The 70,070-nt window shown below is 37.4% G+C and overlaps 8 protein-coding genes across 16 annotated transcripts; 4 read left to right on the forward strand and 4 right to left on the reverse strand.

The window, feature by feature from the left end:
* Positions 1-19,248: 19,248 nt before the first annotated feature.
* Positions 19,249-23,359, reverse strand: LOC113346620. 7 transcript variants are annotated; one of them, XR_003358571.1, is made up of 10 exons: positions 22,999-23,359; positions 22,122-22,376; positions 21,470-21,968; positions 20,979-21,237; positions 20,795-20,895; positions 20,422-20,515; positions 20,269-20,320; positions 20,048-20,175; positions 19,866-19,881; positions 19,249-19,778 (listed from the first exon to the last, which is right to left on the reverse strand). XR_003358571.1 is itself a non-coding variant. In XM_026590085.1 (4 exons), the coding sequence occupies exons 2-4, from the start codon at positions 22,185-22,187 to the stop codon at positions 21,437-21,439; spliced, it is 510 nt and encodes a 169-aa protein (XP_026445870.1). In that variant the 5' UTR covers positions 22,188-22,376; positions 22,999-23,359; the 3' UTR covers positions 21,244-21,436. The 7 variants fall into 7 exon arrangements, 1 of the variants encoding a protein (XP_026445870.1); XR_003358572.1 differs by having other exon boundaries at positions 19,866-19,877; positions 20,795-21,237; XR_003358570.1 differs by having other exon boundaries at positions 20,795-21,237.
* Positions 23,360-25,725: 2,366 nt separating this feature from the next.
* Positions 25,726-26,838, forward strand: LOC113346622 (chloroplastic import inner membrane translocase subunit HP30-2-like). Its single transcript, XM_026590086.1, has 4 exons — positions 25,726-25,867; positions 26,231-26,346; positions 26,555-26,684; positions 26,775-26,838. Exons 2-4 carry the CDS (start codon positions 26,249-26,251, stop codon positions 26,823-26,825), a joined length of 279 nt encoding a protein of 92 aa, XP_026445871.1. The 5' UTR covers positions 25,726-25,867; positions 26,231-26,248; the 3' UTR covers positions 26,826-26,838.
* A 9,752-nt stretch (positions 26,839-36,590) lies between these two features.
* Positions 36,591-39,840, reverse strand: LOC113350578. Its single transcript, XM_026594724.1, has 5 exons — positions 39,717-39,840; positions 38,274-38,559; positions 37,640-37,957; positions 37,517-37,552; positions 36,591-36,810 (listed from the first exon to the last, which is right to left on the reverse strand). Exons 1-5 carry the CDS (start codon positions 39,838-39,840, stop codon positions 36,591-36,593), a joined length of 984 nt encoding a protein of 327 aa, XP_026450509.1.
* LOC113350579 lies at positions 39,659-41,929 on the forward strand. Its single transcript, XM_026594725.1, has 4 exons — positions 39,659-40,008; positions 40,199-40,283; positions 40,686-41,412; positions 41,526-41,929. The coding sequence occupies exons 3-4, from the start codon at positions 40,695-40,697 to the stop codon at positions 41,927-41,929; spliced, it is 1,122 nt and encodes a 373-aa protein (XP_026450510.1). The 5' UTR covers positions 39,659-40,008; positions 40,199-40,283; positions 40,686-40,694.
* Positions 41,930-42,033: 104 nt separating this feature from the next.
* Positions 42,034-43,830, forward strand: LOC113350580. Its single transcript, XM_026594726.1, has 3 exons — positions 42,034-42,685; positions 42,775-42,896; positions 43,390-43,830. The coding sequence occupies exons 1-3, from the start codon at positions 42,034-42,036 to the stop codon at positions 43,828-43,830; spliced, it is 1,215 nt and encodes a 404-aa protein (XP_026450511.1).
* A 3,294-nt stretch (positions 43,831-47,124) lies between these two features.
* On the reverse strand, positions 47,125-48,160 carry LOC113346623 (ribosome biogenesis protein BMS1 homolog). The gene is made up of 4 exons (XM_026590087.1): positions 48,005-48,160; positions 47,603-47,912; positions 47,402-47,520; positions 47,125-47,319 (listed from the first exon to the last, which is right to left on the reverse strand). Exons 2-4 carry the CDS (start codon positions 47,637-47,639, stop codon positions 47,125-47,127), a joined length of 351 nt encoding a protein of 116 aa, XP_026445872.1. The 5' UTR covers positions 47,640-47,912; positions 48,005-48,160.
* Positions 48,161-48,352: 192 nt separating this feature from the next.
* LOC113350582 lies at positions 48,353-52,502 on the forward strand. The gene is made up of 6 exons (XM_026594727.1): positions 48,353-48,679; positions 48,870-48,954; positions 49,357-50,083; positions 50,197-51,357; positions 51,447-51,568; positions 52,062-52,502. Exons 3-6 carry the CDS (start codon positions 49,366-49,368, stop codon positions 52,500-52,502), a joined length of 2,442 nt encoding a protein of 813 aa, XP_026450512.1. The 5' UTR covers positions 48,353-48,679; positions 48,870-48,954; positions 49,357-49,365.
* A 14,115-nt stretch (positions 52,503-66,617) lies between these two features.
* Positions 66,618-69,165, reverse strand: LOC113352907. Of its 3 annotated transcripts, none has more exons than XM_026596658.1 (6): positions 69,008-69,165; positions 68,396-68,552; positions 68,186-68,290; positions 67,501-67,782; positions 67,246-67,398; positions 66,618-67,102 (listed from the first exon to the last, which is right to left on the reverse strand). In XM_026596658.1, the coding sequence occupies exons 1-6, from the start codon at positions 69,100-69,102 to the stop codon at positions 67,016-67,018; spliced, it is 879 nt and encodes a 292-aa protein (XP_026452443.1). In that variant the 5' UTR covers positions 69,103-69,165; the 3' UTR covers positions 66,618-67,015. The 3 variants fall into 3 exon arrangements, with proteins under 3 accessions (XP_026452443.1, XP_026452445.1, XP_026452444.1); XM_026596660.1 differs by having other exon boundaries at positions 66,618-67,063; positions 69,008-69,164; XM_026596659.1 differs by having other exon boundaries at positions 66,763-67,066; positions 69,008-69,164.
* Positions 69,166-70,070: the final 905 nt, after the last annotated feature.

Raw genomic sequence — 70,070 nt, forward strand, 5'->3', positions numbered from 1 at the left:
CTAAGACTCCTAATATTACATATTTGCACAAGAGTCAACATTTCAAGGTAAATGAGCTCCATTTTTATGTTTTTTTTTTTTTTTTTCAATTTTTCGGAATTTTTATTTTTTCAAAAAGAGGGAGTTCTGTTTTCAATTATAACATGTTATCGTGGTATCTACTCTATACCCCAACCTAAACTAAACATTGTCCTCAAGTTTCAAAATATGAACAAAATTATAATACAACATATGAAGAGGATCATGTTGAGTAGAGAAAAAGGAAAGAGATACCCGATTTCGGCGAAAGCAATATTAGAACTCCGTTATTCAAGGCAAGAATCCAACATATGTCAGCCGAGATCATATTGATTAGCAAATATATACAAAAGGAACAAAAGGGTTTTAAGAAATTTTATTACTGGATTATGTACAAGAAATTTGGTTTTTAATGGGATTGGACTTTGGGGAAAATTTGGTTTTTAAAGGAGCAAGCCTTTTGGGTTTTTAATGGGTTAAAAAAAAAACTTTTGGTTTAAATGGGATAAAAGGCCAAGCCCACTGTTGGATTTTGCGAAGCCCAGCTACGTTTTTTTTAAAACAGGCCCACTGCTGGTGACTGGTGAGTAAAGCTCACTGTTGGTTTTTGGAATTTGAAAATTTTGGCCCACTTGAACTTTGGTTCAAGCCCACAGTTCAGAAACAAGCCCAGGTAACAATTTGAAATTTGGGCTCTTAAATAGCCAAAGGTCGAGGCCCAACTAGGCGTTGAAAACGTTTGCTGTCTTTGGGGCAAGCCCACAGTGTAAATGTTTAGTTTTCAAATGGATGTTAAGCCCACAGTCCCAGAAATTTAGTTGGGCTTTGGCTAGCTACTAACTAAAATATGAGGCCCAACTGGGCTTTCAAAAGTTCAGTTTTCTTTAATTCAAACAACAGGCCCAAATCAATCTAAAACCACAAGCCCACAAGAAATAAAACAAACAAGCCCACAAGAATTATTACAAACCAACAGAAAAATGGAAAAAATTATTACAAGCCCACAAATTAAAATGGAAGCCCACAGGTTGGGTTCTCTTAATGGGTTTAGGCTTACTTGCTTAAGCACAGCCCAGCTGCTCAGTTTGGTTGCAAAAGCCCAGTTGGGCTTTGGATCATCCTAAGCTTTGGCTTCAATACTCAAGGCCCAGTTGGGCTTGGCTTATGAATGACAGCAGCACCACTTCAGGCCTAGCAGCAGGAGCAGATCAGCAGCAGCAGCAACAGCACAACAGCAGGCTTTGCAGGTTCACAGGGCCACAGCAGAGCAACAGGTGCAGAAGGCAGCAACAGTTAGCAGCAACAGGCGCACAGGGCCACAGCAGCTCAGCAGCAGTCTTGGCCTGGCACAAGCAGGAGACACCACAGCAGCACAAGCACAGCAGCTCAGCAGGAGAGCAGGAGTACAGCAAGCACAGGAGCCAGCAGCAGCAGCTCCACAGCAAAAGCAGCAGGATAGGCAGGTACCTGCTGGCTCAAAGCAGAAAGTGAGTAAAGATGCAAGCTATGATGCAGGAATGTAAGTGAACAATATGCAAATGAGTATGCAATGCAGGGAAGATGCAATGCAATGAACTATGAGCAAATATGAAGATGAAAGTGAATGCAACCAAACAGCAAAGAACAAATCAACACACAGCGCCAAGTCCCCGGGGCAGCGGCGCCAAAACTTGGTGGGCATTTAAAGATGTGAAAATAAGACAATAAATGGATGCCTACAGTGATACCTGCAAGTGCACAGGGTCAGTTGTAGCTTGTGTGCAAGAACAGGGTCATTCACAGGGACTTGGAGTGTGCAATGAAGTTACACTATGCTGATAATTGATGCAAAACTAAATGCAAGGTCATAAGGCTGCAGTGACATGAAACAGAGATGGTAAAACATCTAACCAAGTCTATGAGCCAGGGCAGGGAAGGAAGTGCACTGATTTCAGTTCACATGAAGATGTGAAGTGCAAAAGCTAAATAAACAGCAAGGAAAACTCAACTGAGCAATAAGAATAACAGAATTGGAGTTGCAAGTGACTGTAAAAACAAATTGTTGGCTAAGCTACGGCTTTGAATCCACCCTTGTGACCGAGCCAAATAATGTAGTTCTAGGTTGAATCCCTAATGGAACTAAGTGACAGTTAAGGCCAACTTAAGATCCTAAGCATACAAAAAGGGAATAGCAAGATAATCAGCTTGCTCAACTGATGTGCTCCTAGTATTGACTATCTTTGACAGTACAATCAATCACAAGCACTAGTGAGCACATTTCTCCCATTGCTCAATCAATTCAGTGAACTAAGGATTCTAACCTAACAGTCCACTAAAGCTTCATCTGAGCCTCAGCTAGTGAGACTTAGATCATGACTAACATGCTAACACAAACATACATCATACAAGATAATTGAAACATGAATTCAAATATTGAACATACAAGCATTGACTACAACCCTTGAGACACTGGCTATTCCCGTGCTCTTGGGTGACACACTGGCTAGTCCAGGCATACCTATTACAACATCCCAAAGCATCTATTTATACTCAATTACACTTTACAAGCAAAACCCCCCAAAACAGTAAATTAGGGTTTCTGAAAATTGAAATTCAGTTTACCTAATCTTTGATAATGGCTTCTGTACGTAGACCCATTCTTCTTCTGACTCTCCTGCTCCTCTCCATGCCTTCCAATTGCGTTTCTAACTCGACCTAATTCATTGATTTTCTCATCTAGGGTTTCAGATAGAAAAGAGGGGAAATCGATGAATTAGGTGGGTAGAGTTGGTAGGGAAATGATGGGAAAGGAGATGGGTTGTTGTAGACTGGTGATGGTGGCTATGGCAGGTGGAGAAGGTGGTTGTGGCAGTGGCAGGGCGTGGTGGTGATGGAGTTGCAGACGGAGGTGAGGGAAAGAGAAGAAGAAGTCGATGGGAAATTTGGGTAAGGTGTGTTTGGTTCGGGTATAGGGAATTGGTGTTTGGGTGTTGATCGGGTACAACAAGTTTGATGATTGCGAAGCTCAGCCGTTGGATGTGGAATTGATAGATCGATCTAACGGCTATACGTGAAGAGCTTGTAGCGATCGTTGGATTATAATACAACGAAATTAACGGCGCAAGATGGAGTTAGGTGCTGTAGTGTTAGACAGGAGCTTCAGACTTTGATGTACTGGCGATGTTGCGACCATTAGATTTAGATGTGTCCAATCTGACGGCTAGAAAGGGAAACGGGTATGGATATAGGAAATGGATCTGGGTGAGGGTTTTGGGCCTTGGATTGCCAAGCCCATATCTTCTTTAAGAACAATTCTTCCTCTTCAAGCCCAGTTCTAACCTTTTGGTCTTGTGCACAACATTCTTCGCGGCTTCCTTGCGTAATTCCTCCCGGCTTTTCATTACTTTCTTCTCTTTTCCGCTCCGCAATTCATCTAACTTTATTTATTACCTAAAATGCAAATTAGTTAATAAAATATTTATTCTTGAAAACAATGAAAATACAGAATATGGGTTAAAATGGAGAATTAATGCACAAAGAGAGAGTTAAATGCCAAGAAAAATATATAAAATATGCACTTTTTAGGACTCATCAAAAACAGTATCTCGTTCCAGTACTGAAGCCGAGTATCGAGGTCTTGCTATTGCTACTGCCGAAATTATGTGGATTCAATCACTTATTTCTGAACTTCGAATTTCTACACATTCTCCTCCGATTTTATGGTGTGACAATCTTGGTGCTACCTATCTCACAGTTAATCCTATTTTCCATGCTCGGACCCAAACATATAGAGATTGATTATCACTTTGTTCGTGATCAAGTTGCTTCCAAACTTCTGGATGTTCGTTTTGTTTCTTCTAAAGAACAAATTGCGGACATTTTTACAAAACCACTTTCTAAAGATAGGTTTTCTCATTTACGTTTCAAGCTTACGGTTCAAGATAACCCGTTACGCTTGCGGGAGGGTGTTAACACAATATAACCAACTTGTACATTGTTTCCTAACTTTGTACAAAGTTGAGTTTTTAATATTTTTAGAATTTCTTTTGTATTAGGAAATTGTCTTTAGTTAGGAAACTTGATTATCTTGGAGTCCAAGATATCTTGTATATAAATATGTATTGAGTTCCATGTATTAAAACAAGTTAGTAATCAATATCAAAGTTTATTTAAGTCTATTCTTCTCTCTACACGTTAGTTTCAATTTAGTTTCAATTATCTGGTGACCTTTTTCTTACTCTTGTACAACTACACAAGAAGCTGTGAATTATTCATTGACCATTAGTTTATCATTAGTGTTTGGGCGAAGGCTTATGTCGTTGTTAGTTTTCCTTGGGTTGGCTTCTTGTTATGCTTTTCTCTGCTTTTAATTCAAGAAATGGAGGGATGAAAACTTGTTTCCTTAAGCTGTTGGTTGTAGCTATGAAGAATTGCGCGAAGAAGAATAGGAAGAAGTACCAAACATAAAGAAAGAAGAAGTACAACAGGCTTAACTTGAAGAAGAAATTGAAAGCAAGAAAGGCAGAAAAAAGGGCTGCCACTGAGAATACAGCATGCCCAGAAGTCAATCAGGACCCTTCATTACATCCTACTTGTGCTGCAGCTGTCAATACAGGATGGTATGTTGAACAGAATTTCAATGTGTTTTCTTACTCATCAGTGCGTATTTGAAATATGTGGTTAATCATTTTTGCATGTTTTCTTTTGGTGCAGCTCATGTTATATAAATGACAGAAGACAAACAAAAAATGGTCAATTGAAGAGGAGGATATGCTTAAGGTAAATTCTTTTGATTTAAGGATGGTTATTCTAACAAATGCCCAAAAGAATACAAATAAGCATTTGTTTGTTACAGGCACTCTTACTGAAACGTAAAGGTAGTTTCAAGGTGGATGGCCCTTGGGAAAGAATGTGGTTTGAAGGGAGGCATGTTTTCAAGGAATCTAGAAAAGGGGCTGATTTAAGGGACAAGTGGAAGAACATACTTCCAAAATGGCTCAAAGAAGAAGAAGAAGCTCTCTGAGGATAATTAAGAATCAGAATTGGGTCGCCTTTTTTTGGATTATCAATGTCGTTTTCGAATTTATAAGATGGAATGGAATGTAAATCACGTAGATGAATCGGCTAACCACCTTGTAAACTAGGTGGCAGAATTGGCAAGGAAATCTTGAAATAGTGAACAGTGGAACTGTAAGTTTCCTAGTACCTTTGGAATGAAGACACAACTTTTGTAATTAACTAAGTATTTGGTGTTTAGCCCTCTTTTGCTTTTGTTTACATATTAGAGTGAGATTATGAATATTGCTAAAGCAAGATGGGTATTATAGAGTATAGAAATCCTTACTTAGAGAATATACAACTTGAAAGCTCTTTGTTATGTTTCCTTGAAAGATTTTCACTTACACTCTGCCTCTCCCTAGAGAGTTCTGCATCTTAAATTTTGCTCAAATTATTTGATTTTCTTATCGACTACATGCAGAAAGCTTCAGAAAAGAAATTATTTGATTATGTTGGTGAAATGAAGTGAAGATGACAAGGACCAGAACATACATCGACATTGGATTAAAGAAGAAGAAGAAGCTCTAGAACATGAAATCTGAGGATAACGAATCAGATTTTGATCGCCTTTTTTGGATAATGAATGTTATTTTGGAATTTATGGCTAGACTCGAACAAAATTTAGGCATGGAGTTACAAACTAAGAAAGCAGTTACAGAAACGTGAACAACATATTATCTTGGTTTTGTTTAAATATACATTGCTGATAAAACACAGTATTAGACTGAAGATTATGAACACCTCTAAATCCGATGCTGCTAATGGGGTGTACTGGATTCCATAGGACCCTCCTATGGAATCCGGTACCCCCTATTAGTAATGTTGGCTAAATCAAGATGGGTGTTCTCCAACATTTAGGATGGCTGCTAACGCACAACAGTATTATTATGCAGTAGTTATAATAACAAACACGAGATTTTAAGTGGTTTGATCAAGATAATCTACATCCACTGCAAAGACGATCAAGTGTTTTTACCAAGATTACAAAGTAACACCACAAACCCCTGTCAAGAATCCTAATCCCCTCTTTCGGCCTCACACTCGTTAGCAACATGAATATCTCTACAAAGAAACATATTACGAAAGTACATAGTAATAAGCAAAATGAGATCCCAATCAGTGACAAATAGCTGAAAATTGAGCACTGAGATCCCAATAAAGGTCTCTGGAGTTCAGACAACATAACCAAAAGGTGCAAGCAAAATGAGATCCCCTTCGTGGGCAATTAGTACGCTCTTAAAAGCAACAACCAGAAACTTAACACCAACGAGAAAGCTCTTTCCTTAATGTGATACAGTACAATTAGTATCCAACTAAATACCTCCAGCTTTTCTGTTTGAAAAACAAATCCAACTTTGCCTAAAGCAGAACGTGTAAATGCATTCAGCACAAAACCAGGTGTACATCAAGGAAAACTGCCTGATTAACAATATATGGCCCTGCAAATGAGAAACTTATCCAATTAATAGATGTCAAGGAAAAGGACCCTTATGCAGTAAAGCTGAACACATGGATACTGACCTTCTAACAAAAATTGAGAGTGGTAATCATGGAGCCAAACCTTCCTTAATGTGATACAGTACAATAGTAAGAGAAAATTAGCAAGAGTATCACATTTGTAGTCGAATGCGTCAAGCTCAAAACCAAAAGTGTTTCACCAATTGCTCCAATCACTACTTCTTTGATTAATTTCTTTTCTGCTAAGATCAAATTTAATATCTCAAATAAATACAAATTCTGAAATAGCAATTGAAAAGCAAAGAAGAGACAAACTGGAAACCTATTGGCATGATCTTTCTCCTCCTCGGATTCAGAATAAACTGACTTCTTTTGTGTTGCAAATTCTTACTTTGCAAGATAGCCTTCTGTCGTACTTCAATTGTTCTGTACCAGACCTAACAAATTAAGTGAAATTACAGAAAAGTTAATAAGTACCAGATACAAGATTCACCAAGAACCAAATAGTTTTATAAACTCAATCTATATACAGTACTTCATGCAATCTACTAAAAAGTCCATCTCTAAACCAAAATCCAACAAAATCTCCAGCAACCCAATCATTAGATTTCATCACCTGTAGTACAAAGAACGTCTACGATAAACATAAAGATCGATAGCCTAAAGAGAAGCTGATGAAGCATACTCCATCACCAGCTTTCCAAATCCAAATTATTGCTGGAACAATTTAAGTCCTAATGTATTTGCTACATTTGCTTTCGCATTTTAGGCATCATAATGATGATTATTGTCCATCACACGTTTAAATCAGACTTGTTTAAGCATATTTATTTTTCTGCACTTTCACCTCTTGTTTCAGTCATTAGTTTCAAAATCAAGTGAGTATTCGATCTAACTCATTTTTGTACACTGAAACTGCACAAATTTCTTTTTAAGAAACTCATCTAAAATCATAACTGATCTGTAGATGAAATATGGATAGAAAACAGGAGGCTCCTAGCAACTCACCATTTGCTTGGTCCACATGAACAATGAAACTTGCAGCAAAGGATAAACATCAACCCTTTGAAATAGTTTGAAGTACCTTCCTAAAATGGCAGAAGAAACAATAGTAAGTAACACATAGTATAGAGCTATAAAAAGAGGGTCCTAGAAATTTACTGACGTAATACCAGCTTGGATGGATTCATAATTACAGGGAAAACAACAACTCGGGGGAGACGCTGCAGAAAACAAATAAGAAAGACTTTATGCTATCTCTTAAGTTTTTTCATCGAAACACAGTTTTTATCCTTTTTGATTCATCTCCATGTCGTCAAGAATAAAGTCTTCTTATCGTATTTATTACTTATAACTACAGGAAGGATAAGTATATCCAATGAACTGGACAGTAATAAAAACTGATCCTTCTTAGCACAAACTGATCCTCCTTAGCACTCTTCACATCTGTATGCTCTTAATATCAGATTCTAAACTCTAAAGGCTCGCAAATTCATAATAAGAACTTTAGGGTGGGAAAGTAACAAAATAACAATGGTATATTTCCAGAGACATAGACAACAGGAACGTATAAACAGTCTAGTGATTCAAAAATACATCCAGCTGTAATGTTCTGGGGCAAACCTGGAGGAAAATGCCACAACTCGCAAGGTAACAAGTAGGGTGGCAGTTTCGAAGAGTTAAATAATTGAATTTTGTGTAATTGACACAAAATTGGGCAAATTAGGTGAATTTTCACGGTAATAAAATTATTAATTTTTGGATACTCTTACATATAGCACACCTACTCCTGTTGGCATGACTTGCAGTGCCTTTCATGCATATCTTAATTTAGACATGAATCCATGCTACTCAACTAAGAATGAACATGAACGTCAAGTCAGTATTAAGAGTTCAGCTAAGAACATAACATTGAATATAGTACTCAATTGGGTATATACTATAATGAGCAATTCATCTAGGAGATTGAGTTTTCATGATAAAATATTAGAACACCTGAGATTATTGCAACATGCATATATTGTTCTGATAACTTTACATATGTGGGTATTGCATTATGATGGTTTATCAAAAGTGATTGTAGTAGTGGTAAAAACAGGGTCTTTTCAGACTTGTGAAGAAAACAATTTTTCTAGATTTAAATTAAACAGGAAAATAAATAAAATAGTTCAAACCTTTAGAGAAAATACCAAGACTAGGATTCCACCATTAACCAATTAAATAGTAAATTCTAAATAATATTCATGCAATTCTATCTTTAAAAATAATTCTAATATTTGCCTCAAATATATTTTTGAAGTAATAATTGTAATCACAAAGTATAAAACATCAAAAGTTTTTAAAACCCAGCATGCTTCATCAAAATAATTCACAACTATTCAATAAAAACTAATATTTTAAATTCAATTCCATGCAAATAATCAAATAATAATATTGCAAATAAATAATAAAATTAGAATTATACCAATCAATATGGACCAATGGCTTCCTCCGTCGTCTCGGCTAATGGGTTTAGCTCCTCATCCCAAAACACACTCACAAGATGAATTCATGGCTAAAATAGGTGTTTTTATTGATGATAAGATGAAACAGAAATTTGCAACGCTGTATGGTGTTACAGCGCCACTGTTACAAAGGTATGGTAATTTAAGACTGCTGTAAACGATAACTATCTACTGCTGTGAAACAACAACAGTGGTATGAAAATAAGTCTGCTGAAGAACGACTGACTCTGCGAGTCTGTTCTTCGTGTTCTTCAGAAGCTTTAATGGCAGCAGCAGCAGCAGCGTTGTCTCCTCTATAATTGCTTCTCCTAGGCTCTCATCGACTCTAAACTCTCTCCTAAAGGTTTCTAACCTTTCTTTGATGTAAACCAACACTTATATAGCCTTCAGATTCCCTAGAAACTCGATCAAATTCGAGAATAAATCTCTTATTCTTCACGTGCAGTTTGAACAATAATTCCATCTGTCGATCTTTGTATGCGTCTGTGAGCTATTCTATTGCTCCCAAAATCTTCTCTGACTTGAACTCAACTGTTTTGAAGTATATCCCACGCAAGAATCTCTCCCAAATCTTTCAAACCAATTCAAAACCCTAAACAGGGACCGTGTGCACTGTCTTGACTTTGTGTGGATTTTCTGACTTATCCAGCCCAATTAGATGGGTCTAATCGCTTCTAACAGGTCCCTTATGTCTTGTAGAGTCCGTGGGTACCAAATTTGCCCATTGAATCGCCTGCTAGGTCGCTCAAATCCTTGATCCAAAACTGTTGACGCTGCTGCCTTTTTTCCCGCCAAAATTTTCTTTTGAATTTGAGAAGTTGACCTCCCCTTATCTGTGGCTGGTCTCCCTTTAGCAGATGCCTGGAAATGGGTCACCCCTTAGTAATTAGGTTACCCCTTATCCAAAATCAAGGGTCCGTATAGCAAGTGTCCTCTGGGGCATTTTCCGCATTTTTTTTCGGGGTTCCTCCGGGGTATTTCTGGGATACTTCCGGTACACTTCTGAGGCGCTTCCGGTACGTTATCAACGGAGGTCCAAATGCCACATTTTTAGCCAAATTCGCCGCAAGAGATTATTTTCCAAAAACACCTACAAATACATAAAATAACCAAATAAGTACAATATCGAGTACTAACAATATATACAAATGAGCTATATTAGACACATAAATGCGTCTATCAAATACCCCCAAACTTATTATTTGCTAGTCCCGAGCAAATCAAAACTACAAAATAAAATCCTAACTCACTGTCGCAGGCATCGTCGATTGCATTTAGCGTATGCAATAAGCCTTTAAACCCCTAGGTGGCCCTAGTGGCCGAGTTATAGTCTCGGGAGGGCTTACCAGAGATATACCCACAAAACCTGTACTCCAGACCTTAGCTATCTACGCAGAACCTTGGAAGGCACTAAAGAATCTCCTTGGTTGGCATACTTATTGACTACAGGAAGAAGTACCCTGATGCGAAATTCCAATTGCTGTACACGAGTTTGCACTCAAGCATACTAAAATTCATATAAAGTGACAGAGCTCTACTCAGATAGTTGCACTATGGACATCATATTCGGAGTCAAACTAATCACATGGAAAGATTAAGAGATGGATATAGAAAAACATAGATGGTTTTGATGTTTACTAAGTGAACGCGTTTCCCATATCTGTCTGAAGGCCTCCGCCAAAATGAACCTATCCTAATGGATTGAGATACTAGTCTGACTAATATCAACACTGGCATATACAAGGGTACCAGTGGTCGATAACCTAACTCTAGGTCAACACAACTGGCATATACAAGGGTACCAGTGGTCGACTTTATTGAATTTATTCCTTTTGGTCAAATGGTCTGGTCTCAATTTTTTTTTTTTTTTTTTCATCTTTTTTTTTTTCATCTTTTTTTTTTTTTTTTTTTTTCATGGTATCTCAATCACTCTAATTCACCCTAGCATTGGTAACAACTTGAATCGTGGGCCCCACCTATCACTTAGAGAAACATAGTTTAAAAACAAAATAAAATAAAAATAGAAGTGAAAAGGACTCAACGAGATATGGTGAAACTATCATGTTATTTCTAACATCTGAGCTCTGTGCTTTTATGAATAGACTCTTTAGATGTTTCCATCTAATCAGATTGGTTCCTCAAACTCCTACAATCAAAATGCTTCCATCCACTTAGATTAGTTAGTGCAATCCTCAATAGGCATAAATTTCTAGGCTCTGGAGTTTATTTATTGCAACTAAAAGCTAACAAAAAGTGTTTCTTCCCCACCCCCAAACTTAAATCTTACATTGTCCTCAATGTTCTAAGGATGAAAATAAAAGCATGAACAAGGAGAAACTATTACCACTGGAGGGAAAAGAAATAAGGAAGGATATTACCGTATCACATGAACGCGGGAGCCTCCCAGTAAATGCTAAATTTATAGTCATTAGCTAGACATCAAATACCTCAAAAAGAATTTTCACCTTCCAAAGTCGTATACCAATAGTCGAAATAATTGTGGGTCCATAAGACCAAATAGAACTGCCACAAATAGGAGACAAATGCTCAAGATCAGAAAAATGAGCAGATAGAGCACAACCTGATCTAAAGTTTCTCGCAAGACAACTGGATTTATCTGAGGTGCCCACTTGGGCTTCATATGAGTGTCTCGGCAAACAGATTCATCCGAAAAACGGGTCTCTAACATTGGATTTTCTCCTGGACATTATCAGGCGGATCAGGTTGTGGAGTCTGAATACACTCAAGCGATACCTCAGATGCACTAGGCTTGAGTCCCAAGTTAGGGACTTCTATTGGGGATAATTGACAATCTCTACCCCCAAACTTAGAATTTTGGGTGCCTCTACAATGACTAGTCACAATGTTCCTAATTTCTAGACCATCGGGTTCTTGAAAAAGGTCAATTGCTTTCTCTAAGTCATAATCAGGTGGTTCATCCTCAGCTTGCTTCATATCTTCTATGGTCCACTCTAAGGCTTCCTTATTTTCTTGAAGCACGGTCTCTGGACTACTTTCCTGATCACTATCCAAATCGGAGGCTATAATCACAGGGAAAGACTCGGGTGGGCCTAAAAATGTATAATTAGACTCCAACTCAGGAGGCTCTTTTAAATAAGGTATTAAGATAGACTCAGAAGCTAGTAATGGTTCGAACCTATCTTTCCATATATCAATATCTAACATAGGAACAGAATCCAACAGAGCATTTACTTGTTCAATGTTACTATCATCGTCGAAATCCAGGCTAAAATGGGATAAACAACTCTCCAATGTATTTTCCGTACGATGTTTGGTAATGACTCCTGAACTAAGGTTCCTATCATGTTCACCTCTTCAATACATGTGCTATCTAGCTCAGAATGTAGCTTGACATTAAAAATATTCAGCTCAATAGTCATATTACCAAAAGATAGATTCATAATACCATTTCGACAGTTTATGATCGCATTAGACGTAGCTAAGAATGGGCGACCTAAAATCACAGGTATTTGGTTCTCTGGGTCGGGGACAGGTTGGGTATCTAGGACCACGAAATCCACTGGATAAATAAACTTGTCGACCTCAATAAGAACATCCTCGATCACACCACGAGGGATTTTAACGGACCTATCAGCTAACTGGAGTGTTATCTGGGTAGGTTTCATCTCACCAAGTCCTAGCTTAAGGTACACATGGTATGGCAGTAAGTTCACACTGGCTCCTAAGTCAAGCAACGCTTTCTCAACACGGTACTTACCTATTGTACAAGAAATGGTAGGGGACCCTGGGTCTTTATACTTAGGAGTAGTGGTATTCTGAATAATAGAACTCACATGACTAGCTATGAAGGCTTTCTTCTGGACACTGAGCTTACGCTTTCGCGTACACAAGTCCTTAAGGAACTTGGCATAAGAGGGAATCTGCCTAATTGCATCTAATAATGGAAGGTTGATATTAACCTGCTTAAAAACCTCCAATATATCATTAAAGTTGGACTCCCTCTTAGTCGGAACTAGCAGCTGGGGAAACGGGGCTCTGGGAACAAAGAGGCTCAACAGGACCCTCATTGGTCTCTTTGGAGACTCTATCAGTCTCCTCATTTTCTGGCTCAGCAGGGTGAACTACAGCATGTTCACTATCAGGCATGGCGACCTTGTTGTCAACTTTCTTTCCACTTCTTAGGGTTGTGACAGCATTCACATGATTGTACGATTTCTCTCCTTGGGTTAGGATCAGTATGACTAGGGAACCTTCCATCTTCTCTCTCACTTATAAACTTAGCTATTTGTCCTACTTGAAGTTCTAATTTGGCAAGACTCTGGGAATTATTCTTCAATTCTTGCCTAGTTTCTTGTTGAAAGCTCATGTGGTTCTTTGTTAGCATTTCATGGTTATTTGCTAACATAGTGAGAGTATCCTCTAAGGTAGAGATCTTTTTCTCGGAAGTGTTCTGAAACTGGGTTTGACCTGAAGAGTTCTTAAAACCAAAACCTGGGGGAGGCTGAGAATTGCTAGACTGGCCTTGACTCTGGCCCTTAGACCAAGAGAAATTAGGATGGTTTCTCCAACCAGGGTTGTAGGTTTCTGAGTATGGGTCAAACTTCTGACGGTTCTCAAACCTAGAGTTGTTATAGACAGCATGGGCTTGTTCTTCACTAACTGACCTTCCCAAAATGAATTATCGGGCTCTATTCCACAACTAGAGACTTGAGAGGCTCTATTAGGTTCAACAAGGGGCCTATTTTTAGACTGACCCATTTCTAAAGCTTCTAACCTTCTGGACAAAGCAGCAAACTTAGCATCTGACGCAAAACTCGTATCTACCATATTGGTGCTACTTCTATTGACCAAGAGTCTTTTAGGGGGTTCAACACAAGATTCCCACTGTTGGGATTTTTCAGCGATAGCTCCTAAGAAGGTAAAAGCATCATCAGCATTTTTACTAGTGAACTCACCAGCGCACATAGACTCAACCATGGCTTTGGTCGAATAGTCTAAACCATCATAAATAATCTGTACAAGTTTCATATTATCAAATCCATGGTGAGGACACTGAGATAGGAGATCATTGAATCGCTCTAAAAACCTATAAAGAGACTCTCCCTCTTGTTGCACACTAGCACTAATTTTCTGCCTAACAGCTGCAGTTTTATGCTTAGGGTAGAATTTCATATAGAAGGCAGCGATAAGTTCCTGCCATGTTTCAATGGATTCAGATGGTAGGTTTTAGCCAGGTCTTGGCTTTATCTCTCAAGGAAAAGGGAAACATCTTAAGTTTCAAGACTTCATCAGTAAGGTCTTTTATTCTAATTGTCCCACAGATTTCCTCAAAGTCCCTAATATGAAAATAAGGGTTCTCATCATCTTTTCCTAAGAATATAGGGATCATTTGAAGAATACTAGGTTTTATCTCGAAATTAGCCGTAGTGGCTGGCAATTTAATGCATGAAGCTCGGTTGGTCCTAGTTGGGAACATGTAATCTTTCAAAGTTGCCATCGCTGGCACAACAGAGTACTAGGGGTACTCACCAGAGACAGATTCTCAAAACTGAAGTTTCCAAAAACAGGGCTCTCAAAGAAGAGTCTTCGAGCTCCCTGCTTAAATCAGAAGAACTACTAGGTTTTTCGCTAATCAATCGACCTAGAGTATCTCTTTTCCAAGCCCTAACAAAATCGGGCATACACTAAAAAAATTCAAAAAGAAATAAAAATCCTAACAGAAGGTTCTAGCAATCACACAGCGCTGACTCGACTTTACCACAGCAAACCTAAAGATTTCTAGCAAACAACAAGCATGATGGCTCCACTTAGATTGTTTCTAGACCAGCTTCTAATCCTTCGAAAGGGAATTCGTTACAATTTGAGCAAACCCCTCTGGAATCAATCCGAGTTAAAGCAAGTTGAATCGAGGCGAGGGAAGCTCAGTGGAGCTTTGATACCCAAAACCTCACCGATCCAATGCGGCGCAGTCACGCATTCAACTCGCAGAAACCGTCAAGAACTTCGAGGTGTGCTTAAAAGAGTAACCAATATTTTTCGAATGATTGTCCTGTTAAGCTCGATACCCTATAGGTCTCTTTCTAGTCCAAATTTTAGGCTTAGGTTCGCTTTAGGTTTCGTTTTCCTAAGGCGGGCAAGAAGGGAGCGGTGATGAAATCCGAACCCTTATCTTATATGGTCCAGTCCTTGCCCTTTACTAGGAATTTAAAAACAGTCCATATTCAAGTCCTCAGCATATATTCACCTTAAGGAGTCCAGTAACCCGCTTGCAGGAGATTCGCGGGTGTTTAGAATTTTACCTCCCGTACCAGACGGGCGAAGAACCGCTGAAGTCGACTCGGGCCACGACTCCTATGCCGTGTGCGAACCCGAGGGGCCGAGACGATATGTAATCGTCGTCCTTCCCTGCAAACAGTTTGTATTTAAGGGTACCCTTCCGTAGGGTTTAAAAATAAAAATAAAAATGTCCCAAAATTAATGTCCAAAGTCCATAAAAAAAAATACAAAAGAAAAGAAAGTCTAAAAAAAAAATTACAAAAATAAAAATGTCTCTCTTTTTTTTTCTCTCTTTTACAAAATAAAGAAAATCTTCTTCTTTCGCTCCTTTAGCTTTGCTTTTCGCTCCCAAACTTTAAGTAAATCACCACAAGCTTTGGCAAATTATCTCTCGCTCCAACTTCAAAAATCTGCAAGGAAACAAAAAAAAAAAAAACGTAAAGAAGAACAAATAATATAAAAAAAAAAATCTAAAAAAAATGCTAACTAAACACAGGTCCGCGTCGGCGGCGCCAAAAATTTGATGGTTTTCAAAAGTGATTGTAGTAGTGGTAAAAACAGGGTCTTTTCAGACTTGTGAAGAAAACAATTTTTCTAGATTTAAATTAAACAGGCAAATAAATAAAATAGTTCAAACCTTTAGAGAAAATACCAAGACTAGGATTCCACCATTAACCAATTAAATAGTAAATTCTAAATAATATTCATGCAATTCTATCTTTAAAAATAATTCTAATATTTGCCTCAAATATATTTTTGAAGTAATAATTGTAATCACAAAGTATAAAACATCAAAAGTTTTTAAAACCCAGCATGCTTCATCAAAATAATTCACAACTATTCAATAAAAACTAATATTTTAAATTCAATTCCATGCAAATAATCAAATAATAATATTGCAAATAAATAATAAAATTAGAATTATACCAATCAATATGGATCAATGGCTTCCTCCATCGTCTCGGCTAATGGGTTTAGCTCCTCATCCCAAAGACACACTCACAAGATGAATTCATGGCTAAAATAGGTGTTTTTATTGATGAATATAAGATGAAACAGAAATTTGCAACGCTGTAATGGTGTTACAGCGCCACTGTTACAAAGGGGTATGGTAATTTAAGACTGCTGTAAACGATAACTATCTACTGCTGTGAAACAACAACAGTGGTACGAAAATAAGTCTGCTGAAGAACGACTGACTCTGTGAGTCTGTTCTTCGTGTTCTTCAGAAGCTTTAATGGCAGCAGCAGCAGCAGCGTTGTCTCCTCTATAATTGCTTCTCCTAGGCTCTCATCGACTCTAAACTCTCTCCTAAAGGTTTTCCAACCTTTCTTTGATGTAAACCAACACTTATATAGCCTTCAGATTCCCTAGAAACTCGATCAAATTCGAGAATAAATCTCTTATTCTTCACGTGCAGTTTGAACAATAATTCCATCTGTCGATCTTTGTATGCGTCTGTGAGCTATTCTATTGCTCCCAAAATCTTCTCTGACTTGAACTCAACTGTTTTGAAGTATATCCCACGCAAGAATCTCTCCCAAATCTTTCAAACCAATTCAAAACCCTAAACAGGGACCGTGTGCACTGTCTTGACTTTGTGTGGATTTTCTGACTTCTCCAGCCCAATTAGATGGGTCTAATCGCTTCTAACAGGTCCCTCATGTCTTTTAGAGTCCGTGGGTACCAAATTTTCCCATTGAATCGCCTGCTAGGTCGCTCAAATCCTTGATCCAAAACTGTTGACGCTGCTGCCTTTTTTCCCGCCAAAATTTTCTTTTGAATTTGAGAAGTTGACCTCCCCTTATCTGTGGATGGTCTCCCTTTAGAAGATGCCTGGAAATGGGTCACCCCTTAGTAATTAGGTTACCCCTTATCCAAAATCAAGGGTCCGTATAGCAAGTGTCCTCTGGGGCATTTTCCGCATTTTTTTTCGGGGTTCCTCCGGGGTATTTCTGGGATACTTCCGGTACACTTCTGAGGCGCTTCCGGTACGTTATCAACGGAGGTCCAAATGCCACATTTTTAGCCAAATTCGTCGCAAGAGATTATTTTCCAAAAACACCTACAAATACATAAAATAACCAAATAAGTACAATATCGAGTACTAACAATATATACAAATGAGCTATATTAGACATATAAATGCGTCTATCACATTACGCAGTGAATACTGTTACACACACACACACATATATATATATCGAGTTCAGCCAGGCAAAACTCATAAACATAGCTACATGTATACAAGAAGACAGGCGTAGGCCATCCTCATGTTTCTGATACATCTCTTAAATTCTTTAGGGAATGAAGATACATCAAAGCATAGAATTTTGCATATCGGAGCATTAATACTAATATTATGATTTTATCCCTAAGTTAAAAACCACCATAAACTTGTTGTTTAAGGTTATGAGTTCATCAATTCCTAGCTTCAGGTAGTTCGTAAAACTGAAATTGAAACTCGACATTTTTTGAGCTATTTAGGCAATCAAAGGCGATAAAATATGGTGGATTTTTCGATTCTTACCTAGTACTCCCTCCTTCCCCAATATGAAGGTGAATAAGTGTAATTCTCTAGTCTAAATAGATAGGCAGAAAATCAATTCCAATGTAGTTTCTTTCGTATATTCCCTTATTGACGAGTATGGTTGAAAACGTGGGGTACCAAAATACACCAACAACTTTTTCTTAAGCAACCTGTATGGACTAAACTCGAATACAATTTCGAGAGTTCAACTTAAAAAATCTCAATCAAAAATTATATAAAGAGCTTATATTTATTTCTCTCACAATCAGAATGTTAACAGAGATAAGCCCGTGAACTTGATTATTCCGTGCGAGTACTTTGACGATTCCAAAGATCAATATCCAAGATCAATCAAGTCGTATCCAACAAACAATGATGGATATATCTATTTTGATTGATTTACGTACAACCCATAATTTCAATTATAAAGATAAAAAAATTTAATTGAAAAAGAAATAAGACAGACACTACAAATTTTGTTTAAGAAGAAACCGCAAATGCAAAAAAAAAAATCGGAACCGGTTTGATATCCATACCGGTACACGTACCAGAAAAGTTTTGTATTCAGGAACTTGGTTTGTGTATCCATACCCGTGCGCAAACCAAAGTAGTTCGATGGACTCCGAAGCCAGTTATAGTCTTAAGGTACACATACTGGTACGCATGCCAAAATAGTTCCATGAACTCCGGAAATTGTTTGTGCTTAATAGTATACAAATCGGTACACGTACTGTGATTGAACTGACTCACGAACGGCTATGGTATTTTTACCTTCTACATCTATTAACCATGTCGATTATTTTAAAATGCAATAAAATTATTTCTACGAGATAATTAGCATTTGATCAAATCTCTAAAAACAATATATACTTGTTTGATCACATGATTGTGACTCAAGGTTAAAATCTTAAGTATTCATGAAAATAAATATTAAGCTTTTAAGTTTAAATCGGCTAGTTTCTGACTAACCACCACTACACCATATTAAGGGGTTTGTTATATAATATATCCATCACTTAAAATATTTCTTATCGATTATGATTGTCTTAAATATGGTGTTATAATTTGTGTTACAGTTTTGATATGACAACTGATATCCATTACAGAAATTAATTAATATAAAATTAATATTATACCTAAAATCCATCACATTAAGTTTGTTATGGTTTCACGTGATATTATAAATGACACTTAAGGACTAATAAGGGAATGACATGTGTTTTTTTCTCTTATGGTTGTAATTGTCATAAAGTAATTTGTAACACGTATAATAAAATCCAACTGACCACTAAAACTTTGACACATATTTTTTGTTTGTTATGGTTGTAATTGTCATATTATGTTCTGTAACAGTTTTAATAAAATTTAAGTGACCATTAAAATTATGACACGTGGCTTGTTTTGTTATGGTTGTTCTTGCCTTATCACAATTTAGATGGCCAGTAAGGAAATGACAAATGTCTTCGTCTAGTGTTGAAATTTACTCACGCACAATGATTGTTACAAATTACAGTACCGACAAATTAAAAAATAAGGATTTCAGGTTGCCTGCAGCTGCAGATATGGCGCAGTTTCAGGTCATCGTGATCCATAATAACCAAATAATTTTATGATTCAACTCACAACAAGGCCAAAATTTTAGTACTAATCGATATCATTGTTGTACTCCGTTCTAAAATCTTCTGATTGCTTGTCTTTTTGCCAGCATGATTCTTGCAATTGCTTTCGTTGGTAGATCCTTCTTGTCTTGTATTTACTAGTCTTCATTTTTAATTAAAAACATCTAAATCTATTTCTGCAAGTGGGAGATAAACTATCCTGATCATCCTCCTCCGATGCATGTGCCACAAGGGAGTTGTTGGAATCAGAAGGCTTCTCAGCCCCACAGTTCTGTCTATTGCACTTGGCTCTAAATGGATAGTTTAGGTTGTCAAATTTCCCACATTTTCAACTCTCTTCTGGTATTTTTTGCTCTGCATGATAAGGATCTATACATATCAGACCCGGATGACAAGTATTAGATCATAATAGAAAAGACAGGATCCAAAAAATGAACTTACTGGAATTTTTGTCTGACTTTGTAGGAAACACCAAAGATTTAAGAGTTTAGTAAACAAATAAATATAGAAGATAATATAATCAGCTCACAAGCCTGCCTCTCTATTGTTCTGAAATCTTATCTCAAACAAACAAAAGACAACGAGGCTTTATAGCGCACACTAGGGGAAAAAACAGCACAAACCTGTGATCCCGGTTTAGGGGTACTGCACTTTCTCATGTTGCAAATTGTTCGTAAAGAGAAATTAATATTTCTTCAATTTGGATAGGTCCAACCACTGTCGCGAGTCGAGTCTACACAGTTTCGGAAAACTGATAGCGGAGACATCAGTGTGAGACAGGACGTGCTCTGACAGCAGAAAATTAAGCAATACCATTTACGATAACAACTTCATATATGCTTACCGGCTGAATTTCTTGGTGGATTTTCCTCTTGAAATAGCCCTGGCCTTGAGACCTACACAACACTAGGCATCAGTCCATTCATTGCCACGTAAGAGATATATCGAAAAGGTTGAGAATAAGAATCAAAAAAAGAGTGAACAATCAGGTACCCACCATAGCAGTATGACCCATTGGCAAACCAAACCATATCTATCCATTATAGGGGGCATTGGGTACATCCCACCTGAAATTCCAATGGACATCCCACCTGAGCCAGACAAGAAGACAACCGAGAATGATAACGATGAGTTTATGGACAACAAAGAATGACAACGATGAGTGGATGAACAATGGAGAATAAAAACGACGAGTAGATGACCAATGGAGAATGATAACAACGAATCGATGAACAACAGAAAATGACAACGATGAGTCAATGAATAAGAATAAAAACCATAGCGCCGAAATTTTCTGCCAAGAGATGACTAATCCTTAATAAAGTATTACTTTATCATGACAGGAAGAGGAAAAACAGAAAAGATTTTACCTTGTCCCATCATATATCCACTGGAGTATGGTGAAGGTCCACCGGTACCAACTATAGTTCCAATGAATCCCAAGGTAAAAGGAAGTCTCTGCATAAGAATACTAAAGAAAGACAGAAATACAAGTTCCAGTAACGTGAAATCAAGTTAAAACATTAGTGGGATAATCTTAGTTAGATAGGATACCTTTTTCGATGACATGTGCGCAAGCTGATTCTTTGGACCTTTAAGTGCGAAAAATGATCCTATGATGAAAATACAACCAAGGGTAAAACAGATAGCAAATTTTTGAGGCATCAACACCATTACTGGAAGGAACATCGTGAAGGAAATAATAACAAAGAAAACTCCAGCAGCCAAGAGCATCCCAAAGTACATGAGAGATTTCCTTGAAGGAATTCTCCTGATAGAAAAACTGAAGCTCCCAGAGACTCCTCTTGAGACCCTGCAAGATTTTTTAAAAAGGTAAGTTTAGGCTCGCTGACATAACATGGACACATGGAGAAGAGAACTAAACTCACAGAACTTGTCAGTACCCTACAGATCCATAGAAAAAGCGACCAAGTGCCATAATCAAAGTATCGACAAAGGAGTAAAATATCATATTTATCAGACTAGTAAAGAAAATGAAAAAATGTGAGAAATCATAGCATTTGAAGTATTCCTAATAGACTTACATATGCCTCGAAAGATGGAGGGTGTACTTTTCCATCTTTTCCTACATGACCCTCCATCCACGAGACGTCCCGCCTAACATTATCAATCCCACCTTCTTTTTGAGCCTGCATATGCAGTATGTACATGTTAGTCTTACACAAGTATAACATGTGATGATTTGAAAGGGTGAAAAATGTGATAGCAGGTACTTCCAAGATTATAACATTTGTTTGCATATGATATTCGTCCAAGAGTGTGCTTAATGCTCTTATTCTTAAGATTTGATCCACACTTGGTATGCTTTTTCTTAACAGCAGGGTCACTCTCGTGTAGCAAAAAAGTTTTCCAATGATCAAGGATGTAATGCATAGGGCATGCATCTATTTTTTCAGCCATGGTGACTTTTCCCTTGAGAGGACCTCTTAGTAACTCATACTTGAAGGACCTCAACTTCTGGGGGAAAGTTTTCATCGCAAACTTCTTGGCCAAATGACTTGGAACGTTAAACTCATACTTTTGCTGAAATAAACAAGCCTTTACGTCAGAAAATCAAAGACCAGACTCATCAAGCCATCCTATCCTAAATCAAACACAAAAGAACACATACATAAACTGAAATAAATCAAACCTCATGGGATCTAAGATTGAAAGTACAATGTATAAAATATATACCATCAACTTATTCCAGACATTCTCTTTCAAGATCCTTGGAACTATCCTCCAATCTAGGAATGACATCGGACAATGTTCCCGGACAAGTTCTCCAGTAAGAGTAGCAAATTATTGTGAATTGGGACCTTTAAGTATGCCACTTTCATCCATTTATACCCTCATATTTGGAGCAGTGGGAACATTTGTTGTAATTTCAGCAGTTTGAGATGTAGGAACTGTTGTGGGTGCACCATTAGAGATTGCAGTTGTTTCCATCTGCAATACAGCAAAAAAGAACAGCTATAAAAACAAATAAAACATAAAAAAATGATATATGGTACAATCATGAACCTTTCAATTAACAGAAAAGTAAAACAACCAAAGAAGCCTAACACCAGTTCCACAAACTAACAAACTTATTCCGAGCAAAAACCAAGGAACTTAATCCAAGTGAATAAATAAGAATTGAAGAACAAGAAAGAAAACCCTTTCAATTGATTTTAATGCTCTACCAAAACCTAGAAAAAAAATTAAACCATCATTAGAAATTTTCATCCAATTGATTATATGTCAGAAGATGAAAACTCCTTTTCTCTGTAATTGGTTTTAGTCTATTGAGACAAATTAAAACAAAACATATTTTCAATTGATTATATGTTAGAAGATGAACACTCCATTTCTCAGTAATTGGTTTTAATCTATTGAGACAGATTAAAACCAAAACATCTTTTCAATTGATTATATTACAGAAGATGAAAACCCCCTTTCTAAGTAATTGGTTTTAATCTATTGAGACAGATTAAAACCAAAACATCTTTCGAGGAAAAAAATCCATAATAAAAAACATCAGGGACCCTAAAAATAAAATCAAAGCCAACTAAGATTTTGATGAAAGTACCTTAACAAAAGAATTTCTTTTTCAAAGATAATGAAAATCATTGTGTTGAAGGCCTCTTTTATAAGAAAACTTCAGGATTTTGGAATTCAATTTTGGTGAAAATTATGAGCGGGAGATGAAAAAAGAGTCTCAGTTTGTTGAATTTTGTGAGAGTGATAAGTTTCTATTATTGAGAACTAATCTTCAGGAAAGAAAATCTTCTGAGCGGGAGATAAAAAAATGAGAGAGAATTTTTGAAGCTTTCATCATGAACGAAATCTTCTGTAGATTTGGAGGCGGGAGTGGGAAAAAAAGGGTATTTTTGGAGTGAACTTGATCCGAAGAATTTTCCATAGAAAGTTTCTTTTACAAAAACCCTCATTGTTAGGATAGATGGATTTGAATCCGCTAAACTAGTGAGAAAGTTTATACGGGTGGGTTGTTGGTCGTTTCTATGGGTGGGTGGGTGGGTGGTCGGTGGTTTATGGGACGGTGGTTTGCCGATGCCAAATAACAAGAAAATTTCGAGACTATGGTTTGCCAAATACCATGTGACACTTTTTGAAGGGTCCATTTCCTTAGACCTTTTGTTATGGTCAAATAATATATTTTTTTACGTGTAAATGGACATTAAAAATTTATATTTATCAAAAATGTAGTCGATAATAAAATCGGTGGATCTCTCTGGAAATTGATAAGCGAGAGCAGAGTGATTTAGCTTGAATTTGATTTCGTAAATAGTGAAGAGATTGTATCGAATTATGTGATAATCATTTTCAAGCATACAAATTCATGGACTTTTTGTCAAAATTTAAGTTCGATAATAAATTATGCGAATCTTTTTAAGAAACGGTGAATCATTATGGTTATTTGTTACGAGATATTCGAATACAACAATCAATCTTGAAAATTCGGGATCTAGCATAAGTTGTCTTACCACCGTCAAAAATGATAATCTAAGTGTGATTTGGATTGAACCGATTGTATCCAATTATGCAATGATCATTTAGAAGCGTACAAATTCACATATTTTTTGTCAAAATTTAAATTCGATAATAAATTTTGCAGATCTTTTCAAGAACGGTGAATCATTACGATTATTTGTTACGAGATATTCGAATATAACCATCAATCTTGAAAATTCGATATTTAGTAACATACCATTGTCGAGAACGATAATCCAAGAGTGATTTGGATTGAACCGATTGTATCCAATTATGCAATGATCATTTAGAAGCGTACAAATTCATTAACATCATGAAAATAGAAAAATATCTTGTTCATTAACATCATGAAAATATTTTGCCATGGTTAGGGAAGGAAAATCAACTCTCGCACAAGCTCCGGGCGGTTCACCTATTCTCAGAATTAGAATCCGAGACCGAAAACAGGTTACTTGGCTACGTGGCCGCAACCCATATTTTAACACATTTGTGATGCATTTTCCATTCAGTCTCAAAAAAATCTGGCTAAATTGGGGCCTATGGATTTCTTCATCCACCCAATAGAGAATGATAAGGGGTGTCTAAAGTGTACTAAAATATTATATTACCCTTATACATTCTTAATAATTCCTAAAACAAATTCTAAAATCTAAATCATTTCTATTAGCAATCTTCAATCAAAAATTAAAACCCAATTCATCAAAAAAAAAAAAACTAAAAACTAATCACAAGCAACAATTCAATTCTCTATGTTTTGATTTTTGAAAAAAAATCGACGACAAACAAAATCGAGTGATTGAGTTAACTCCCTTTAGTCCGTTCCTTTAGAGAAACTCAACAAAGATTTAACCATGAATCTCTGAAATTTCTTCATCAAATTTTCTGAAAAGTCAACCCAGAATCGGTTTATGTGTGCACTATAATAAACCGATTGTAGTTGATGTTACCAGGAATCGGTTTTTGTTGTACACATACATAAACCGATTCTGGGTTGATGTGATGAACATCCACCACAATCGGTTTATGTTAATGCACACATAAACCGATTCTTAATCCAATTTTGGATTTGCAGAGAAACCAAGAATCGGTTTTTATGTGCCTCACATATAAACCGGTTACGAGAAATACCAAGTTTTCTGTATGTTTTTTTTGCTGGAATCGGATTATGTGAAAGACCACATACCGATTCTGGTTAACCATTTTTTTTTCTTCCATGTAATACTGGACTACAAAATGAGTATGAAATCATACTCGATTTCAGTTCAAGTAAAAGTGAAAATATTTTTATATCCGAATTGAAAATGCGTATGATTTTGCACCCAATTTGAAAACGAGTATAATTTCATACTCGAATTGAAAACGAGTATGACTTCTCAAACGATCTAGAAAATCATACTCATTCTTAACTAGGGTATATACATGTAGTAGAATGAAATTTAGTTTTTTATGATGTTTAACAACACATAAATTACCGATCAAAAGGAAGTTTTTTTTAACCCGAATCAATTTATGTTCGTGTCCATATAAACCAATTGTGTATAATCGGTTGATTTTCATGTCCATATAAACCGATTCTGGGTAAAATCAAATTTTAAAAAATATATGTATGTTTTGAAGTTACAATCGGTTGATATCAATGTTAACGTAAACCGATTTTGAGCTGGTGTTCTTCAAAGAAAATCAAAATTTTAAGGTCCTGTTTCGTATAGTTTTCAAAAACAGAAAACAGGAGAAAACGCGTTTAGGGACATTTTCTGAAAATGTTTTCCATCTGTTTTTTGTTTTTGAAAACAACAAATAATTGGGTTCCCAAACAATCTTTTCCCGTTGAATTTCCTGTTCTTACTACATTCGCTGTAATCCATGGAGCTGCTTACGGTGCTTTCGTCGGAGTCTTAACTGAGGTCTCTAAGCATGCCTATCCACAGCATTCACTTGCCCTTAAGGTACAGTTGGATAAATCCACTCTGAAAGTTTTCTACTTACGCCCTTTAACTTTGCTTATGTGAATTCATGTATTGTATCATGTTTTACTTTTAGTTCAGATCAACCCGCTTTAAAAGTTTACTCCTTTTTTTTTTTTTTTTTTTTTTTTTTTTTTGTTCAGCTAAAAAATTCAGTTTAGCAAAACAATTAGGGGTGTAAAAGGAAAATTGAATCGAAATTCACGACTAAATTCCTATGTGCATTGGTATCTCTGTTTCGGATTAGGGGCATTGGGTTAAAAATGTAGACTCAATACTGTTCAGTAGTGTAACTTCAGTTTGTAGATTTTTTTTCCAATTGCTTATGCTCTTTCAATTTTACAGGCTTTTAGCGCTAGTCCTATGTCACAAGCCCGTCTTTTTGCTGCTATGGGGGGTGCTCGTGCCAGTATAACTTGTATTATGAAAAGAATTAGAGGAAAAGAGGATCTCCAGGCTCGGTAACTAACTAACCCACTCTATCTATGTATTCCGTTTTTTCGCTAACAATTGGATGGATGCATAGTGCTCACTGTTAAAATCATAGGGGATCCGTGGCTTGATAACAATCTAACTGTTGAACTTGGTCCGTTGTCTAGTCCTTGATATATTATAAATGTGGCGGGTCTTCATCTTGACACCTAGTGAATGAAAGCATTGCTTTTGCAGAATGGCAGCAGGTTTTGGTGCTGGAGTCACGCTTAAATTGATGATGACGCCGATGAGTGGTCCTGATGTGGCAGTCAATGCAGCGATAGTAGGGGTCATTGGTGCAATTGTTGGAGGTACTACTTTCCAGGTAAGCATATATGGGAAAGAGTTCAGTTCTGCTATTTGTACCAATCTTGAGTCTACACTCTTGGATGTTTACTCCTAATAACATTAATAGAAGAAGTTCGCAGAGCAAAGTATAGGCGTGAAACTCCAGCACAATTCCTAAATAAAAGAAGTTCGCACTGTGGATCTTCAATTTTCTCAACTGCATCAATAAGTTCCACTGTTTTATGCACTCTTTTTACAACCATATCAGCAATAAATTGGGTATCAAGACTGACGGGAGCTGCAAGCAACTTAACACCCTTCTCTGGCCTACTAATGTTCGGCGGGAAAACACCCACTGTGGATGCTCTGGATCAGGAGAAGGCCAAAAAAAGTTCTGTCTTCCTGATATTCAGAAACAACCCCCTGGAAACACCTTCATCCTGTATGATCTGAAGAGCTTTTACAACCATCAAAGTATCACCAATCACCGTGCCATCATCAAGATACCAGGCCTGCATTTGTATCTCACATCGTTTGGAAATGTCCAAGATTAAAGGGTGGAGTGTAAGAGAAAATAAATGCGGTCCCAGAGGATCACCTTGTTGAACTCCTTGAACAGAAGAGAGAACATTATCCATGTAATATAAGCGTGCCGGCAAAGCATAGCAGAATTCAACCCAACGGGATATAGAGGGACATATTTTACGTACCTCAGAAATCATTGCAGTTCTGTCAATAAGATTGAATGCATTAGAAAAGTCCACCAGTAACATGGAAAGGTTATCCTGATCTCCCTTCTCTTCCAACACACGATTTACCGCATGTAAGATTGCTTCTCCACCACATTTGGCACCAACTCCAAACTGGAAGTCACCCAGATAAGAGCTCATCTCTTGGCCAACGAAGGAAGCAGCGCACTTAGAAACAAGCCTTCTCCAAATTGTGCCCATTGTGATTGGACGCAAACCGCCACCAGGTTTGGCAAGTGGGGTGAGAGGAGCACTAGCCACAAAAGCCTCCAAAACCGCCGGAGAAGAGCCTGCCAACCACAAGTTAACCACATCCGTAATAGACGCGATTAATTTCTCCGATAAGACAGCAGCAGCCCCACTAAAAGCATCAAGAAGGTGTTGCGCACGAAATCCATCCATTCCACACGAGGTCCCTTTGGGGAAACTCTTCAATCTGCCGAGTACCAACTCTGTCGAAGCTATCATGGCATTTTGGGAAGGTGGAGTGGATGGGATCACCGGAAAACCAGCAGGAGTATGCTTGCAACGAAGTTCAGCTAAGGTGGCGTCATTGTTGGGAGCGACTCCACTAGGGGTAAGTGTCCGTATTGCAGCAGCATATAGTCCATTTCTTAGTTTATCTCTGCACAAATGCAAGTTGGTGGCATCCTGGGTTTCCTTCTTAGCCTTCTTCCTCACCTCTTTAAGTGCCTTCTTCCTCTCATCATTCAGTTTAAGAACCTCCTGAACTAAAACAGCACATCCATTGGGCTCGGTCCAAAGACGCAAAACACGGTTAACAGACTTCATCTGAAGCTTCTTCCGCGTGCTAGTTTTATCCTCTTGACAAGAATCGACGACATGAAGGGTACAAACAGGGAAAAGCAGCAGTTGGATCCATGAAGCCAATTCACCCGGCAAAGAAACTACTCTGTGCAAAACAGTTTTGAAAACTCGCGCAAAGTGCAACCTGCACTTAACTGGAATACTCGAGGTGGTTGGAATTTGAGCTAGAAACACTGTTCAATAACTCAATACCCAGAGTTGGTGCAGCAACCTCATCAACAGCAGCAGACAAGGCGACAAAGCTAACAGGAGCAGCAATGCCATAAACTGAAGCAAGGGGTGGAGCAAGTTCGTGTGATTCCAGATGAGTGCATTTCTTACCTGCTGCATGAATGTGCATGCAGTGGGTGCAAATCCATCTTCCTAGACGCTGTAGTGTGGATTCCCAGGCTTGGTAAACATTGCAGCAGTTTCGCACTCTCTCACGACATCTATCAATCCCCCCATCTCTGTTGTAATGGAGATTCTTGAGATGACTGAACATGGACACCTTTTGTGATCCTTTTCCCCCGACACCATTTTTGCCCTTAAAGGGACATGAAAACAGACCAGTTCTGTTCCCAGAATCAACACAGGGGTATCGAGGGATTCAAAGAGTTGTTGTTTGTTCGTGGCATCAGAAAAAGAAACTCTTAAACCCTAAAACCCTAGGAGAAAAACATCAGCCAGTAATGATGCAAAAACATCGTGGTAATGCAATGAATCGGAGGAGAAAAAGGTTAGAAGACGAAAACAAAGAGAGGAGATCAGAAGGATATGATTTGATCAGATGAAAATCAATACCCTAAATATCTCTACCTAAAAAAAAATTGACTTGGCCGGCGGGCCGGCAGTTTCTCTCTTAATTTGATGATCAAAACCGAGTTGTTATGGAACTGCTGAGTTGTTAGGAACTCGGATGTTCCGAAGTGGACCCACAATTATCATAGAGTAGTGTGAAGTTTGTACACGCATGGAATCGTGTTTCTGATCTGGGATGGATGGGACAGGACTCTCTATAAATATAGACCAACAGAGCTAAAATCCATTATTTGTTTATTTGATATCAAGAGAGGGGAACCCTGCGACACCTAAACCAACAGTACGTATGATTTTCATCTTCTTCTCCTTAGTTAATTAGCTATTGTTTTGAGTAATATTCTACAGCAATATATGTATTAATCAGCAGATGATTTCGATTATGGTTTTGAGCATCCTAATTCTTCTTTTATATATAGAGTTCGTTCCTTTCTTCTGGTTAATTAGATTTATCCATCAGATAATGATCATTGCCTGGTTAATTTGATAATCTGTCTTGAACCAAACCATGATAATCTTCGTAAAACCTATCTAACATGGCGTAGTGAGAAGAAGAAACCGGACCCAACCCAACTAACTATGGTACCACGTTGGACGTCATGACCCAACAAACTATCATCGCTAGCTATCAAGTAGGTCCCATGGGAGTGAGATGTACGCCTACCAAGTCACGTATTTTATATGCCAGCTACCTGTTACATGGCCATTATCCATGGGACAAACCCTTTTACAAGCAGTTGACCAACTATGTATGTATATATAGCTAGCCTAGGAGGGAGGGTTGGATTGTTAGGGGGGAAGAGCATAAATTGTGAGGAAAATAATATATTAATAGCACGTTGAGGCTAATTATATTTGTCAGTGGTACGGACGTCATGTCAGGATCTTGTTTGCTTATTTTATTTATTTAATTGCAGATGAAGACTATTTAGTTGGGCGCGTAAGCTACTTTGTTTGCTGCATGTAAAAGCTAAAACTCGTCGTGCTGATCTCCCTCGCGATATCATCCTAGTCATACTTCCAGCCGAGCTTATTTTCAAGTGTCAATGTAAGTCTAGACCTTTACAAGTTTTAACCACCACCCCATTCTTCACTCACATGCAACGTCAACGATCTACCTGGGGTAGTGAAGGTGAAAAGTTTACTTCGGGAGTTAGATTTGATGAAATATTCAAGAAGTTTGATGAAGATGGAGATGGTAAGATATCGCATGTAGAATTAGGTCGACTGTTAAGTGAAACAGGTTTGGGAGAAAGAACCGAAGACTTACAAGCATACGTTGCAACAGTTGATTCAGATGGGGATGGATTTATAGATTTCAATGAGTTTATTCAATTATGCAAGATTTGAAATTAAATTGAATGAGTTTCTTGAATTAAGCAATGTTTGAAAAAGTTGATTCAGATGGGGATGGATTTATAGATTTGAATGAGTTTTTTGGGTTTCTATGTTTAGGGTTTTTATTCTTTTCAATTAAAGTTGTTATTCTACTCTCGTGTACGAACCGGTTTTCGCTTCTGTTTAGAAATTTATGAAATTAATTCTTAGATAATGAATCGATTTATTCATGAAATTCTTCCAATTATTATCAGTTCAAAGTTCATCTAATCTCATATGATTCGGACTGTAAACAGTTGCAGTAGCAGGGAAACGGGTAAAGATGATGACTATTCGAATATGGATCAACTAGGTCCGAACTAGTGGCCCATATTCGATCCATATTTATAACCCAAAAACAAATGTACGGATAATCCAAGTTTTACTGTACCTTGTTTTTATCGGAAAACATGATTAAGATGTTTTTCTCGGCAAACACCTTGAACTCCACTCCTAGAATGATGCCATCTGCCTGCAGTCGTATATCAATCTTATCCTGAAGGTCACCTGGGGACCTCATGGACCTGAGAAACATCTTAAAGCAGCCTTCATTAACGTTTACAGGTCTCCAATTTCTAGGCTCCTCCTTGGTCTGCTCAATCTGCATTCAGAAGGATGGAAAGTAAATTCCAATTAGGAAACATCCTTTTCATACAATCCCAAGTTAAACGATTCTAGTGCAATTTTGACACATAAACAGAGTATAATTTCAGTAGACAAGTAGCATTTTCGGGTAAACACAAGCTTCTTTTTTTTTTTTTGCATTTTGCATGTCAGTTAGGACATTAGACTTGACAGATATGTTCTTTTTTTTAACCGGTAACATTCCAAAGTTAATCCTTTGAATGAATTTTACTTTAATTGATAGCTTTGAGATGGAAGGTGTCGATAGTGCACCTCTTAAGGATTAAGTAGTGATTTTTAAGCATCCATAACATCATATGCGATACAATTTGGGTCATTTGAGAATTGCAGGGAACATTTACATTTATGCTAGAAGTGTAAGTATGCCAAATCATGATGTAGGAATGTAAGCTGTCTTGTGTATAGTCTTTCTGTAAGTATGCCAAATCACCTCTTAAGGCTACAAGCCTTCATTTTTCTTTTTGTCTCAATAGTCTCTTTCTTTCAAGCTGTCTTGTGTGTTTTTTTTCCTCCCATTGATGGGTTGATCGATCTAGTGATTTTTTTTTCAGGCTCTCAACATGAAACCTTGTGATGCAAGCTGTGCTATTTTTATTTAAACAAAAGAATTCTTGCTTTTGAACACCATGCTGGCCTAAGGCATTTTTTTAGGGCAGGCTTAGCACTCAAACTGCTAAATGTACACAATCGTTAACGTTTCCTTGTCCGTTAATTTTCTTCAATGGTTTTTTATTTAAGAATCCTCTTCGATAATTTTGATGGAGCAGATGCTTTTTTCAATGGTTTGAATCTGAATCCTGAAAATAGAGAGCTTCAAGATGCATTCTGGTTAGCTACCATTTAATATATTACCAGTTCTAGCATTTATCATTAGAACCTGAACCTATTCCTGATTGGAGAGTGTAACTAAGCTGCTTGGTGGTTCAGATGGTTTAGTCTGAGTAATCTGACCTTCCCAGATGTTGTTGGTATGTATAACCTACTTTCATGTTTAAAGTAGAAGGTTTTGATAGATTTTGAAGATTCTAGCTATACATTGTTTTGAGTTCAGGCCCCGTTTTTGATTTAGTAGTAACAGAATCTAGTGGGAAGTTGAAAACTGAATTCATGGATCCTAGTTCATTTCGTGTATGTTTTTGTTTTGTCAACAGAAACTTCTTATGAGGTTGGTTATATAATCATGAATGTCTGTTCTGTAGGTACCAGCATATATCATTTGTCAGGTCCTGGGATCAACATTAGCAAGTGAAACCTTAAAACTGATATTTGGAGGAGGGAATTTCCGTTGACATTAGAACTACTCTTTTATAGACAGATATATACAATCCACATTCCTCCAAGTTTCGAAAGCAAGTACTAGTACCTGCCGGGTAAGAACTTTGCTATTTCTGCCCATTGATTTCCATAAACCCGATGGTCCCTCACAATTGCAAGGTCTAAGCATCTTTTTTAATATTTGGATCTATATGGTTGTACCATCTGTAAAACAGGAAATAAATTAGTTTCCATGGGCCCATTGGCGAAGACACCACACACAAACATTATCTGATAGGGGGTAGTAAACGATCACTTACGAACGTGGAATTTTATTACTACTCGTTTAGGTTACCTTTCTCGGCATTGCTTTCCTATGCGACCTGGAATGGATTTTGCTACTACAGACCATTTAATGGGTCCAGACTTGGATACCAGATCAATGAGTTTCCTATCTTCCTGGGAAAAGTAAGAGAAAGAAAGAATTATGTTTAGCTTAAGGAAATATGAGAACTGGTAGAAATAAGAAAAGGACTTAACAAGATTGTATTCATACCAAACTTCCTACTTTAACTGTATTCACATGTCAATCAATCCTAATATAAAAGAAAGAACAAAAATGGTCTTCATTTTTCTATTGAAGCCAATGCGAACAATCTAGCTGACCGGGTAACTACTGTTGAAAACAATGCGAACAATCTAGCTGTCCGGGTAACTACTGTTGAAGACAATGCGAACAATCTAGCTGTCCGGGTAACTACTGTTGAAAACAATGCGAACAATCTAGCTGTCCGGGTAACTACTGTTGAAAACAATGCGAACAATCTAGCTGTCCGGGTAATTACTGTTGAAGACAATTACGCATCAACAGTAACAATGCGTAATTGTCTTCAACAGTAGTTACCCGGACAGCTAGATTGTTCGCATTGATTTCAACAGTAGTTATCCGGACAGCTAGATTGTTCGCATTGTTTTCAACAGTAATTACCCGGTTAGCTAGATTGTTCGCATTGGCTTCGATAGTATTCACCCGATTGGTATTGAGGCCAAGAAATAGTCTGATGACCGCAACATCTTGATTCAAATCCCCAGACCTACAACAAAACAAAGCTGGTATAAGTAACAAATCTCCCAAAAAAAAATAAGGAAATTTCAAAACCTAAAACGAAATCCATCACTAAGAACAAGACCAGATACAGACATCTTGTCCTAAACAACAACAGTTTTTTTGTGCCCTAAATCAATGTAACGAAGCCTAAGAACAAAGAACCCAACAACAAGAAACTAATTCATCTCCTTTTAGAAGAAAAAAAACCCTAATCTTTAAATGGGTAATACAGAAACACATGATTCTAAACTGTACAGAACAAACACTAATCCAACAGATTGAGGGTAGGTCCTCAAAATCATCAGTACCACCTCGAACCTCAATATATCAGATAACCTTACAGAACAATCCGACCCTGAAACCGTATAATTTGAAGATTCAGGTGGACTCTAATTAGGAATTTCAAAATACAAATCAATCAAATTGTGTGGTTTATGAGAACATAAAAATGGCGATGGATTCTTACACAGGGAAAGAATCAAAGCTCAAATCCAAACAAAGAAATCAATCTATTTATGTTCCTCTCATAATCAATAATCAAGTGATTCGAGAGGAAACTCAAAGGTAACAACCTTTTTGTAAAATGTTTGAGTTTTAGAGAGTCTCAAAATCATGAATAAGATTTTGAGACTTCTCTCTACTCGCCCAATTTGACATTCAAATTCACTCAAAGAATTGAAGAAAATGAACTTACATGTTTGGTGCGTGGATATCTAGAAATCAAGAGAGCAGAGATTTGAAAAGAGATTTGTGAGACTGTTCACAGAATGAAGGGGTTTTTATAGGCATTAAGGAGCCGTTGGTAAAGGTTTGTAGGGTTTTCTTTTGAAAGCAAAAACGCGTCAAAAGCGAAATAAAAGCTGCAAACGTGTCTGTATTTTTTCAGAGGTTCAGAAACTTGTCTGTTGATCAGGAGCCGTCGATCTAAGTAAAATATTAAGGAAAAATCGGGACCATCGGATTCAGATCTAATTAAAAAATGGTATTTTTCCACCTCTATGCTTCCCCCAGGGTCCTTGTTACAGGCATTAAATTGACTTTACTGACCAGCTTTTGCAAGCTAAACCATTGCAAAAACCTACTGTTTCAAATACTAAAAAATGATCAAATAAATCAATCCATAAGTATCACAAAAGAGAAACTAAACATGAATTGAATTCCATCTCATCTGATTCAGTTTTACAGATATGCTCAACTCTAGTATAACTAGTTGTTTTAGCTTTCATCTCAACAGAAGACTTGCCAAAAGAAAAAAATGAACCAAATTACAAGACCCAAAGATGGTACAATCCCTCACTTCCATGGGGATGCCACGGTCAAGAGCAACTTCTTTCAACTGTCTCATTTTCTCAACAGCCACAACTGGTGCCCTAGCATTCTTACTCCGGATTTCCTTTCCTAAAGCATTTTCAACACCAGCCATTCTCACTGCACCCCCAGCAATAACCACCAGTACCAGGTCTAAGCATCACCTTTGCTGCCCCGTAATCTCCGTCAGCTCTGAAATGACATCAATCTTACATGTTACATAACCAAAGAACATAAAACCACAAAGACGAATGACAGCTTTAAGGTACACAAGGGTTTATAAGGCTTACACACCCCTTCTTTGTTGATTTCAAGGAGTCTCTTCAGCTATATTATGTATGTATGCATGCATCATCCAGTTAGTTTTCTCCCCATCATCCAGTTAGTCACTGAAGAACTGGAGACTACTTCTTGAACCAACATTGCGACTATCTGTATTTATTTCGCAATCCTCCTCAGCCTCCATCCCCAGTATCCAGTTTCAGAAGCTTCAATCTAGGTCATGAACCTCCAACCTTAGATAGGTCCCTCTCATTCTCCAAGCAGTTCTCCATCTCAGATGATAAAGGGAAAGGATCAATTGCACTTCTAACACCAGCTAAACGAAAATGACTAACACCAGCAATATGCACCTGGCATGGAACACCTCAAGTCAATTTGTTGAATAAAAGTGCATGTGAAGTTTGTACACTACCTGAGTTTTTTTACAAAAGAGGCATATCATTTCTGGTTAAATAAGTGATAACCAATGATAACCCAGTAGAACATATTAGGCATCAACATATACAGAACCAACATTATAAGCAAGTGAATAAATGCACATAAAAAAAAAAGAACAGAGAAAGAAAGAAACTTGAAGTGATGGTATGTGCATCCCATCATATACCTAGAAAGAAGAAACCACGAGGCAGAAAATCTAGTGGAAATACCCCAGTAGAAGACGTGCATCAAAGTTACTTAGGTTTGTTTCCCGGTAATTTTGTGTTCTCATTCACTGGTTCTACACATGCTTTTTGTGAGTGCTAACCAAGTTTCTAGATCCAAACCATGAAACATATCCATGCGACGTCTATTAATGATCTAACATGCAGATATCGTCTTCTTAAAAAAACTGACAGCAAAATCAAATACATTATGACAAGGTCACAGAACAAGAATAGGTTCATGAAGGAAATCTCTAGCTCCTGGAACGTCTAATGTCTCATGGTTGTAAGATATTAAAATATGACAAACTAGCATTAATTAACCTAATTTAAGAAAGTACCTTGGCTCCAGTCTTGATAACCATAGAGAGTTATGTTTCTACTGCAATTTGCATCCTTCTGCACTTAGAGTAACATCTTCAAAACGGTCTTCCCGCATTTTGTACCTGTTGTAATCATGGAGTGGATAAGAAACTGAGATAGTAAGCTCATCAGATTTAATGTAATGGCAAACATTATCAGTAAACGAGTAAATGTTATACGTTAGGCGCATGAATTACAAGAAGCAACTTTGAAAAAGAGAAGTTGTGATCAAGACCAGACTAACATTATCTCTAAACGGGTAAACGCATATTGTTGCTGCTTGACATATTTCAGTGCAGAAATGATCCTCTAGACATATTTCAGTGCAGAAATGATCCTCTAGACGCTACAGAAATGTTATAAGATGAAAATGGGTTGTTATTTTCACCATGTACACCTATCAAAACAACTATAAGTGCAGCTAGCATAATATGACTTACTACACTACAGATTCAATACACATCAATGTACCACATGGTATATTAATCAGCTTTCCATTTGATTAGTGTACATAATTATAGGAGGTTAAAAGGAGATTTAAGATTGCAATGTCTAGTGCAAAAAATGAAGGCCACTTACGCAATAATCTATCACTTAGCAGTTTGTTCTCCATGGCTGGCAGTTCTAGCTGGATGGAAAAAAGGATCTTTTCCGTTTTGGTAGATATCAAATATATGAATCGAGTATCTTCTAGCCAGCCTCTTGCAGTCGTTAACCGCTTTAGGATCCAATGTCTCCAACTCTTTCACAGACTTCTGTACGTCACCTTTGCAGTCCTCACCCATTATAAACTTGGCCAAAGTAGTCCACCTGTTAAGAGAAAATATCAATCTAGGCCAAAAGTGTATGAAAATGGAAAACTAAGAAAAGATACTACTGTTGATTCTTCTCAATTCCATTTTGTACTTCGAATTAATTATGCACATTTTGTTGTCTGGCTTTCTAGCCCTTTTCTCACCATTCACATGACAACTACAGATATGAAATCTTGGAAGGCAGCAAATTTTTATCTGACAATCATGAAAAAACTCGACCACTAAACTTTCCTGGTCCACCCAACTCTGTTGATAATTGATATACAAAGTCCATAGTCACTGCAGATATCTAAATTTAATATTGATGAGGGAGGTAGTGTCAATGCCATTTATATTTATAACCACAAGTCTGCAGTTGAGAGAATGTGCTATATTTTTACTGGGATATGACAAAAGGGCAAATGTATGATATTGCCATTTCCCCTCGACATACTTTGATTCCTAGGAATAAAGATAAGTTTTCAGACGTTGTGATATACAAGTAATAAAGAAAACGGTAGATGTATGATCTGGTCATTTCCCCCTGACCGCCAAGGTGAGAGCATACTTCCCAAATAACGGAGGGATTGCATCATTCATATGATATGGCTATTTGAGATGTTTATCAAATAACCTATTAATTTCGCAGCAGAATATGAAAAGGGTCCATGAAGTTGATTGAACAATTGAACATTGACTGCAAATAAATGCAACAAGCTTACGAATTCTTGCGCATTGAACAGGCCAATGCACTGTCACTGAAAAACAGTAATTTCACGCAGTTTCAAACATAATGGAATTGAAAATGAAGGAAAAGTGTAAAGTGTGAAGAATTCTTAATGTACCTGAGTATGTCACTGTGATAGTACAACCCCGCTGATATTTCAGCCTCGGATATTTTCTGTCGATAGAGAGCACAAACAGCTTTCATACAGAGCTCAGGATCCTCTTCAAATGAAGAAAGCAATTCATGCTCAGATATCCATTCCATTTCGTCTTTGTAATCCATAGGGTCATCAAGAGAAGTTTTTGAATAAACAAAATTATTAGAATCTTCTGGCTCGCCAGACAGTTTTTGAGATGATGATCCATGTTGAGATGCTCTCTCTTCCAAACAGCCCCAATCCTTCCCTTCTTCGACGTCATATACATTCGGCACCTTTCTTTGGTTTCAAACTCATACAAATGAGAATCCTTGTTCCCTCCACTGCTGGATTTAGCATTAGGTTCACTCATGTTGTTTTTATCTTTTGGCATCTCACCACTAATTTCATTCTGCAAAACCTGCACTTGAGACTCAATTTTTTCAGAATTACACAACTCTTCACATCTCAATATGGAACTTTCATTTCCATTCCTCAGGACTAGGCTCTCCAAATTAGAAAGGCGAGACGCTTCACATCTCATTGTCGAATATTCAATTTCCATCCTCATGACTAGCAGCAGTCTTTGTGGTTTCGACCCTGGAGTTCAGTGCACTCAACTTTCTTCTTCTCAAGCTCCACTATCATTTTCTCGAGCTCCAATTCCTTCTTCTCGAGCTCAACTTTCTTCTCCACTTTTATCTTCTCAAGCTCCAATTCCTTCTTCTCCAGCTCCACAGACAATTCAATACACTTAGTCTTATAATGGTCCAGATTCTCCAATTCAACCACAGGTTCACTAATTCCTGTTGATGATTTCAGTTCTCCAGACCTTTCCGTTCTTTCGACTTTCTTCCTCTTTGCCCCAGCTTTGGCAGAACCATCCCCTACAATCCTATCAGCTGGATAGAAAAAAAAAACGATTAGTTAGACATTACAGTGACAGACTGATAGTTACTCCTTTTAAGAACTAATTCATAGAGGAGTTTACCAAATGAAACTAAGAAATTTCTCAATTATTGAAACATGTATGCAAATGCAACCAAAGGGGAGAAGTTATTTATGTAAGAATTACTCACAGTCTCAGTTATAATTCGTAGCTGGTTGATTACTTGTTTCATCACCTTCCGACACCATCTTCCTCCGTGTTTCGAGGCCCTAGTTTCCCTAATTGCTGTCAATGATTTTAGTTGTCCGGAAATTCTTTCAGACTTTTTTCCTCTTTGCACCAATTTTGGCAGAACTAGCACCTAGAACTCTATCAGGTGCATTAAAAAATCTCAGTTAGTTACATTGCAGTGACTAATTCATAAGGGGGTTCAACAGATTAAACTAGGAAATTTCTCAGCAAACGAAACGAGAAGGAGGGAATGTATGTTTAGAGTTACTCACAGGTGGTGGTAGGATTACTAGTAGATGGTTGGTCCGTCAGAAGCTGGCGCTTCCTTGGCCGTACTCCTTTCTTCTAATCATATATATCGTACACATTCACTCCTTTTTAATAATCACAATAATCATAATCTCCAAATTATTTTCGTTCTTGGTTTCTCGTCGTACTCCTTTCTTCTGCCCAAGAAGGATTTTCACTCGGGCATCACCACCACAGTTAACTTCCCCTTATTTTTACTTTGCAGAATAAACACCACATCAACTGAATCAGCTGTAAAGCGTGATAAAGATATGCAACACCACTAGCCACCAATCAAAGTAAAGCGTGATAAAGATAAGAGTTACTTTAACAATATTTTGGACTGTTAAGGGGGTAGCTGAAAATCATCCACGCATGATAATTATGGGGTATGTTTTCCTCACTCTGACCATAATCAAACACCGCATCATTCTTACAGATTAGTGGCCTTATTAAATATATTACCATAACAAGCTCTGCATTATACTCCCTCCGTCCCTATTATATAGGCGGAGAAGGAGAAATCTCTTCGATTAAGAAATTGTTTGGTTTTCATAAATTTTCATTTTTTTTCCTGTTTTTACCCCTTGTCTTATTCTCACTCAATGTAGTCAATTTCGTCCATACCGGCCGAAATATCGGCGATATTACCGGTATCGGACACTGAGCGATACGGAAATCCCGATATCGCAAAACGATTTTTGTGCCGATAATACCGTCCGATACGGTAAATACAGTACACCGATAATATCGTATTATCGGCGATATTTGTCATTTGCTGTAATTTCTGAGGGCATTTTCGGGATTATAAGAGAAGGGAAGAGATTTAATCCCTAAATCCCATCGATACGCAAAGGGTAGAGAGTTGATTTTACAAATTTCGTTGCAGGTTCTTCTTCTCTATTTTAATGGCGAGATTCAGTTGATTCTATCTTAACAAGAGGTTAGTTTTGATCATTAATCGATTATGTCAATCTATGTCAACTATTTCAAATGGATTATGTCAATCTTTGTTCATATTTTGGTGTATTTTAGGGTTTTTAAGAAGACTATTGGAATGTAATTTGGTTTTGATCATTAACAAATACTGGTAGTCTGGTACCCAAAACTGATGCTAGATTTTTGCAATTTAGGTCCAAGGGAAGATACATCTTATATGCATATCCAGCAAAGGCAAAGTCGCTGAAGAAACATCAAAACAGTTCATCTAGCAACTGGGTATTAAAATAGATAGCTCCATGTCTTTACAGATTACAACGATTTTAATTTTTGTGTACTGATTTTCACTGCTTATATATTAATCCCAAAGAAGCTACAGTTGTGTGATAATATTCTTTCTATATTGTCTTTCTTGCTTGGTTCAGGTCTATTTACATACTTATTGCACTTTTGTTTTGTTTGTTTCTGTTTTAGGGATTTGGATTTGAATTTTCTGTTTTACTTATTGCTACTGATTTCCTTAAGATTGGTTGTTGATGGAAATGTTGAGGTTTAATCTGTTGTGTTGTTGATGGAAATGTTGAGGTTTAATTTGTTGTGTTGTTGATGATAGTATTAGTATGTAGTTGCATACATTATCAGTCTGTTCCTGGGATTTAATTTGTTTTATTTCTGTTGTAGGTTGTGATTATGGATTCTTCTAATGCATCAAATTCAAATACGGCAAACACTACCTGTGATTTATTGCCCTCTTCTTCGGCTACTCAAACTAAAGATCCAGCATGGGAATGGGGTGAACGCCAAGACCTAGCAAATCAAAATATAATTACTTGTTTGTTATGTAAGAAATTAATTCGTGGTGGTGGAATTACTAGGCTTAAGGAGCATCTTTTACATATTAAAGGGAATGTTTCTTCATGTCCAAATGTGTCCATTGATATTATGAACAAAGTTGGTCTGGTGAATTCTGTAAAGAGGACCAAAAAAGCTCATAAGGATAACATTGATTTAGCGTATCGGCGTGCAAACAACTCAGATGAAGCCTCTGATGCTGATACCGATGTTGAAGAACAAGAAGTTGAAATTGATGGCAATATGGGCAGTCGTGGTGCTGGTGCTGGTGCTAGTGCTGGTGTGGGTGCTAGTCAACTAGTTTCTCAGAATCAGACAAAGAGAAAGAGGATAAGCCAAAGTAATAGTAGAGGTCCAATTGATTTATATATGAAGACAGACCACAAAAAAACTCAACAGGCCACTCTTGAAAGAGACTCAGCTGTGAAAGAGAAGTTAATGAAGACTGCATGGAAATGCATTTCAGCTTGGATGACTGAGAATTCAGTATCATTTAACACTGTTCGTTGCCCAAGTTTCAAAGAAATGATATATGCAATAGGCGACTATGGGAAAGGTAAGCAGTTGTGATATGCTCAGTTGATTTTAGCTATAATACGTGCTTTAATCTGTTCTTCTTATCGTATATTCATTTGGTTTACTTTTGCTTTTTATGTTGTTTTTTGTTAGCTATGCCCCCACCATCTTACCATCAGATTCGTACGAATCTTTTCAAGGACCGGTTAGTAGAAATGAAGAAATTTGTTGATACATTTAGGGAACATTGGAAGAGGTTTGGATGTTCTATCATGTCTGATGGCTGGACAGATGGGAAAAAGCGACATCTTATTAACTTTTTGGTGAATTGTCCGAAAGGGACAGTTTTTTTGAAGTCTGTGGATGCGTCAAACAGAACCAATGATGCTGATTTTATACGTGGGCTTGTAAAGGAGGTAATTAACGATGTTGGGGAAGAAAATATAGTTCAGTTCATTACCGATAATGGTTCAAATTTTAAAAAGGCAGGGAAAGATTTAATGCTTGAATACCCAATATGTTTTGGACTCCTTGTGGTGCTCATTGTGTTCAGTTGATGCTAGAAGAACTTGGTGGCAAGCTTCCACGAATCAAGACAGCCGTCATTCTAGGTAAGAGACTCGTTACATATATTTATGCTCATTTTCAAGTATTAAGCTTAATGAGGGAGATGATCGGTGGTGAATTACATAGGTCTACAAAGACTAGATTTGCAACTCAGTACTACACACTAGAAAGTCTTGCAAAGTATAAAACCCATTTGCAAATAATGTTTGTGAATGATAAGTGGTTGAAAATGAGGTTTGCAAAAGAAACTATGGGAATTAATGTACTTAAAATTGTCACAAGCAGTACATTTTGGGAAGATGTTGATTATTCTTGTAGAGTGCTAAAGCCTTTGGTTAAGGTTGTAAGGTTAGTGGATATCGAGCGCAAACCTACAATGCCTTGTTTTTATGAAGCAATGAGGATAGCAAGGGAGAAACTCGAGGAGAATTTCAGTCAAGATGATAGTACTTGGGCTGTAATTAAGGCTATCTTTGATAAAAGATGGAAGAATAACTTCAATCATGCTCTACATTGTGCTGCATATTATTTAAATCCTTCCATATTCTACAAAGTCCCTGCTCATCTAATGGATAATGATCTTAAGTACATAGAAATCAAAAGGGGACTTCATACAGCAATGCAAAGGCTTATTCCCAATGAAGAAGATCTTGAGAAAGCTACAACTGAATTGAGAGACTACAGTGATGCTAACGGGATCTTGGGAACTCCGGTTTGCAAAAAAAGAAGATATAAAGATCAACCTCGTAAGTTTGTTTGTTATGTAAGTTGAAGGTTTGATTACATCTGTGTTACCTATGCATTTGTATAATTATTTTGTCCGTGTTTATGACAGATGATTGGTGGATTACATATGGAGGAATCGATACCCCAAACCTACAAAAATTTGCAATAAGGGTATTGAGTCTTACTTGTTCTGCTTCCCCGTGTGAGCGAAACTGGAGCACATTTCAGAATGTAAGTATTCTAATCTTGTTGAGTCTTACTTGCACTGATTATTTTTCATGTATTACCATTTTCCTGTAAGGGTATTTAGACCATATGTATGCCTGTAATTCAGTTTCCTGAGGTGCCGCGACACACCAAGTTGTAGTTAATGTGTAATGTGTTAACATTGTATACCACTATATGAGCAAGAGTAGGGCATTTTTCATTGTTCCATATGATGTCATGTGCTAATGATCCAAATCAGTCTATGACCCAAAATCAAAATGATCATGGTATTGTTCTCTGTGCTGCCATCGCTACCTTTGATGGACCGGTGGTGAGTCAATCTAAACCTGTCTTCTCCTTTTCCCTGCATTTAGGGTCGCTAAATACTAAGTTATGTTCCAACACACTTGATTTATATTTGGCTTTTCTATTTGGTTCAATTTATAATGATGAACATCAAGATTCAATCTGTTTGATGTGTTTCATTTCATTTACTTATTATCCTTTCGTCTTTCAGTTGCATTCAAAGAAGCGAAATCGCATAAAGCAACAAAAATTGAATGATAGCGTCTTTATTCAATACAACAAGAAATTGGAACGTCGATACAAAGAAATCAGTGAATATAATGATGATCCGAAAGCTCATGATCCCATTTTTCTGGATGAGCGTGATGACAATGATGAATGGTTGGCTTTAGAGAATTTGGATGACTTGGTTGTACAAGGAGATAATGTTATTTTGGATGATTTGCAAGATATTGTTGGTGAAAAAGGTATGCCAGTTGTTGGTAAAAGTGCTTGTATCTCCCGACGCAAATCTACTTATCCAACTGACTCTGAATATAGTGGATATGATACTGATGACTTGATGTTGGACTCTAATTATGGACTACTTGGTGGAGATGATGGAGCTACGGAAGATTATGATATCTATGATGAATCGAATGATTTTGATTAAAATTGTAATGTCCATGTTTAATTATGTTTCCAGATTGTGAACTTTAAAGTTGTGAATTCTCCCATTTTTCCAATTTGAACTTCATACGACGACTCTTATGTTTTGAATGAACTTGTTTGTTTTTCTAAAATTGATGCATTTTAATGTTGTATAATTTTGTGTGAAACAATATAAATTATAGATATAAATTTAGAACCGATATCTCCCCGATATTTGAAACCGAGATCTCCCCGATACAATGTTGTACCAGTGTACCGGTCCTCAGCCGAGACAAACCGGTATCCGATATTGACTACATTGTTCTCACTACAATTTCCCATACAATATAAATGAGGGGTATGTACGTCAAAAGTCTTCTTGGAATTGGAATTCCGCCTATTTAGTGGGACTAGAAAAATCCAATATTCCGCCTATATAATAGGGACGGAGGGAGTAGTTTCATATGTGGGACATAGGTTGCATATTATCAAAGGTCTGATAGTTTTATAAGGCAGTTTGGATAGATGATCGTGGGAAGCAGGCCAGAAGCTTGTACCTTATACAGGTTATAGAGCATCACCAAATGATCTGTACTTGAATCAGTGATCTTCACACCACGTCGTACAAGCCGCCTCTGAGCAGGGTCTTCCTGAGACTCTTGAACAAAGAGAAGTCAGAAATGGGCACGGAATTCTACAATCCATAATTTTTAGCCAACAAAGTCCAGATTAGGAAATAACCTTTTTGAAAGAATCCTTGTTAACAGGAACAGCACTGTCGCATGGTTTGGAGAAGCGAGGAGCCACAACTTGACCCATAACAGGCATGAAAAAAAAATCCATGGGACGAATTCTCTTCTCAAATGTGCAACTAGCAATCCCCTCTCTTTTTACCACCTGCCCAATGCCAATAACTTTAGAAATGCAAAATAAAACTAAACAGGAATGCTCTGAGATCCCCATACAACAAAAACAGACCAACCAAACGAACAGTTCCTGCCAACTCTATCACACCAGACAGCCATGGAAAACGTAGAAATCATGCAGCATACATTTGACTTTGTGTATGAAAGACCACAGAAGTCCTATTTTTTTGTAAATTCAAGTATCATCATTAAAGCAAATGGACGGCAACCTGTGGTTCTATATTCTAGATACACATCAGAAACCATATTCGCACTCAGTACTAGATACAGAAAAGAGGATTTTGTTTTCAAACTTGGCACAAACCTCATTGATCTTCCCCCAAATTCCACTCCGAGTGCGAACAGGCGGACCTTTAAATTGAGCAACATCAATATCTGATGAGAACTTGATCAGAGCAGTCATACTTAAAAGGATTTTACACGGTTTTCCTTTCAACTTGATTTCCTTCATTATCTTCAAGTCATGCTTTGGGGCAAGAACAACAGCTTTTTCCCTAATCAGAAATGCTTCCTGATTCAAAATGCAACCCTTTGAGCAAACAATATGGACATAAAAATGACTAGTATCTATTTGAAAGGGAAGAAACAACAATATATACCACAACTAAAAGGGACTAGTATCCATTTAACCAAGAACAGATAAAGTCTCTGCAAATGCATTTTTTTTCCTGATCTTTTGGGGAAACAAGGACTAGTTGTATGAACTTAGACATAAGGTCCTTTAAATTAGAACAGTGATGAAATACCGTTTTTGGTTGCCATACAAATTAAACAAGTATAAAGTTCAGTGGAATACACCAGACCTTGTTACTCTGCACAATGCAATTCTGGTTAGGGGAGGAACAAGAGGACTCCAAAACATCGCAAGACAATGCTCATGTTCGGGAGTGTAACCGAGAAATTGACGCTGAATATTGTCGCTTTCGCTGGCATACATAGGTTTCATCTGGTAACGTCTCCAACCAGCTGAAACGGTGATAGAGTTTCCTGACTTCAAAAGTTTCATATACCAGTTATGTTGCTTAAGTCTCGCCTGGAAGAAAAACACGGATAAAAGTTATCATAGAAGCGGACAAACAGAGTTCAGTTAAGTTAACAGGAAAAACATCTCACTATTAATTCATATTCAAATATCAAACTGTGGCCCTTTCATTTTCATATCAAGGCATTTAACTAATATTAGTAAGTGAAAGTTTTCTAATCTGTGACATAAACAACATGCTTTGAATTGGAAACATAAATTAGAGAAGGCATTTTCCTCGTCAAGACTGATACCTCCAACAAGAATAGGATGACAAGGATTGAAATTTTCAACCATCCCAAAAGGATTGCCATGAACCTCCAACCTTAGATAGGTCCCTGTTCTGAAACTCTCATTCTCCAAGCAGGTTAACTTAACAAAATCATTTTCCTTCTCCATCTCAGATATTAAAGGGAAAGGATCAGTTTCCCTTCTAACACCAGCTAAACGAAAATCACCAACACCAGCAATATGCACCTGGCATGGAACACCTCAAGTCAATTTGTTGAATAAAAGGGCATGTGAAGTTTGTGCACTTCCTGAATTTTTTAAAAAAGAGGCGTCTAAGATACAACAAACTGTCATTTCAGGTTAAATAAATGATAACCTAGTAGAACATATTAAGCATCAACATATACAGGACCAGCATTACAAGCAAGTGAATAGATGCAGACCAAAAAAAATATGTGCTGCCCGTCATATACCTAGAAAGAAGAAACCACGAGGCAGAAATCTAGTGGAAATATCACAGTTGAAGACGTGCATCAAAGTTACTCAGGTTTGTTTCCCTGTAATTTTTGCGTTCTCACTCACTGGTTTTAGACATGCTTTTTGTGAGTGCTAACCAAGTTTCTAGATCCAAACCATGAAACATATCCATGCGACGTCTATTAATGATCTAACAAGCAGATATCGTCTTCTTAAAAAAAAAACTGACAGCAAAAACAAATACATTATCACAAGGCCACAGAACAAGAATAGGTTCATGAAGGAAATGAGAAACTAGCATTAAATAACCTAGTTTAAGGAAGTACCTTAGCTCCAGTCTTAATATTACAACCTCGAAGATAACCATAGAGAGTTATGTTTCTACTTCAATTTGCATCCTTCTTCACTTTTTCTAGAGGAATAACATCTTTGAAACGGTCAACCAGCAAATAAGGATGTGCCGCTCGCCACGAAGAGCATCGATATGTCTTCTGCCAGTTTCTGTACTTCACGCATTTTGTACCTGTTGTAATCGTGGAGAGGATAAGAAACTGAGATAGTAAGCTCGTCAGATTTAATGTAAGGGAAATCATTATCTCTAAACGAGTAAATGCTATAAGATAGGCGCATGAATTACAAGAAGCAACTTTGCAAAAGAAACTTACAAGTTGTGAACAAGACCAGACAAATTGTATATTGTTGCTGCTTGACATATTTCAGTGCGGAATTGATCCTCTAGACGTTTTATGGTTTCATTGAGTTTTGTTTCATCTTCGAACTCGTCAAGATGTGTAAGGACACCCATAACCTTTGGAAAGCCATGAACTTGTAGAAGGTTAAGAAACTCGAACGTTTCCTGAAATCAACAAAAGCAATTAGATCTCCTGCTTGTACATAAACATGAATGTAGTTTGTAAACATAATATAGATTAACACACCGCTTCAAACCCATAACTTGCATCAACAAGTAACAACACAGCATTCGCATACTTAGCAGCATCGACCATGGCATTAATATCGTCAGGGCACTCCACAAACTGCAGCCTCGCTTTCTTACCTACGAAACAAGATGTCTTAAGACATTATGAATAGTTACGGTAAATAAATCATTAAGCAAAGCAAAGCAACATTACAAAAACCTGTTACAATGGAGATGGGTCCTCGGATGTCATCCATGATAGCAGGGACTTCCCAACCTACAATAATTGACAATTAACAACTTAATTATGGAACTAAAAAAAACACAAAAATCATAAAGAATTTCGAATTAATGACATCAGGAGGTCCTTGAACAAGAACAATATAAGGTGGCGTCATCAATTTGTAGTGTTTGGTCTGGATATAAGTTGCTATCCCCCAATCGTCGTCTTCACACTTGTTTTGTTTTTGATCTCTATATATATATCGAAAGATGGATGATGAATTTCAGAAGATTCATTTGACGACACCCTAGAAAAAAAGAATAAAAACAATATTACTGGTTACGAATAGAAACCAAATCCAACTTCGTAAATTGAGAAAAGGAGAAGAAAAAGATTTACCTCTAGAGTAATTTGTTCTTCGTTTTTTTTTCTTTTTTGTAGACTGATGATGTTCCGCGGTTAGGTTTTAGATTGGACACAGACGGCGGGAAGAAAAAAACCCTTTGTTCAGTGGAATAAGAACTCGAAAGAGAATATTTACAAAGAGATTTGGAGTTTTACTGTAAAATGTTGGGATCGTTACTTTTGAGACGGAGAGAGAGGGTGGTGTCTCCAAGAGAAGCAAACAAAGAGACGGCAGGCAGGGGTTAACCCGGTGGATAGGATGAACTGGTTTGGCTGAAACCAAAGCCCCCTTGAATCGGATGACTCAGGCTCACACTTTGCGTCGTAAGCAATGTAGTCAATTTCGTCCATACCGGCCGAAATATCGGCGATATTACCGGTATCGGACACTGAGCGATACGGAAATCCCGATATCGCAAAACGATTTTTGTGCCGATAATACCGTCCGATACGGTAAATACAGTACACCGATAATATCGTATTATCGGCGATATTTGTCATTTGCTGTAATTTCTGAGGGCATTTTCGGGATTATAAGAGAAGGGAAGAGATTTAATCCCTAAATCCCATCGATACGCAAAGGGTAGAGAGTTGATTTTACAAATTTCGTTGCAGGTTCTTCTTCTCTATTTTAATGGCGAGATTCAGTTGATTCTATCTTAACAAGAGGTTAGTTTTGATCATTAATCGATTATGTCAATCTATGTCAACTATTTCAAATGGATTATGTCAATCTTTGTTCATATTTTGGTGTATTTTAGGGTTTTTAAGAAGACTATTGGAATGTAATTTGGTTTTGATCATTAACAAATACTGGTAGTCTGGTACCCAAAACTGATGCTAGATTTTTGCAATTTAGGTCCAAGGGAAGATACATCTTATATGCATATCCAGCAAAGGCAAAGTCGCTGAAGAAACATCAAAACAGTTCATCTAGCAACTGGGTATTAAAATAGATAGCTCCATGTCTTTACAGATTACAACGATTTTAATTTTTGTGTACTGATTTTCACTGCTTATATATTAATCCCAAAGAAGCTACAGTTGTGTGATAATATTCTTTCTATATTGTCTTTCTTGCTTGGTTCAGGTCTATTTACATACTTATTGTACTTTTGTTTTGTTTGTTTCTGTTTTAGGGATTTGGATTTGAATTTTCTGTTTTACTTATTGCTACTGATTTCCTTAAGATTGGTTGTTGATGGAAATGTTGAGGTTTAATCTGTTGTGTTGTTGATGGAAATGTTGAGGTTTAATTTGTTGTGTTGTTGATGATAGTATTAGTATGTAGTTGCATACATTATCAGTCTGTTCCTGGGATTTAATTTGTTTTATTTCTGTTGTAGGTTGTGATTATGGATTCTTCTAATGCATCAAATTCAAATACGGCAAACACTACCTGTGATTTATTGCCCTCTTCTTCGGCTACTCAAACTAAAGATCCAGCATGGGAATGGGGTGAACGCCAAGACCTAGCAAATCAAAATATAATTACTTGTTTGTTATGTAAGAAATTAATTCGTGGTGGTGGAATTACTAGGCTTAAGGAGCATCTTTTACATATTAAAGGGAATGTTTCTTCATGTCCAAATGTGTCCATTGATATTATGAACAAAGTTGGTCTGGTGAATTCTGTAAAGAGGACCAAAAAAGCTCATAAGGATAACATTGATTTAGCGTATCGGCGTGCAAACAACTCAGATGAAGCCTCTGATGCTGATACCGATGTTGAAGAACAAGAAGTTGAAATTGATGGCAATATGGGCAGTCGTGGTGCTGGTGCTGGTGCTAGTGCTGGTGTGGGTGCTAGTCAACTAGTTTCTCAGAATCAGACAAAGAGAAAGAGGATAAGCCAAAGTAATAGTAGAGGTCCAATTGATTTATATATGAAGACAGACCACAAAAAAACTCAACAGGCCACTCTTGAAAGAGACTCAGCTGTGAAAGAGAAGTTAATGAAGACTGCATGGAAATGCATTTCAGCTTGGATGACTAAGAATTCAGTATCATTTAACACTGTTCGTTGCCCAAGTTTCAAAGAAATGATATATGCAATAGGCGACTATGGGAAAGGTAAGCAGTTGTGATATGCTCAGTTGATTTTAGCTATAATACGTGCTTTAATCTGTTCTTCTTATCGTATATTCATTTGGTTTACTTTTGCTTTTTATGTTGTTTTTTGTTAGCTATGCCCCCACCATCTTACCATCAGATTCGTACGAATCTTTTCAAGGACCGGTTAGTAGAAATGAAGAAATTTGTTGATACATTTAGGGAACATTGGAAGAGGTTTGGATGTTCTATCATGTCTGATGGCTGGACAGATGGGAAAAAGCGACATCTTATTAACTTTTTGGTGAATTTTCCGAAAGGGACAGTTTTTTTGAAGTCTGTGGATGCGTCAAACAGAACCAATGATGCTGATTTTATACGTGGGCTTGTAAAGGAGGTAATTAACGATGTTGGGGAAGAAAATATAGTTCAGTTCATTACCGATAATGGTTCAAATTTTAAAAAGGCAGGGAAAGATTTAATGCTTGAATACCCAAATATGTTTTGGACTCCTTGTGGTGCTCATTGTGTTCGGTTGATGCTAGAAGAACTTGGTGGCAAGCTTCCACGAATCAAGACAGCCGTCATTCTAGGTAAGAGACTCGTTACATATATTTATGCTCATTTTCAAGTATTAATCTTAATGAGGGAGATGATCGGTGGTGAATTACATAGGTCTACAAAGACTAGATTTGCAACTCAGTACTACACACTAGAAAGTCTTGCAAAGAATAAAACCCATTTGCAAATAATGTTTGTGAATGATAAGTGGTTGAAAATGAGGTTTGCAAAAGAAACTATGGGAATTAATGTACTTAAAATTGTCACAAGCAGTACATTTTGGGAAGATGTTGATTATTCTTGTAGAGTGCTAAAGCCTTTGGTTAAGGTTGTAAGGTTAGTGGATATCGAGCGCAAACCTACAATGCCTTGTTTTTATGAAGCAATGAGGATAGCAAGGGAGAAACTCGAGGAGAATTTCAGTCAAGATGATAGTACTTGGGCTGTAATTAAGGCTATCTTTGATAAAAGATGGAAGAATAACTTCAATCATGCTCTACATTGTGCTGCATATTATTTAAATCCTTCCATATTCTACAAAGTCCCTGCTCATCTAATGGATAATGATCTTAAGTACATAGAAATCAAAAGGGGACTTCATACAGCAATGCAAAGGCTTATTCCCAATGAAGAAGATCTTGAGAAAGCTACAACTGAATTGAGAGACTACAGTGATGCTAACGGGATCTTGGGAACTCCGGTTTGCAAAAAAAGAAGATATAAAGATCAACCTCGTAAGTTTGTTTGTTATGTAAGTTGAAGGTTTGATTACATCTGTGTTACCTATGCATTTGTATAATTATTTTGTCCGTGTTTATGACAGATGATTGGTGGATTACATATGGAGGAATCGATACCCCAAACCTACAAAAATTTGCAATAAGGGTATTGAGTCTTACTTGTTCTGCTTCCCCGTGTGAGCGAAACTGGAGCACATTTCAGAATGTAAGTATTCTAATCTTGTTGAGTCTTACTTGCACTGATTATTTTTCATGTATTACCATTTTCCTGTAAGGGTATTTAGACCATATGTATGCCTGTAATTCAGTTTCCTGAGGTGCCGCGACACACCAAGTTGTAGTTAATGTGTAATGTGTTAACATTGTATACCACTATATGAGCAAGAGTAGGGCATTTTTCATTGTTCCATATGATGTCATGTGCTAATGATCCAAATCAGTCTATGACCCAAAATCAAAATGATCATGGTATTGTTCTCTGTGCTGCCATCGCTACCTTTGATGGACCGGTGGTGAGTCAATCTAAACCTGTCTTCTCCTTTTCCCTGCATTTAGGGTCGCTAAATACTAAGTTATGTTCCAACACACTTGATTTATATTTGGCTTTTCTATTTGGTTCAATTTATAATGATGAACATCAAGATTCAATCTGTTTGATGTGTTTCATTTCATTTACTTATTATCCTTTCGTCTTTCAGTTGCATTCAAAGAAGCGAAATCGCATAAAGCAACAAAAATTGAATGATAGCGTCTTTATTCAATACAACAAGAAATTGGAACGTCGATACAAAGAAATCAGTGAATATAATGATGATCCGAAAGCTCATGATCCCATTTTTCTGGATGAGCGTGATGACAATGATGAATGGTTGGCTTTAGAGAATTTGGATGACTTGGTTGTACAAGGAGATAATGTTATTTTGGATGATTTGCAAGATATTGTTGGTGAAAAAGGTATGCCAGTTGTTGGTAAAAGTGCTTGTATCTCCCGACGCAAATCTACTTATCCAACTGACTCTGAATATAGTGGATATGATACTGATGACTTGATGTTGGACTCTAATTATGGACTACTTGGTGGAGATGATGGAGCTACGGAAGATTATGATATCTATGATGAATCGAATGATTTTGATTAAAATTGTAATGTCCATGTTTAATTATGTTTCCAGATTGTGAACTTTAAAGTTGTGAATTCTCCCATTTTTCCAATTTGAACTTCATACGACGACTCTTATGTTTTGAATGAACTTGTTTGTTTTTCTAAAATTGATGCATTTTAATGTTGTATAATTTTGTGTGAAACAATATAAATTATAGATATAAATTTAGAACCGATATCTCCCCGATATTTGAAACCGAGATCTCCCCGATACAATGTTGTACCAGTGTACCGGTCCTCAGCCGAGACAAACCGGTATCCGATATTGACTACATTGGTCATAAGACAATTTTTTGATCATTATACATTGGCAAATGATTTTCAAAGGATCACGATAACATGAATTGTTGTCGCATTTGCTTAAATGGTTTCATAGAGGTAATGCTGATACTTCAATTCAAAGTTTTGCTTCGGAGTATAGATTAAATGATTTGTCAGACATAATTGAAAGCCAAGTTCTACTCTGCAATCATCTAGTTTCCTATGAAGTACATCAGTAAAAATAATATCATATATTAAATCTTAGAGTTGATGCAATCTTTAGCAGCTTTCAATCCTCCAATCCTAGTTTTCTTGTATCAAAGTTGTATTGAGTCATTTTATTTCGTACAGAGGCATCATTGCCTCTTAAAGTGGTTAAGCTTATATTTCTTCAATGATTTAGTATTTAGAATAAGTCCAAACTTCACTTGGTAGCCTCTAGAGTCTAAGAGTAGTCCTTCCACCATACCTCGATATCTTTGTCCTATTGGAAGACTTTAGCTTTCTCATGGAATTGTGGGCTTGCGAGCAAACATCTGACCTGGTCTAGTGTTAGTTTGTGCACGTTTTGTTTTTAGATTACATCAATCACAGTAATCATTAGTATTGTTTATTGTAATTACTTTGTATGCTTTAATCAACTTCTTGTTTTGCTTAACTCTTAAACTATCTGTAATTATTTTTCATGGGTGTTGGGATGAGCCCTTTCATGTTTCTTTGAAAGAAATTTATGTTGGAGTGCAATGCAAATTTGTTCAAAAGAATATAATCTTCATTAATGGTGTTCTGAACATTTAATCAGGTAACCAAATCCCAATTCATATATGTGTTTGCAGTGCAAAATTGTCCATTGCATCTGAAGAAATATGAAACCTTGGAATTCTTTTCTCTGTTATAATTTAGGATGTCTTCTAATTTCTTCTTGTTTGGTTTACGTTTTAGCAGAATCCCATTGACAACTATGAGTTTTGGATATATTGAGAGCTTAATGCAGTCCTCAGAAAAGAATTCAAGAAGCAAGTGAGTAGCTGATATTCAGAAACAAGTTTAAGAACTCTCACTAACATTGGATGATTTACCAATCTTGCTTAGAACTTGAAGCATAAAATTGCCTTAAATAGAGTGGAATCTTTAACAAAACAATCGAAAATGAAAAGTGCTGGTTGCCATCTCCGGATGTTTCTGAACCAGAGCATTTAGGGAGATCTTCCTGATGAGCAACTAATCGAAGTGCTGCAGTGGTATGCTAAGCTTAAAAAACATCTAGGTCGTTAAGAGAACCACTGTCCACTTCTTCATAGGTCGTTGTTTCAAGTTGTTGTAATACTCTGTTATTGGAATCTTAAGAAGACTAGCGATCCCAGTATCCGTAGCTGTCCTTCCACTAAACAGTGGAATTTTACATACAAATTCAGGAGTATATATAGAAATCTCTGAAGATCAGTTGCATAATAATTATTATTATTATCTTTCTACATCGATACTACAAAATCTGCTGCAAAATCCTTTGGCTACAACAACAGAACTGAACCCCATTATTATTTATCATCTTTAATACGTAAACAAAAAAATTATTCTAATGATTTTGAGTTTTGTGGTACAGCGCCCCTCACTCGTGACCTACCCTACCCTAAGTAAGATGAGAGGTGTACGTCAATTTTAGCACACGACTCCCAACTACCGCTGTCAAATCCTTTGGCTCGCCTTTTCTTAAATGAAACTTGATTGCCGCCGCCATTGTTTAACGTGATTTCTGACTACCAGAATAAAACACCATTGTTTTGGAACTGAACACGTACATTGAAAGCGTTCTGATAAACAGACTGACATAAATGGCATAGGGAATGCGCTAGTTCCCAATATCGACCTGAACCATGCGCATGGTAAGGGTGTTATTAGGTTTATCTCAATTTCAAGTTACAAAAACTCTCTTCCCAGGCTCGATAATACCACCGAAATTATCATACCAGTCTCTTTAAAGTTCACAAATTTCAAACGTCTGTAACTAGGCGTAAAAAAATTGGTCAGGCTTTTGCCGCTTGTATATGAACGAAGATCTCAATCATGTTGACCTCTTCCGGAACTGGAATCTTCAAAACTTAATGCTCATAAACTGTTTGGGTTTAGCATGATTTTGATCCAAGTTCAAACCAGAATGAATCAAACACATTTGGAACAATTATTCATGCATCACCTTTCCATAACTCGGTGGGAAGTCTAAGTTTATGCTTGCTTCTTCAGATCTTACTATAGGGTCAAAATTAGAAGGTACTTCGTGTGTTTTGCTAAATATTGTTATAAACTTATGGACTAGTTGCAAAAATAATTAGAGAAAAAAGAAATTTTATGATTTAATAATTGTTAAAATTAAATTAATAAGAAAATCTCCGCATTAGATTTGACTAGACACCTTGCCAAGTACTATGTCGATAGCTCATCGAGATTGAATCAGGACTCCTAGCTAGTCCCCCTAACCTCATAGGCCGTAGCCAATGTCTTTTTTATTACCTCGATGCACTTTCAACTTTAGTTTAAATTTCACAAAATATTATCAATTAAGTTTCTTTACATCTATAAATTAAATTTTGTAAAAACTAAAATTGACAAGAGAAAAAAAATAGTTAATTTTTTTTCTCACAATCTTTTTTCTCTAGTTTGTCGTCTTTACTATTCACCTAAATATAGCTCCACAACAGTAATAAAATCTAACCAAAATGATTACGGAGTATTTCGACCCTGCAAGGAGTCTAACCATAACTACAGATCTCAGTTGTTTAAGTCTCAACTACATTCTAGTACGAAGTATGATAGTAGGTGATGAGTGCCAAATATTGTATATATTTATCTCTTTTTGTTGGCAATTTAACTCATCTTGTATGCATTAATTCTACATTTTATCCCATATTCTGTATTTTCATTGTTTTCAAGAATAAATATTTTTATTAATTAATTTTGCATTTTTAGGTAGTAAATAAAGTTCGGATGAGTCGCGGAGCGAAAAGAGCAGAAAAGTAGTGAAAAGCCGGGAGAAATTACGCAAGGAAGCCGCGAAGAATGGTGCGCACAACCTCATTTTCTACACACAAAAGCGCCTCCGTTCTCAGCCATCAGATCATTTCTCAGAAGCATCCGACGGTCGCTCCTTCATAGATCATCAAAATCTGATGTCCCTGCCGAGCACCACAGCGCTGAAATTCCAAGCCTTCAGATTAGATGGTAGTTGAATCCAACGGTCGCTCCCTTGCTGTGCATCGAAGTTTGATATCTCCGCCTAACACTACAACACCTAACTCCATCTGGCATCGTTGATTTCGTTGTATCAAAAAATCTGACGGTCGCTACAAGCTTCACTTCACATCACCGTCCGATCTACCTACCAGCTTCGCATCCAATGACTCAGCGTCGCAGAACATCAAATTTGATGAAGCCGCCTCACACTCTAGCAACCGAACCTATACCACCTACCCAAACACCCCCTTCTCCCAAACAGTCGAGCCATCTCCTCCACCACCCCCCTCTGCAGAGCCATCACCCTGCAACTGCCGCACCACCATCATCACCACCAACTCCACTGCCACCACCACTCCTCCACCATCATCACCCCATCACCCAACAACCAATACCATCTGTTCCCTTCTCCTTAGCCACCTATTTTCTCAATTTTTGCACGTTCTCTATCAGAAACCCTAGGCGTGCAAAATTGGTAAATTAGGTTGAGCTAGAGTGAAATTGAAGGCATGGAGTGATACAGGAGAGTCAGAGAAAGGATGGGTCGACGTCAATTTGACGATTAGGTGAGCTAATTTCACTGTTGGAATTTGGGGATTTTTCTATAAACCCTAATTTTATAATTTTGAGAAATTTGGGTCTGTGACTATAAATAGCCTTATGTGTGTGTTGTAATAGTTATGCTTGGAATATCCAGCATCCAGGACTTTCATGTCCTGTTAAATGATAATGTGTTCTGCTTAATATTGTTTCCTGTTAATTGTTATGCTCCTGTTATGTTTGTTATGTTATGCTATATCCTGTTGTGTTCTGTGTGTGATTGTATTATCCATGTTATGTTTGTCTTAATTAGTTTGTGTGTTTGTTTCTACACATGAGCTTGTAAGTCCCCTGTTTAACTCACATGTTCTTATTCTGAGTTTTGATGCTTGACAACCATGAGGACTCTTAACTGCAACATGTTCTAATTCCCCACTAGGGTGAGAGAACAACTGAACCATGATGGTTAGCTATTAGGATGGTTTTTGCTGAGCTTAAAATAGCTTAGGCTAGTTAGACTCCTAAGTGCCCAACTGATTTGTGATTAGTGGTGCTGTAAGAAGACCACTAATGCTAGGGGTCAGTGGTGGCTCTAAGGAATTAATTAGCTACATTAGTTAGTAAACCACTGCCTAGTTAGTCTGTGATTGGTTGTGCCTTAAACAGACAGCCAATACTAGGGGTTAGCTAAGGCTGTAAGGTTGGTTAACTAGATATTTGACAAGAACTTAACCTAGGTGAACTGGCTAGGTAAAGGAAACTCTCATCCATCTCCCTGCACTTCCCATCCACAATTTCTTTTCTATGTTTGTTCTGTTAGCTTCACCACAACCCTGCCCTTGGCCTTAGGCCTTGGTTCATTCTTGTTTTGTTTTGCTTTTGTTTTGTTTTTGCTGTTTAGTTCTTCCATTGCTTTTGCCTTGTTGTTTCTTCCCTGCCCTGCAACTCTGTTGCTTCTCTGGTTTGCTTCCAATTTGGCCTAGAGCCACTGTTTACCACTCCTTGTGCTGCTGTTGCTGTTGCACTTGCCCTGCAGCACTTCTCCTTTTGCTGTTGCTGTTGGCCTTGCTGTGCAGCTCTTGCTCCTGCTGCTGCTACTACCTGGTGTGCAGCTGCCCTACTGCTGCTACTGGTGCCTGCTGCTTCTTTGCCTCTGCCAAGCCTGCTGCCAAGCTGCTGCCACTTCTTCTCCTGCAGCTGCTGTGCAGAACTTGCTGCTCCTGCAGCCAAGCAAAGGCCAATCCAACTGAGCCCAATTCACTTCAGTGAAGCCTAAGACCCAGTCCTCAGTAACCAAGCCCAGTTTCTAAAACCAAAAGCCCAGAGCACAACTTGGGCTCATCAGAAGACCAAAACCAAAGCCCAAGTTCATTATTAAGGCCCAATCCAATTCAGGCTTAATCAAAAGCCTAAGTTTAAGGCCTAAGCCCATTTGCATTTCAAAGACTAACTGAGCTCAAGCTCAGTTCATTTTATTGTGAACAAACCCATTAGTACTCAAGCCCAATTTAAGCCAAAAGGCTTCTAAGCCCAAAGCAAATCTAGGAACCCAATTAGCTAAATCACTTCCAAAACACACCCGATCTCTGTGGATCGACCCGTACTTGCACGAGCTACAACTGACGACCGTGCACTTGCGGTATTACTGTAGGCCCGCGTTTTTATTCGCTTAATTTTATACATATCTCCGGGCCCACCAAGTTTTTGGCCGGGGATAATTTTTAGACCTTTTAGAAGCCTACCAAGTTTTTGGCGCCGCTGCCGGGGACTCGGTTAGCGGCGCTGTTGTTGTTTTTTTTTTTTTTTGAATTTTGATTTTGTTGTGTTCTACCTTTGTTTGCTGTTCTCTGCATTTGTTTGCTGGTGCAGGTCTTGTTGCTGGCTATCCTTTGCTAGCTAGATAGCTAACTGTTGCCTGTTGCTAGACCTTTCTTAATCTTACTGCCTTGGCTGCCAAGCTGCTGTGCTGCTGCAGCTTTCTTTCCAGCTACCTCAACTGCCCTGCTTCTCCTGCTGCTGTTGCTTTGTGCTGCTTGCCTGCAGCTCCTCTCTTGTGCTTTCCCTGCAACCTGCTAGCCTCCCCTAAGCTGCTGCTGCTGCTGCTGCCTGCTGAAGCTGGTGCAAGACAAAGCCCAACTGGGCTGTAAGCTGCAGAAGGTGAAGAAAGTGAACCAAAAGCCCAACTGGGCTGTAAGCTGCAGAAGGTGAAGAAAGTGAACCAAAGCCCAACTGGGCTGTAAGCTGCAGAAGGTGAACCAAAGCCCAACTGGGCCTCAGAAAAGCCAAAGCTTAGGATGATCCAAAGCCCAACTGGGCTTTTGCAACCTAACTGAACAGCTGGGCTGTGCTTCAAAGGTAAGCCTAAACCCATTAAGAGAACCCAACCTGTGGGCTTCCATTTTTAATTTGTGGGCTTGTAATAATTTTTGTTTTTTTTATTTTTTTTTTATTTGGGCTTGTAATAATTTTTCTTTCTTCTTTTTCTTTTTCTTTCTTTTATGGGTTTGTGATTATTATTGTTGTTATTATTTTCTTTTATGGGTTGTGCTAATTTATGATAGGATAATTTAAAAAAAAAAAAAAAAAAAAATTTACTTGCTCCCAAATTCAAAAAAAAACCAAATTTTATTCTGCTCCCACATTAAAAACCAAAATTTTTCTTTTTCCCATTAAAACCAAATGTCTCCCGCCAAAACCAAATTTTTCCCAACAAAACCAAATTTTTCCAAAAAGTCCAATCCCTTAAAAACCAAATTTTGAGCTTTGTAAACTCTTTACTTAGCCTTTGAGCCCAGTCATGTCTAGATCTTTTTCTACAGTTGGGGAATACAACGAATCCCTTAGAGAACTTGCGCGTGGACATACTTCACGTTATGAACCTCCCATAGACCATGATGTCAATAGTCATAGGAATTATTATGGACATTTTCAAAGTCCCGAGCCTCAATACATGAACCCTAATGACTATTCACACATGCATCGTTTGCCACAACGTGAAAATGAACATTTTGCTAGTGCCTCACTCACACAATCATCTCTTGTGGATCAATTAGAAGCTAGATCGCAGCTTTAGAAATGCAATCACATGAGAATCTGTCACATCTAATTTTCTTAGGCAACCTGAAATCTATGCATGTCCCGCATGTGGTAGTTTAGACCACCCTGTTGAGCACTGTCATATTTTGCATAATTTTAGGCCATCAAGAGAAAATCCAATGTATGAAATGCCCATGAATTGTGAGAATGGTAGTCATTGGGACCATAATCAATCCTTTGAGGGTTGCGATCAATATTTTGTAGACCCTAATGACCATGCATACATGTACCATTCACCACAATTTGAACATGAAGAATTTTGTACTCCCATGAATTTAGACTCCACCACAGAAGCTTTAAGACTTAGTGAGCAAAACTTCGATAGATCTACATCACGAATTCAGGCATATTTAGATCAGATTTTGCTTCACCTACAAAAGGAGGAAATTCATGAGGAAATGTATGTTGTCCCTAATGAAGTGTCTAGTCCCATTCATGTAAATGATGTTGAATATGAACCTAATTTAAGGAACATGAATTGACTAACGACACCACCACTGTTAATGAGGACCAATATGCATGCTACCATGATGATGATTATGATGATATGTTAGAAGAACATGAAAATATTGTGGAACCTGTTGGTTCAAAAACATATGGCTTCTCGCCCTCGACCTTCATGAATGTTGTTTTTTCTAATACTCATTGTAATTCATATGATTTTGATATTGACATGGGATTCGTACAATTATTCTGTGAAGATGAACATGACATAGGAATAGTTGAATCTTCTGTAGACACTAATATGCATGAAAATATATTTGATGTGTCTGATTCTCTACCTAGGTCACATTGTGATATTTCTCCTGATTTGCCAATGCATGAGAATGAATTTATTGATGATGTTGATGATTCTGAGTGTGAACTTGCTAAACTGTTTGATGATTGTGAGCATGTTGTGACACTTGTAGAAGACTTAGGAGATGTTGATGTGATTAGTAATGATGTGCCTATCCTCCTACATGAGTCACAATCTGTTGGCCTTCCACCCAACCTAGATTTGGTTTGTAACAAAATTTAAACCAACTTTTCTGAAAATTCCTAATCTAGGATTGGAACTGTGTGCCCCAAGTCCTCTTGGACTATTTTGCTTCTAAGTATAATACATTTGAGGAACCACAGTTGGAATTAGCATGTTTGCCCGTCCCTAGCACAGTTCACTTCGAGCTAGACCTTTTGCATGATGAACCCCCGAAACTGCGCGATTTTGTTTTCAAAATTATATCTTCTGTAAAATCCAGGTTTGGGGATAGCTCATTTTGTTTCACAGTTTCACTTGCGTTTCTTTCCTATTATTATTGTGTGAAGCTGTTGAAACCTTTACACTTTGTCTTTTGGGTTGATCCTCAACTCTTTAGATTGTTAGTGTATGGTGAATTTTTTTGTATATAATCCAGTAGATAAAATTTTAAAAACCCTTTTGTTCCTTTTGTATATATTTTGCTAATCCAATATGATCTCGGCTGAAATATGTTGGATTTTTGCCTTGAATAACGGAGTTTTAATTCTGCTTTCGCCGAAATCGGGTATTCTCTCTCCTTTTACTCTACTCAGCATGTCCCTTTCCATATGTTGCATTTTAATTCTTTCCATATTTTGAAACATTGAGGACAATGTTTAGTTTAGGTTTGGGGGTATAGAGTAGATGCCACGATAATATGCTATAATTAAAAACGAACTCCTTCTTCTTTTTGAAAAAATTGAAAAATTCCAAAAAAAAATTAAAAAAATCAAAATTCAAAAAAATTAAAAAATGAAAAATCATAAAAATGGAGCTCATTTACCTTGAAATGTTGACTCTTGTGCAAATATGTATTTTTATTAGGAGTCTTAGTCTAGATATTTAGGCACCCTGATTCTAGCACAATTCACATAGTGATAAGAAATTTGCACGCGCACGATCTACCAATACATGTATGGCCTCGATCTTCAAGGTGTTTGATAGGAAGTTACGATTGCCAATCACTTTAGAATACTGAACGAAACTGGACTAGCTTGTTCTTTGGTTGGTTGGGATAGAAGGTGGAGGTTACATTAAGAAAGACAACCATCGAATTTAACTGGGTGCATCAAAAAGGGCTACCTCTTGCAAAGTGTCATGTAATCTTTTGTTTCTTTTGTTATGTATCAAAAGTGTTTCCTTGCTCAAAAAAAAAAAAAAAAAAAAAAAAAAAAAAAAAAAAACGATGTATATATTCAGAAAAAAATATCAGAAAAATACCAAAAAAATCAAGTATTTATCAATTCCATCATCTCTTGTTCCAAAATAAAAAGAGAATTGTCAATGTAAATAAGAGTCATGTAAATAGTCATCTTTGTGTTTTTGTGTTGTAAGCAAGGAGGGTGTATGCCATTGATGTACAACGCGAGTAATTGTGAAATACCTCCAACTCATTCACAATTCTCGTAAAGTCCGGACAGCTAGCTAGATTTCGACCTCAGTTCTTAGCCTGAGAAACTATCTCTTGGTGATTAGTAGTCATGACTTCAGATCTTTCTTTACACATGTGTAGATACACTTTACACTCTTATCACATGTCTTTATTTGTTATCAGTGCTAGGATTGTGCCTTCGATAGCTAGATTGACATCTCCATTTTGCTGTGAGCTTAACTGTTTTGCACATGTCACGTTTGATGGAATCTGAGCTCATATTTTGTCCTTAGGTTTTGTAGGCACACCTCTGGTAAACCTTCACGAGACTTCAACTCGTCCACTAGGGACACTTAGTGGTTTAAAAGGCTTAGTGCATACGCTAAATGCATTCGAGAGACCAGCGACAGTGGTATAGTTAGGATTTCCTTAGTTTTGTTTTACTTGAGGACAAGTAAAATTCAGGTTTGGGGGTATTTGATGAGTGCCAAATATTGTATATATTTATCCCTTTTTGTTGGCAATTTAACTCATCTTTATGCATTAATTCTACATTTTATCCCATATTCTGTATTTTCATTGTTTTCAAGAATAAATATTTTTATTAATTAATTTTGCATTTTTAGGTAGTAAATAAAGTTCGGATGAGTCGCGGAGCGAAAAGAGCAGAAAAGTAGTGAAAAGCCGGGAGAAATTACGCAAGGAAGCCGCGAAGAATGGTGCGCACAACCTCATTTTCTACACACAAAAGCGCCTCCGTTCTCAGCCATCAGATCATTTCTCAGAAGCATCCGACGGTCGCTCCTTCATAGATCATCAAAATCTGATGTCCCTGCCGAGCACCACAGCGCTGAAATTCCAAGCCTTCAGATTAGATGGTAGTTGAATCCAACGGTCGCTCCCTTGCTGTGCATCGAAGTTTGATATCTCCGCCTCACACTACAGTACCTAACTCCATCAAGTACCGTTCATTTTGTTGTATCATATAATCCAACGGTCGATCATCGCTTGCCTCCGCATCACCGTCCGATCTGCCAACCAGCTTCACATCCCACGGCCCATCTCACGAAACATCATCTCTTGATAGACCCGCCTCACACCCTAGCGACCGAGCACCTACACCCTACCCAAACGCACCCTTCTCCCAAACCATCGAGCCCCTCTCCTCCATCACCTCCCTCTGCAGAAACCGTACACCACCACCCTCTCCACCTCTGCCACCAACTCACTGCCACCACCACACCTCCACCATCATCACCCTATCGCCCAACAACCAAAACCCATCTCCCCCCTAGCCCTCTAGTTCCCTATTTTCTCACTTTTTCACGCTTCTTTGCCTGAAACCCTAGGCGTGAAGAACTGATAAATTAGGTAACCTAGAGTTGCAATTGGCGCATGAGAAGAGGTCAGGGAGCAATTACAAAGCATGGGTCGACGATTTCAAGGATCAATTTCAAAGAAATTAGGTAAACCTAATTCAACTGATTTTTGGGGAAGAACCCTAATTTTGTGGTTTTGAGAAATTTGGGTCTGTGACTATAAATAGCCTTGTGGGTATGATGTAAAAATTATGCTTGGAGTAGCCAACATCCAGGACTTTCATGTCCTGTTAAATGATAATGTGTTCTGCTTAATATTGTTTCCTGTTAATTGTTATGCTCCTGTTATGTTTGTTATGTTATGCTATATCCTGTTGTGTTCTGTGTGTGATTGTATTATCCATGTTATGTTTGTCTTAATTAGTTTGTGTGTTTGTTTCTACACATGAGCTTGTAAGTCCCCTGTTTAACTCACATGTTCTTATTCTGAGTTTTGATGCTTGACAACCATGAGGACTCTTAACTGCAACATGTTCTAATTCCCCACTAGGGTGAGAGAACAACTGAACCATGATGGTTAGCTATTAGGATGGTTTTTGCTGAGCTTAAAATAGCTTAGGCTAGTTAGACTCCTAAGTGCCCAACTGATTTGTGATTAGTGGTGTTGTAAGAAGACCACTAATGCTAGGGGTCAGTGGTGGCTCTAAGGAATTAATTAGCTACATTAGTTAGTAAACCACTGCCTAGTTAGTCTGTGATTGGTTGTGCCTTAAACAGACAGCCAATACTAGGGGTTAGCTAAGGCTGTAAGGTTGGTTAACTAGATATTTGACAAGAACTTAACCTAGGTGAACTGGCTAGGTAAAGGAAACTCTCATCCATCTCCCTGCACTTCCCATCCACAATTTCTTTTCTATGTTTGTTCTGTTAGCTTCACCACAACCCTGCCCTTGGCCTTAGGCCTTGGTTCATTCTTGTTTTGTTTTGCTTTTGTTTTGTTTTTGCTGTTTAGTTCTTCCATTGCTTTTGCCTTGTTGTTTCTTCCCTGCCCTGCAACTCTGTTGCTTCTCTGGTTTGCTTCCAATTTGGCCTAGAGCCACTGTTTACCACTCCTTGTGTTGCTGTTGCTGTTGCACTTGCCCTGCAGCACTTCTCCTTTTGCTGTTGCTGTTGGCCTTGCTGTGCAGCTCTTGCTCCTGCTGCTGCTACTACCTGCTGTGCAGCTGCCCTACTGCTGCTACTGGTGCCTGCTGCTTCTTTGCCTCTGCCAAGCCTGCTGCCAAGCTGCTGCCACTTCTTCTCCTGCAGCTGCTGTGCAGAACTTGCTGCTCCTGCAGCCAAGCAAAGGCCAATCCAACTGAGCCCAATTCACTTCAGTGAAGCCTAAGACCCAGTCCTCAGTAACCAAGCCCAGTTTCTAAAACCAAAAGCCCAGAGCACAACTTGGGCTCATCAGAAGACCAAAACCAAAGCCCAAGTTCATTATTAAGGCCCAATCCAATTCAGGCTTAATCAAAAGCCTAAGTTTAAGGCCTAAGCCCATTTGCATTTCAAAGACTAACTGAGCCCAAGCTCAGTTCATTTTATTGTGAACAAACCCATTAGTACTCAAGCCCAATTTAAGCCAAAAGGCTTCTAAGCCCAAAGCAAATCTAGGAACCCAATTAGCTAAATCACTTCCAAAACACACCCGATCTCTGTGGATCGACCCGTACTTGCACGAGCTACAACTGACGACCGTGCACTTGCGGTATTACTGTAGGCCCGCGTTTTTATTCGCTTAATTTTATACATATCTCCGGGCCCACCAAGTTTTTGGCCGGGGATAATTTTTAGACCTTTTAGAAGCCTACCAGTAGGCTAGTGTCTGTAGTGGATTAATATAGTACGGTGTTCAAGACTTGACTATCTCTCGAGGTTTTCTACACATTGCAGTTTTCCTCATTAAAAAATTTCTGGTGTCTTGTGTTATTTCTTTTCCAAATTATATTGTTTATCTTTATAATAAAAATATGACAAGTAGTACATTAACCAACCTAGAAAGTTTTCAAGCTTGAAGTATACATAACCTATTAATAGTATTCTTGTGAACTCGTATCTTCAAATATATATTACAAGACGTGTTCTTGTTGATATTCTATTTACATACAGTTCGAGTATATATTAGGTTGATTTTTGTATATTGATTTTTAAGATCGTCAAAGTAAACTTGTTTACAATTCACGTACAAGATCTCAGTTGTTTATCTATACTGTTTATTGTAATAAGTTTGTCCATACAGGTTTCCGAACGAAAATGTATACTTGGCACCCTCTCATTTTCATCAATTGTTATTGCAAACTTTATCAGTTCCAATATGTCAATAGTATCATGGATACAACCTCCATCGTCATACGATGTAAACTTGAGAAGGATTGAATCAGGGATGAATCCACACCCCACTAACCCCCATAAGATTTTTGAGAGAAGAAGAATCAGATGCGATTTTCATTCAAAATTATTTTTTGTCCCCCACAATATTTATGACAATTTCCCATATATACGAAACTACCATAAAACTAAGGATTATTTATATATAAAATCCCTATTTCATCGTAAATAAATTGATTTTCTTAAGACTAAAAGTATGAACATCTAAAAGCTAATCGGTTTCTGACTATATCGATTTCATTTTCAAGAAAAGGTTCTTACTCTATGTTATTTGGTTTTATATTTTTTGTTCTTCAAACTCAATTTATTTTTTAAATCTTTGTTTGTTCTTCAATTAGCTAAATTTTTTTTATTGGTGGAATTGGGTTTATTATAACGGAGGTTTACTGTCTTTTTTTTATTACGTTTTTAGTTATTATGATCTTAGAGAATAAATGTGACCCCATTGAACTTTCGTTCTGGATTCGCCATTGGACTGAATAATATGTTAAATTGCCTTTCAATGCAAATCTGGATTCTTAGTTTTGTTGAATTTTGTAAAAAGAAAAGTTACATTATAGGGTTTTTAAATTTTCACGAAAGAAGAAAACACAAAGAAATAAAAGATTCTTTTAAAATATATACGAGTAATTTGCATAATTAGTGTAAGGATATTTTGGACCAAGTTACAAGTCAACCACGATTTTTACACAATTTCCTCTCTTACCTTTTGTTTTCCGTTGAGGGAAAAAATAATGAAAATATTAAAAGAAACTTTTGTTTACAGAAAAGAAAGAAGCTTTTTGTTATCGCAATTTGGAGATTTCACAACTACACGACTGCCGTAGTCGCTTATCATCACCAGCTTCATTCCCAGCCATGACTCAGCTATTTATCTTAGTCCTCGATGAATTGTAAAGGGTGAAAATATTGTTGCCCATTAAGAAGAGGGAAAATACAAAACAGTTTTATAGTCTCCTCAATCATGCAACTCTTGAGTAATATCCAGAGATAACATGCATAATTCTGCTTTGAAAAGCTTGGATTTATATCACTTCCCAATGCTAAACAATACACAATTAAGTGCTTCTGGTAAAGAAAAAGGACTTAGTTCTATACCACTTCCAAATGCTGAAATCCCATACATAATTTAAGTGCTTTTAGTAATACAAAATAAAAAGACAATGTTGTTATAAACTGAAAAAGATACTAGAGCACTTCTATGATTTTTAAAAGCAACACAAAATCTTGTTGATTATGTTTCTTTAGCGCGTCCGGTTTCGCTCCTGCTCATTCCACTTTTGTACAAGATCCTTCTTTTGAAGCAATACATAAGATTTTATCAGGATCAACTATATTATCAAATAAAAACAACACAAGATCATTACTCTAATACCAAATAAAAACCACACAAGATCACTAATGAGCATAACTAGTGCCACAATATCCATCAAAAAAATTGCTCATCAAAAGTACACCAGTTGGTAACAATTACCTGATCATTATCAGCGGGTAAATGGAAAAATACTCTCCGCATTAATCCACCAGTTGCCAACTTAACTCTGCGAAGTGTCACACCAAAAGTTTCACAAGACTCGATTACAGCATCAATGCAGGCTGATCCATCAGCGATTTCTTTCTCGACTGACTATATAGTGTAGAAAACAGAACATGATAAGATGGCATAACGATTAGTTTCAACTCCAAAAAATGGAAACTAGAATCACAAATGACCATTGCTTCATATTACCTCGAATTCTTTTTTCCTGTCATCAAAGTTACCGGCATGAAATTCATTTGCACTGCGTGAATAACTCCTGAGAAGCTGCAGCTTTTTCTTCGTTTTTTCTTCCACCGCACTCTTAACATCACCTCCCCAATCTTTCAAATGGGACCTAGTAACTTTTAGGTCACCTTTGAATTTTTTCAGGAACTTCTTAGTATTACGATTCTCTAACTTTTGTCGTATCCAATTTTCATGGCCGCTCAGGTCTGTGGTATCCTCTAACATCCTTTCAAAACTAACAAGTATCTGTGCTTGTGCAATCACAACAACGATAGCACAATTATTTTCTTTTGTAAAAAGGTCATAAGTTAAGGTATGGTAGAGTAAGAGGGTCGAGTTTGCTACATTGTTGCCCAAAGAGTGTAGACCGTCTTGACTAGTCAATCCGTCCAGTTTTTTTTTTTTTTTTTCAAAATAACCCTTAGTATATTTCAGCTGACTGATGATGTAGATTAAGAAACAACAAATTCTGGACAGATTAACAAGCCAACTGACAACCATGACCGTTGGGCAACTACATATGACCTTTTACCCTACCGTACCCTAAACTTACAGAAACTTTTACTAAAGTATCATGACAGTAAGAACAAACAATAAGAAGATGATATAAATGAAGAATAAAAAGAAGAGTTAAGTCGCATCTGCTAACCTTGTATTTTGTCTTCAGGGCATAGGTGTGTAAGATCTCAGCCTCATAGAGTGCAATGGTGAGGATACGCGCTTGGCGTTCAGCTTTCAGCTTAGCATGAAGAGACTAAATGTACATTGAAACACATATATTATTATTATTACAAAGAAAGAGTGTTGATCAGTCTACAAATAGGAAAAGATAATCAATTAGCAGAGAGAGCTTCATTACGTTGAGGATGCAAAAATCCTCATATACTTGACTGCGATTTTTATAACCACGATCTGGCATCTTCTCTAGAATCGCATTATCAACCCAGGGTTCCACAATCTTCGCCATATCATGATAACAAGTCCATTTTTCCAGAGCATTCTTCATCACCTCAGAGCTGTATATAACCAATCAACACAAAATCAAATTATAACTATATATTGCACCCGGCAGTGCAAAACAAATGCAGAATACATTTCATAAAACAAATCAATTACATCAGTTGTCTCAAGTCAGGATTTTCCCCCCACACCTCCTTAACTTGTGACTCTATCACAAAATAGTAGCAGCACGCATCTAGACAACAAGAAATCAGTAGACTAATATTGCGAATTTCAGTATATAAATCCACATAATACATACGCCAATTAGAATAAAATCCACAATCATACTGCAAAGATTTTGATATGACAATGATGCTCTAGACCTAAAAGTGCAATTCTACCCCAAATATATTTCAATTAATCGATCAATCAGATTCCATAAAAATAAATAGATAAATAACGAAATTGCTTTAAAAAAACAAAACGAGAACACTCCTAAAGAATTAACACAGAGATGAGATTGTGTTACCTAATGACGGTATCATCCTCAGTTTTAGGGATCTTAGCCAGTTTTTCTTCCTCGGGGATTTCTTCACTTCTTCTTTCTTTACTTTTCAAACCCATCGCATGCAGCTGTTTTCTAAGAAACCACCCGGATAGAAAAAAAATAAAACCCTAAGAGCGTCCACAATGGTTCGAGTATAATCAAAGACCAAAGACTAAAAAAAAAAAATCAAATTTGGATTTAGTCCGTCGTGTGGCGTAACTGGGGAGAGTAAATTTAGTCGCGCGTTGATATAAAGTTCGTTTGATCGTCAATCGTTGATAAAGATTACGCCTGGAACCAGACGTTGATAAAGACATTCCGTTTATAAATATTACGCCTGGAATCAGGCGTTGATAAAGATAACGCCTGAAATGGGACGTTTATAAAGATAACGCCTGAATGTTGGGCGTTTATATAGTTAACTCCCCATGGGGTGTACATAAAGCCAACACCTGAATCCAGACGTTTATATAGTTAACGCCCCATGAGGCGTACATAACTTATAACTAAATGCATAAACTGACGAAAAGAATTATGGAATAAAAATCACTCTTCCGTCCTTAAAACCAAGTGCTGGATGTGTTTGGAAGTGGGAGACTAAGTCAACTAGGGAGGTGTCATGTTAGTGGGTTAATAACAACAGATGTTAAAAGGGTAAATAAGTTCTATATAATCGGTCGATATATATATATAGTCGGTAAATAAGTAAAAAAATTCGTCCATGCTATTCGCCTCTCTCTTTTCCACCTCCCTCCAATCTAATTTGTGAAACCTACCTGAATTTGAATCTAACCCCAGATGTGTGAACTCTACCTGAATTAGGTTTTGCGCCCGTGCTTTGCACGGACCTAGATATTTTGCACAGAAAAATATGTTTCACTGCATATGAAACAGAAATAGTCTTTTTTTTTGCTAAGAAACACACCATGGGATTAACAAAAAAGAGAATTATAGACAATATTCAAGTTCTCATTCCTAATAAGAGAGTTCGAAAAAGAAGGAAATGAGACCCAAATACCCTTAAGACTGTCTTTTCTAGCTCGAC

The sequence above is a fragment of the Papaver somniferum genome, chromosome 2 (assembly GCF_003573695.1).
Source record: "Papaver somniferum cultivar HN1 chromosome 2, ASM357369v1, whole genome shotgun sequence".
Classification (NCBI taxonomy): domain Eukaryota; kingdom Viridiplantae; phylum Streptophyta; class Magnoliopsida; order Ranunculales; family Papaveraceae; genus Papaver; species Papaver somniferum.

Bases quoted from the DNA above. Each gene is read 5' to 3' on its own strand.
- LOC113350580 (XM_026594726.1), top strand. From the start codon at position 42,034: ATGAGGGAGATGATCGGTGGTGAATTACATAGGTCTACAAAGACTAGA. The intron at 42,686-42,774 runs GTAAGTTTGTTT...TGTTTATGACAG, and splicing joins AAGATATAAAGATCAACCTC to ATGATTGGTGGATTACATAT. The intron at 42,897-43,389 runs GTAAGTATTCTA...TTCGTCTTTCAG, and splicing joins ACTGGAGCACATTTCAGAAT to TTGCATTCAAAGAAGCGAAA.
- LOC113350582 (XM_026594727.1), top strand. From the start codon at position 49,366: ATGGATTCTTCTAATGCATCAAATTCAAATACGGCAAACACTACCTGT. The intron at 50,084-50,196 runs GTAAGCAGTTGT...GTTTTTTGTTAG, and splicing joins AATAGGCGACTATGGGAAAG to CTATGCCCCCACCATCTTAC. The intron at 51,358-51,446 runs GTAAGTTTGTTT...TGTTTATGACAG, and splicing joins AAGATATAAAGATCAACCTC to ATGATTGGTGGATTACATAT.
- LOC113350579 (XM_026594725.1), top strand. From the start codon at position 40,695: ATGGATTCTTCTAATGCATCAAATTCAAATACGGCAAACACTACCTGT. The intron at 41,413-41,525 runs GTAAGCAGTTGT...GTTTTTTGTTAG, and splicing joins AATAGGCGACTATGGGAAAG to CTATGCCCCCACCATCTTAC.
- LOC113352907 (XM_026596658.1), bottom strand. From the start codon at position 69,102: ATGGGTTTGAAAAGTAAAGAAAGAAGAAGTGAAGAAATCCCCGAGGAA. The intron at 68,291-68,395 runs GTAATGAAGCTC...ATGTACATTTAG, and splicing joins AGGATTTTTGCATCCTCAAC to TCTCTTCATGCTAAGCTGAA. The intron at 67,399-67,500 runs GTAATATGAAGC...TACACTATATAG, and splicing joins ACAGGAAAAAAGAATTCGAG to TCAGTCGAGAAAGAAATCGC.
- LOC113346620 (XM_026590085.1), bottom strand. From the start codon at position 22,187: ATGTCATTCCTAGATTGGAGGATAGTTCCAAGGATCTTGAAAGAGAAT. The intron at 21,969-22,121 runs GTATATATTTTA...TGTTTATTTCAG, and splicing joins ATGTCTGGAATAAGTTGATG to CAAAAGTATGAGTTTAACGT. The intron at 21,575-21,662 runs GGAAGTACCTGC...CTGCATATGCAG, and splicing joins CAAACAAATGTTATAATCTT to GCTCAAAAAGAAGGTGGGAT.
- LOC113350578 (XM_026594724.1), bottom strand. From the start codon at position 39,840: ATGACAAATATCGCCGATAATACGATATTATCGGTGTACTGTATTTAC. The intron at 37,958-38,273 runs GTGCACTGAACT...TTGAAACCAAAG, and splicing joins CTTGAGAAGAAGAAAGTTGA to AAAGGTGCCGAATGTATATG. The intron at 37,553-37,639 runs GTACATTAAGAA...ACTGTTTTTCAG, and splicing joins TATCACAGTGACATACTCAG to TGACAGTGCATTGGCCTGTT.
- LOC113346623 (XM_026590087.1), bottom strand. From the start codon at position 47,639: ATGGATGACATCCGAGGACCCATCTCCATTGTAACAG. The intron at 47,521-47,602 runs GTTTTTGTAATG...CTTGTTTCGTAG, and splicing joins ACCCATCTCCATTGTAACAG to GTAAGAAAGCGAGGCTGCAG. The intron at 47,320-47,401 runs GTGTGTTAATCT...TGTTGATTTCAG, and splicing joins CAAGTTATGGGTTTGAAGCG to GAAACGTTCGAGTTTCTTAA.
- LOC113346622 (XM_026590086.1), top strand. From the start codon at position 26,249: ATGTCACAAGCCCGTCTTTTTGCTGCTATGGGGGGTGCTCGTGCCAGT. The intron at 26,347-26,554 runs GTAACTAACTAA...TTGCTTTTGCAG, and splicing joins AAAGAGGATCTCCAGGCTCG to AATGGCAGCAGGTTTTGGTG. The intron at 26,685-26,774 runs GTAAGCATATAT...TAACATTAATAG, and splicing joins TTGGAGGTACTACTTTCCAG to AAGAAGTTCGCAGAGCAAAG.